Genomic DNA, 72,089 nt, shown 5'->3' on the forward strand with positions numbered 1-72,089 from the left:
TCAGCAGATGTAACACTATTATTGTGTGGTTATGGTTTGATGTGGAATGTGCCCCGTCTGTCAAGGATCATATGCTTGTGCTGTACATTATGTCAGATCCAACAGCAGCAGGTCATGTGGCCTGCTCTTTTAATTGGTTATTAGTTCAGTAATGCTTGACATTCTTTGATTAGTGATCATTTCGTTTCAAACAAGGAATCAGTGTTGTAATGGTTATTGAAATGGTCAAACATGTTTTAGGAATCTTTAACAGTAAAATAAGGATAAAAACATAAATATTTAAGCATACTGTATTTCCTGTGGAGAGAAGTTATTTTATGCAGCTCAGCCTCAGCCACGAAAGTGCATTTCTCTATAAAGTCTTACTATTGTTTTGTTGATATTAATATGTCATCCACGCCATCCATTTGTGTGCACGTTTCCATCTGCACACATGCGCGTAATTTTCCAACAAAGGACTAAACCAGGAAGAAGGGAAAATGTCATTTCAAATAATTTTCCGCTCACTGTGGTGACTGTGAAGCAGCATAGAAGGTAAAAGAACAGCAAAGGGATGTAGGATAGTGTGTCCATGCTTTATCACATTATGTGGATGTGCAGATAAAAATACTAATTGCATGATGAATGCCATTGGCTTTCATGTATTTCCCCCACATAGCTTGAATCAGCTTCACAATTTAGTGGTTTTCCTGAGTCGTCATATGGATTCCTAGGACGTTCATGGGCGCCACTGGTGCCACAAACTAAAAATGACAAGCTGATAATCTGCTGCCATCAATATTTTGTCACACAGTACTCAGTATTTAATGATTCAGATAATGTGATTGAAGAATGATTCAGTTACAGACGCAGTATTTCTCTGGATTGTCGGTTGATCCATGGATAAACCTTTCTGTAAAAACACTTTGCTGCTGATTTTTTCCAGCACATTTTATTTAAATTATAGAAACAAATGATTGCTTTATTTTAATCAATTATTTTGTCTGTATTAAAGTTCAACAAAGTAGTGCATCACATAACTATGCAGTAGCTCCTGAATTACAGAGCAGCAATGTGGGAAATAAGATGATTGCACCACGTAATCTCTAATGTAATACAATCAAATTAAACTCTGATTCTTGTTCTTGTAGCGGTAATAATTGCAGAGGAACTGTTTCTTTGAATAATCTTGTTGTGTAAGAACATGTCTGAATGGGTCAGCGGCGGTGATAATGAGTTGGAACAAGCACTCATGTGACTTTATTTAGCTGAAAGATGTTGTTCTCATGCAGAAAGATGAAGACGAGAGAACTGTAACAACTGTCTGCCTTATTAACACACACATCAGTATCTGTCTCTTTATTTATACCTTTCTTGTACTCCTCTGTCTAACATCATTGCTCTTTTCGTTCTTTTGTCAGTAGTTGTGATCCAGCAGGTCTGAGTTGGCACCTGGGTCCTGTTCTGCTGGTCCAACTGGGTCCTGTTCTGGTGTCGGTGATGGCGGACCATCTGCCTCCTGTTCTGCTGGAAGCATGTGTGGTGCTCGGAGCATCTAGCGAGAAGCTCAGTGAGGTCTATCAGGTATAACTCTTTGATGAGTATGGTGAATACTGGTAAACCCCATGTTTTATTACCTTTTTATTTGTATTAATCAGGCTAGTCCAATTGAGATTACGTTTTTTTTTCTAGAAACCTAGCCAAGAAAGCAGTAACAATGCTAACTTTAAACTGCACAACTGTAGCATATCAAAATGCTGGTTTGATTCAAACCTCTCTCTTCCTGTTGTCCTTTTTATGACAAAAATATGCCCCCCAAAAATGTTTTAAAAGAAAAGAATTGTGTCCAGATTACCATTTACCAAGTGTCTTTAATATTTTAGACTCAGCAAAGAAGACTGTCTTTGGCATTGAATAATTGTGCAATAGACCAAGGGAGAGGACAACACAAATATTGTCTAAATAATGCCCAGATAACGATGATGCTCCGTGTCAGGATCAGTTAATCAGCATGTTCGAATGATATGTGTTTTCCTGCTCTCTTACATTAAACTCACCACATGAATGTATGTAGAATATGTGTAATGTAGATGCATATAACATGTATCAAAGCTAATTATAAAAAAGAATAGAGGATCCTTCCCTTCCTATCTCCCTCTCAGGCCATTAACAATAATGGATCTCCAGAGCGCCTCCTGTTGGATCCGGAGGTACTGCATGTCCTGGCGCCTCCCTTTGTTAGCAGACCACTAGCTGAGAGTGAAGCAGGGAGGCCACATGGGAAGAGGCGGCGCTCTTTTCTCCGGAGGAAAAGGGAACAACCTCCTCCAGCTGCAGCGACTCCCATCCAAGGTCTGGTGTCTGTTTGTTTGGTACTTCTATCCACACATAGCCACACGGCAGGCCGTAGTTTGTTTTTTCGCTAGATATTTGCCTAATTTAATTTGATGTCCTTTCAGCAGGCAGAAGTGAAGATGTCAGTGTTCCTATAGACATTGACCTCATGGCTTTACCTCAGCTCTGCTTCCCGGGTATTTGATACACACATATTTGGGTCAACAATTGAGATATTTGATTTTGAACTTGCATGTTGTATGGCCATACAAGAGTGAAAATGGATATATTGTAACAGTACTGTATCATGCCTATGTGGTAACATGTTTTTTCTCTTCTTGTTTCCAGGTGGGCTTCAAGTAACCAATGAACAGAAAGATGAACAATTCCACTTCTTGGTTTTCACTGATGTCTTTGGCAACAAGACCCACGGAGTAGTAATGCAATGTTACCGCCCCATACTGGTACTCAGTACTCCATGTTTTACTGCTACAATAAATACACATTTAAGATACAGACATATAACCATTTAGCTTGTGTCAATAACAGCATGCCCACAGTGAAAAGTAACATAACACTTAAATGAAATCAATTCATTCTCTTTCCTGTGTTTTTACAGGAAGGGACGTCTGCTTTACAGAATGGAGCTGGATCCCTCACGCTTTCTAAACTTTTCTCTGCCTACAGTTTCTGTGTCATATCCAAGTATCCTTACTTCACTGCACTCAAAGACTGTCTGTCATGGTGAGAAACAGTGTACTAAACCAAACCGCCTGGCTAATTAAATCGGTTTAGCTTTACCGAACAAAACAATTCACAATTGTCCCTTCTGTTTCTGTTTGCTCTTCTTTGTCAGTCTGTTAATCCAGCTCAAGACTTGTCGTTTATCTGACATGGAGGAGAGAGTGAATGAGTTTGCAACCAAACTTTCACTGGTGCCCATTCCCCCTCCTGGACAACTACATTTGGTGTGTGTGCAGGGTTCTTACGGTCATGGAAAACCTGGAGAAGTCCTGGAATTTTAAAATGGTTATTTCCAAACCTGGAAAAGTCCTTTAAAAAAATAAAATCCCAAAAGTTTTGGAAAAGTCATGGAAATGTGTTATATTCATGTGTTCATGACGTTCATTTACGCTGAGTTTGAAATAATGAATATGCTTTTAAAAGAAAGACGCTCAAAATATAAACAGGCATAGATACAGGCATCTATATAAATGTTTATTCTTTTAATCAAATTATTGTCTCATTCATTTGTGTCATTTAAGGTATACTGTATGCTTTAGAATTCTCAGTGTTAGTTACTACATTTTCTCACTTTTTCATGTTTACACCCAGATTTCACTAAATGTTTGGTCATGGAAATTTGGTTTAAAGTCATGGAAAAGTCATAGAAATCCATTGTTCAAAATGTGTAGGTGTGCGACATTCATAATATCATGAGTTATGTGGTTTATATTGCCGTTATGTGTGTGTACATACATTAATTGTCAGTCCAACCTGTGACTGATGCAGCCAGACAGACCACAGAAGAAAACCCACTATAACGTTGTTTATTTTATTCCAGACGTTTACCTTGTGTCCTCTGACCATTGTATTACCATCCAGAGAAGACAAAGACCATCCAGCTATAGATTTAGACCTCCATTTGCCTTTCTTCTGCTTCAAGCCGCAGCAGCTACTCCAGGTACTGCACACACTTGTTGGGCTGATGTAAGTGAACCAGGAAGAAGCTGCTATCAACTCTTGTCTATGTCTCCTTGTCTCTGTTTTACCCGTCTCTGCAGGGGCTGTCTTGTCTCCTGCAGGAGCAGCGGGTGGTGTTGTTTTCTGCTGACTGGGCAAGACTCACGCTGGTGGCGGAGAGCTTCTTGCTTTTTCTGCAGGTACATTAAAAAATCAGTGTCTGCAAAGGCCACAATGTGCTATATTCCACATTCAGAGCATTGATAACGCATCAAACTATTATCTATGCAGGGATATACAGTAGAGTAGACCTGAGTGGAGAATAATGTCGCTCTCCCTAGAATCTTCATTTAATTTAACTCAAAACATACAAAACTCATACGTCATACAACTATGGTATCATAATCATTTCATCAAATCAAATAAAGTTGGTCCTCCTGTTTTTAAACACAACTAAAACATTGATCTTAGAAGCAAAGTTCTACATGGCTTCTGGTTGTTTAAGTAAAGAATAGGGCTGCTGTTTAGAAAAGGGACTTCCTGTTGATATTCAGTCAAATAAAAGCTCCTTTAGCGTGAATATATCGTTGGATGCTAAAACTGAAGCACAATACTTTCAATATTATAATAGTAATGTATTCACATTTGTAGCTATTCAGTTTTAAACCGTACCTTACTAATAACACTTACTTAACATTGAAAGGGGTCGAATCTATCAGGATCCTTCACAAAGCCATCCGTCCTTTTATCTTTTCATCTATTAATTTGTCCTCCGTGCCTCTCTGATGTTTCTTGTCCAGCCTCTGTCGTGGCAGCAGCCTTATGTTCCCGTTCTGGCCAAAGGCATGCTGGACTTTCTCATGGCCCCTACCGCCTTCCTCATGGGCTGCCATCTCAGCTATTTTGAAGAGGTTGCTACCGTGAGTACACAAGCCTCCAAATCATGAACATTTATGCCATCAAAGTTTTAAGAAAAAAGAGGGGGAGGGTGACGGGGGTAATTGGAATGCGGTGAGGGAGATGTATATTGTATACAAATATATGGTACAAAATACCCATCTCTTATTTAGAGTTATGATGAAAAGAGTAGGTGAGCGTGACAGGAGTCAAGCCTTCTGCTTCCGACTTCAGGATTTTTAGAGGCCTGGGTTCTTCTAAATAAATTATTCACAGCAGATTCAATTTAATTTTAGCAACTTTTATGCACATATCTTTTCATCACTTTTATTCTTGTTCTTCCTCCATCCAGGAAACAGACGATCTGGTCCTAATCAACATAGATAACGGAAGTGTGTCCACTTCTTGTTCTGAGACTCTTGACCTCCCAGAGATTCCCCCGGCTGCTGCAGACTGCTTCACACAGAGGTGCTCACAGTAATGTTAAGATTAATACAGCTACTGCTAATTTCTAGAGAAGTACTAGAGGATTTACTTTACAGAAATACAAACAAACAAAATCAGATTTAGACTTAAATTGTTGATTTGCAGCTTTACTGATACTTTTCTCAAACTTGGTAAGAGATATGAATATGTTTCTTTTAGTTTATACAGTATGAGTGTGTTTTGCAGGTGTCAAACACTGCAGATTCATTTTGACCTGTATCAGTGCCACCATGCAAGCTGCACTGACATCAGTGAGCAGCGGGCGCAAAGAAGAGCGTGGCAGCACAACCTCAACCTCGACATCCAGAGGATCACGCTGGAACTGATCGTCAACATATTCAGGTTCTGTGTGTGTTCTTTCTGAGATAGACAGGATGGTTCCCCTAAAACAACGTGTGTTTTCTCATGTATACATGTGTGTGTGTATATAACAGGGATGTTAGCAGTCATCTAAACTATGAACACCGAGTGTTTAACAGTGAAGAGTTCCTGAAAACCAGAGAGCCATCTGAACAGCTGTTTTACAAACAGGTAAAACTCACTTGGTAAAACAAGATTATAATTTTTTTTTTACTTTAACTTGAATGCCGAGGTGCTCATCTTTAAATTGACGTGGCTGTGTTGCAGGTGTTGGAAACACACATCTTCCATTCCTTCCTCAGGGATCGTCTTAACAGGAAAATGGACAACTTTGCTCGAATGGAACTCAGCACTCGTTCTGAGATGCACAGGTACATTTATAAACCCATCTAAAAATACATGGCAATCCAGTTGCTGAAGCCACATTCAGATGTAGTCAGGCACACCTTTAGTATCAACACAAATACATACCCGACCACATTGAACTGAGTTCACTGGCTCAGTCAAACAGTTTCTACCAAATAATCACTGTAAACCTCTTCTCTAACAATATGGCTATTTTTCCCGCATACTTTCTTTATCTTCTTTTTTGTGCTGGAAATGCACCCTTGAAAAGCATTGTATCTATCACGTGTCGTTTAGGATGAAGGCTATGGTTGAGGTCCCACGCAGACCCACCATGCAGGTGATTCAAGCCCGGAGACAGAGCACTATTTCAGGGAGCAAGATGAGTAAGAGACTGGGGATGAGCCTCCCTAACCTCGGAGACGATCAAACTCTCAGCCTCAGGAGAAACTCAATGCTGAGCAGGATCATTACGCCCAATCCCGGTGAGACTTCAACAGAGGCACAGTCCAGATATAGACAAACAGAAACGTCTGGAAACGATTAAACCTTCCTCTGTTTTCCTCCTCTTCACATTTTCCCTTCCTCTTTGTGTCCCAGCGCTGAGATCTCCTCCTAAACCAGCAAGAGTGTTTAAGCTCCCAAAGTTCCCAGCCTCTCTGTCATTCCACTCTGTCCAAGGTTATTACAGTGAGCTCATCCAGCTGCTTAGCCAAGCCATCTTCCTTGTCCAAAAGGAGGACTCTATGCTGCTGGCCAGGTATTCTGCTTCTATTATTTGTGAGGCTCCTTATGTCATCCTTTCTCTGTCATTCCTGTATCCTTCATTTTTATTTGTACAATCAAGTGTTTTACCACTCTACACTGTTGGTCCTCAGTTGCTGATCTTCTTCATTACAAGAAAGACTTGACGATTGATTTCAATACTTCTCTCTGTAGATTCTACTACTTGCGTGGTTTCATTAACACATTGTGTCTGCGGCGGCTGGACGCTCTGGGTGATTTCCAAAATCTCTACAAGACCGACACCGCCATCTTTCCCACAAAGCTGGTCACATGGCTCGTGGCCTCACTGCACCGGGACGAGAGACAGCAAGCTGACAGGCGGCCTGAACTCAAGAGACTTATCCTCAGGGTCCGTCACTTTTTGTCTTCCCGTCTTGTAGAAGTGGTGGTTGGAGGGCAAACTCAACAACATGTTTGGTGGTTTTGTAAGTAGCGATGGTGGACGTGATCGGGTCTTTTTTATTCTCATCTGTTAGATGAAGACAGAGAATGAGAAGCTGTCGGTGCAGCCGGACGACCACGTCAAGAAGTTTGCGCTTCCTCGAAAGCATCTGCATCAGGAAGAGTTTGTGCGTTGCGTTCAGGAGTGCGGCATTGTTAAGGACGTAGCAACCATACATCGTCTATTTGATGCTCTCACTAATGGTAAGGATCATATGTGTGTGTGGTTTAGAGATCTCTTTTGGAACTGGATATATATATTTATGAATTTAATAGAAGCTTGCAATATCAAAGCTCAAACTTAAAAATGCTCTTTTGAATGATTGGTAAATCTTGAAGGCATTGTGTTTCTTAGGCATTTTTCTGAATCATTTGATGGTGGACACATAAGTGACTATCTCGGTAATCATTTTCTCCTCAAGCCTTACATGAAAGAATTTAGAATCAATTATATCTCAGTCCAATGAATCGCCACCTTAACGTGGTGGAGGAGTTTGAGTGGCTCAGTGATCCTGGGAGCTATGTTGTCCGGGGCATCATCCCCTGGTAGGGTCTCCCAAGGCAAACAGGTCTCGGGGGAGAGCCCAGACTAAGAGCGGTTCAAAAAAACCCTGATGAATAGCAGCCCACGGTCTGAAGTTACCTCGCCCGGACAAGGGAAACCGGGGCACCCTCCCGGAGCCAGACCCAGGAGGAGAGCTCGTCGGCGAGCGTCTGGTGGCCGGGCTTTCGCCCATGGGGCCCGGTCGGGCTCAGCCCGAAGAAACAGCCTGGAGCAGCAGTCACCCTGTGGACCCACCACCTGCGGGGAGAATTAGCGGGGTCGGTCTATGTTCCAACCCTCACCTATGGTCACGAACTCTGGGTCATTACCGAAAGAACCGAAATGAGCTTCCTCCGTTGGGTGGCCGGGCTCAGCCTTAGAGATAGGGTAAGGAGCTCGGACATCAGGGGGGAGCTTGGAGTCGAGTCGCTGCTCCTTCGTGTCGAAAGGAGTCAGCTGAGGTGGTTCGGGCATCTAGTCAGGATTAGGATTAGGGTTGGGCACCGGTTCCAACACGTCCGGTACCTACCGGACCGAAAAGCAACGCAGATTTCGGTGCTTCCTTCCGGTGCCTGAGCCGATTTAAATACTTTTTTTTTACACTACTCTGTAAAGGGGCACGGTATATAGATACTAAAAAGGTAGCGCGGTACCCGTACGCTAAAAACGATTATTAAAATAGCGCGGATCAGAGTGCACTCGCTGCTCTGCTCTCTGTCTGCCTGCATGCAGAGCGGGGCTCGAGGGGGCGGGGCTTCCAGGGCTCACACACACACACAGTGCGCGCACACAGAGATCGCTGGAGACACGAGCACGAGCTTTAGAACGTCCGTCCTCGGCTTGCTGGAACAAATCTCTCCAGTTGATATTAATGATAACGTGTAGTCCAGTAAAGCAGCAGTTTGTAGAATCCAACAGTGTCTGAGTTCTGTTGCACACGGTCCCATCAGGCCACCTGATGCTTGTGTCTGTTCTTTTTTAAATATATATATTTTTTAGTTTGAAGTTAAAAGGTTTGAAGCTGTAGTTTGAAGTGTGTTTTGTATGTACTTATTTATTTATATATATAGTATACTTAAAACAGTTAATAATATTGTTCAATTTGAAGAAAAAAAATTGCCTTGGCAATAAAAAAGTAACGGTTCAGGCACCGTTTAGGCACCGGTATCGTTTTAAAAGTATCGGTTTAGCACCGGTATCGGAAAAAGCCCAAACGATACCCATCCCTAGTCAGGATGCCTCCTGGACGCCTCCCATTAGAGGTTTTCCAGGCACGTCCAACTGGTAGGAGACCCCGGGGAAGACCGAGGACACGCTGGAGGGATTATATCTCCCGGCTGGCCTTGGAACGCCTCGGGGTCCCCCAGAATGAGCTAGAAAGTGTTGCGGGTGAGAGGGAAGCCTGGGTCGGCCTGCTGAACCTGCTGCCACCTTGACCCGACCCCGGATAGGCGGCTGATAATGGATGGATAATAGATATATCTCAGTAATCATATTCTCCTCAAGCCTTACATGAAAGAATGTCGAATCGATTATATCACTTGTTGCCGATATGGTGTAATCAGGCAGTCATTAGAGGATCTGTTGCACTCGTTTAATCTGTAAGCGTGAAGTAAAGTATGTACAGCACGCTATCTTTTGCACACACACACACACACACACACACACACACACACACACACACACACACACACACACACACACACACACACACACACACACACACGACCAGACAGAGACTCCTGGACAGGTTGTGGAATGGATGAGCCAAACAATATTTTATCAGAACAATGGATCAAATTCATGTTTAAATTAACGTTAGAGGATACACCATCAATCACGAAACAATGGGAATTATTACCCGACAACTTTGTTTTTTTTTCCTCAACATGGTTTTCCCCGTTTTGGTTTTGAGTTTTATCTGACGTGAAGGGCAATCATGCATGACCCAATGGAATAAAGAAAATGCTGAAGGCTTGTAATTGACGTGTAGGAGTCTGTTTTGACCACAACACTGTGGATCCTTGTAAATTCAGTCGGCCATTTAGTCACACATGAAGAACAATAATATGCACTATTCTAAGACATCTGAGATTCAATGTGGAACTAACTTAATCTCTTTGAATGAGGGGCTTAATGTATATGTTCAGCTTGAAATAGCGCATGTTTTCTCCCCCCTCAATGTCTCTTTGTCCCAGGCCAGGCAGAGCAGGTCGACCCCGAACTATTCAGAGTCTTCTACACCTTCTGGAAGGAGGCGGAAGCCGATGCACAAGACTTCAACTTGCCTTCTGAGGTCATAGACCATCTTGACAATAGCGAGTGTGTCTACAAGTTGTCGTCATGTGTCAAGACCTCCCTTGGCGTCGGTAAAATTGCCATGACTCAGAAACGTCTCATCTTGCTTACTGTTGGACGACAGGGCTTCCTGGAAATCACAAAGTTCAGAGACATACAGGTCAAGTGTTGTTAACGTTCTCTGAAATCATGTTATCTTTGGATTCTTGATTCATAATCCTGCACTCCTGTTTTATTAAATGACTTCCACATCTTTGTGCAGGAGGTGAAGATTGCCTCAGCTCCTTTTCTACTTGTTCGTGTTCCTTCCCTTCGTATCAAGACCTCTGGTAGGGATGAGGTGTTTGAGGCCAATCTGAAGACCGAGACCGAACTCTGGAACCTTGTGGTGAAAGAGATGTGGGCCGGACGCAAGATGGCCGACCAGCACAAGGTACAACAACGATTGGTGGCCCACCACTGAAATAATAAACTCCCCATTTTCAAAAACTCCACAATCCATGAAGACAACACTGTATCATCGGCCAAATTTATACCATGGTGAACTCTGACCTGTGACTTAAATTACAGGGAATTACTGAACAGTGAATATTTGGTGTAAATTTGACCTCCCAAATGCTTCCAGTGGGCTTAGCTGCTGCTGACTAATATGGGCTGACTGGGGATTTAGTTACTTTGTGACTAAATAAGTCCATTTTCAATGCTTTTTAAAACTTGTCTTGCCCCCCTTGATAGTGTACTATGCTAACATTTCTCTATGGTTTATTTTTCGTCTCTTTAGGATCCTCAGTACATGACTGAGGCTCTGACCAACGTTCTGTTAATGGACGCTGTCATGGGCTGCCTACAGACACAGAGGTCCATCATTGCTGCCTCAAAGTTGGCCTACTTTGATAAGATCACACATGATGGTCTGAGCTCAATCTTGTGCTACTTCTAAATAGAATTACTTGGATTATATACATCAACAACATTGCTGGATAATTGTCTGTAGAACTAATTGATCATTCAATTTATTTTAGCTCTAATTCATTGTTTCTACTATCTCTCTCTCTTTCTCTCTCTCTTTCTCTCTCTTTATACCCTTCTTCATTCACCTTCTGTGTCATATTGATACATTGGTTCTTTCTCTGACCAGTGCCCATGATGGTACCTACAACTACGTCAGAGACTCTAAAACACAAGATCAACCCATCACTGGACCTTGCTGAACCTCAGACTGTCCATGTGCTGCTATACACACCAGGTACTATGAGGAGCAATTCATAAAGTGTGATTATCTGAACATTTTGGTGCTGTACTTCCACTCAATGTGTCTCCCCATTGTCTTCTTGTTGTTATTGACTGTCCTTTATAGTTTAGAGCAACAAAGAAGTTTTTTGTAATGAATGTTTCCGTGTTCACACACTGAACCCCTATATGAGCAGAGAGATTCTCATATACTTTGTAACTGCTTGTATGGCAGCAGATGCTCCAGTGAAACATATCCACATAACCTAATTAGTCTTGCTGTGCTTTGTATTAGCTGACGGGATAACAGCTGTTAGTGTAAACAAATGATTGACTGATAGAGAACAAAAAAACACTGGAGGCTACTGGCTAGATAACTAAAGTTCAACTAAATATAGCAGATACCATTTTTAAAGAAAGGTTAGCCATAGCTGAAATATGCTTTGATATAATGTGCATTGATTTGGTATTCATTTCTTTCAAAGTCCCTGACAACTAATTGTTTTCCTTTCTATGTGTATTGCCATTGCCACTGAAGACATTTATGAATAGTGTGGCCTACTATGAAAAAAGCAAAAACATGAATTTCATAGTGGTGGTGTGTCCCTACACACTAAACCACCATGCATGCAGCAAGCTCTCACAATCCACAATCCGACTGCTCTCTCACCCTCTGTTTCTTTCTGGCTTACTCCAGGTCAGCTGACTTGCAATGATTCAAAGAGTGTGATGAACCCAAAGCTGTGGGTGGCTCTCAGTGGGGGCAAAGTTGTTGTATTCGACGCAGCTAGCTGGTCCATGCTGCAGGACTGCATCCAGGTCGGAGCGTCGCAGCTGGTGAGAGGATTGCTATGAGTCACATTTATTTCAAGAGGAACTCCACCAACTTTACACATCAAAGTGTCACGACTGTCACGTGGGAGGCTGAAGTATAAAAATGAAAAATACATCTGGTGATTTGGATATATGAGCAAGAGAGTCAAAGGTCAAGGACCCAATTGAATGCATACTGCATGCAGCTGCAGTATGTACTTAAAGTACAAATAAAAAGTATGCAATTTGGACTGCAGTAACCATGTCACATCTTCTTCTATGTAGAACTGCATGCTGGGATTGGTCCAGGAACAAGTGTGGATTGGATCTCAGGACTCAGTCATCTACATCATTGACACTCACAGCATGTCCTGCAACAAACAGCTGACTGAGCACAGACAGGAAGTGACTGGACTCACAGTGGACCCCAGAGATCAGCACAGCAGGTAGGGACGTGATTATCTCTAGATAAGATGTCAATTTGATCAAGTTAAACATTAATAAAACGTTTTATAAAGGTGAGTAAATGTGTAAATATAAAAGTGAAAGCTTCACCCATACTGCCTTTCCCAGTCAGCAGACATACTCCTGCAGCTGTGATGGGACGATTCTGCAGTGGGACTCGGCTAGTCTCAAAGTGAAGCGACAGCTCCACCTAAGCTGTGACCGTCTCTCCTCCATACAGATCTATGATGGAACACTGTGGTGCTGTAAGTGCACACATTTTCCTTTCCATTCTCCTCCTTAGCACTTGTTATTGCTCATTTATTTCATTCACTAACACTCAAATAACAAACTCCTGTCGCATGTATTGCTCTCCACGGAAAGCTTCTTTGCTGCTCACTGGCTGAATGTACCCAATTCTGTCTGTCAATGTGGCTTTTCATTTTCTTCTTTGCCAACGCAGTTATCCTTATTTGATAGTGTAAACTAAATGGCGACTATAAGACCTACATCCCTCTCTAAACATGCCTGAACTTAACCGATCGCATCTACACATTACTTTCTAAATGCACCTTACCAGCAGAGAAGATCCTGATAGTGGCTTGTTGAAAAGTGTCTGTGTATGTGCAGGTTGTGACGACTGCGTTGTGGAACTGAAAAAGAGTGGGACACCACAAAGAAGAGTGGAACTTCCTGATGACGTGCGGAGCCTGCCCACTAGCTTCAGCAGCTTCATCGTCATCCCAGAGGTGATTTTGCAATCCTCAGCTAATATGTGCCACAATTAAGCAAGTTAGCAGCCATTTAGCAAGTCAGTCATTTAGTTTGCTGTTCAATCAGCAATTCAAGTGTGTCAGTCAATTAGGAAACAAAACAATTATGCAAGCCTGCATTAGAAAGTTTAGTGAAGAAAAGAAATGCTGGCACCTATTTAGCTTATAATGTAGCTGGAACAAGTCACTGCAACCACTGAAACTGAGAGGTTCAGGAATTTACAGACGACTTGAAAATGCATAAACAACCACATTATATTGTATTTGTCTGTGTAAACACCTTTGGGCTTTTTGTATTGTTTGTTGCAGCGAGGTCAGTTGTGGACGGGCTGTGCAGACTCAGGGGAGTTGTGTCTCTGGCACACGAACGACCACAGACGTCCATCCAAGAGAATCTCTCTGCCAGGCAGCTCAGGAGTCACCTGTATGATTCGAGTCAAGAACCAGGTGAGCTACGATATATGACTGTTGCCAGGATTCTAACTTGCTTATATACGTGTGTTAAACACTTCCATTTTTTTGGGGTTTATGGAAACACAAAGCAGATGTTGATTATTGAGGAGGTGTGGATTCACGTCATAAATGATTCATTTGTTTGGTGCAAATGTGTTCATGTGAAATATTGCATTTCTTTAAGGATTACAAACATGCATATTGGAGTGTGTCTGTATAATAGACAACTTATGAATACGTCAAACTATAGCTGCCCTTTTCTTTTTACCTGTAATCTTTTTAAGTGGTTATGAAGTTTTTTTTATATATTTTAACTCAAACACCTTTTTTTGGTTTGTGTTGTGGATTCCCCTCTTTCCACATTTCCCTCTTTCTTTTACCCTCCTCTTCAATTATCACTTAACCCCTGCTACCTTTCCTTGACACCCTCTGCTACCCCTCAGATCTGGGTGGGCTGTCGTGGCCGGAGCAGTGTAGGAGGCCAGTGTGACGGTCAGCTGAGAAGTCAGGTGTTGGTGATAGACGCAGAGAGCCACACTGTGGCGAAGGAGCTGCAGGCCCATTCAGACAGCATCCAAACACTTTGCTCTGCCGAGGACCGATACGTGCTGAGTGGCTCGGCATGCCGAGATGGCAAGATCGCCATCTGGAAAGTCGAGTAGAAAGAGGAAAGAAGAAGTAGCAAAAAGGTACTTCTGAGTACATACACTAGACATGATACATGTTTGCCCTTTTGACTGCGAGAAAGGAGAACAAAATGGTGAAAATGATAAATGAAACAGAGGTGCAGAGGAAAGTTCTTTTCTCTCACTTGGTGGATATCTTTTGTGGCCATATTACAATACTATGGTACTCCAGTTGTTCTGCTGGTGGTTAAAGACACGCAGCTCATGATATGTTTAGACTTTTATGGAAGAGAGAGCCCATGAACATAAATATGATGTACTGTATGTGAAAGTGATTTGATTTCTGACACCAGTCCTGGACTATGAAGAGCATGTCTTTTTTTTCTTTGAAACAAGCATGCACACAAGATGTGATAAAGGTTGAGTCTGTGCCTTAAAACTTGATTTTTGTCTCGATGTCGACAGCAGTAAGACATTAAAACGCTACAATGATTGTCATTCATGTTTCTTTATCAAGCAATGATAATACATTCCATTACAGGTGTGTGTGAGGCTATGCTAGGTTCCTTACGTTTTGTCCCCTCCAGACAGATGCAGATCATTATTACATTTATAGTTATAGACCATTAAATGTCATAATGGTCTGGCCCCAACTTCAACTTGAGTGAAGATACAACCATAAACAAAACATACACAAATCAATACAGAATTTTAAAAAAGGAGCACTACTTTTGTTATCGATTTGAGATCATCATCCGTCTGAAAATGTTTTATAAATACAATGCAACCACAGTCAAAGAGTTGCAACACATTACATTTGTGTTAATTATCAGTTGGTGACTTATAATTATTACCTTTTTACTTATTTAGGCAGACCCTTGGATATTAATGTAATGGTAATATGAAAAGACAATTCAAGCTATAAATACAGAGATCACAAAGTAATGTAGATGTATGGTGAATTGGGGATGGTCTTCTGGGTTAGCAGCATTCTGTGTATGAGTGATGCTTTCATGCAGATGGATGGATGAATGACAGAAAGAGCCTCTCTGGTCTCAGTAGTATAATTCCTGATCCCACCAACCTGAGAGATTACAAGACATGGATTAATGAATACTGAATAGATGTAGAGATGTTAATAGTGATGTTAACGGTTAGAAGGAAGGATAAAGAATATTGGCTTACTTCCTGGATGTCTTCTGACTCCTAATTTCCTGATCTCATCATAGACAAAGATTAAAATACCATATGGAACAGGAACAAACCACCACTGGACTCTTTAGAAAAAACACAACATGGAACATTAGGTCACATGCTTGTAGTGGGAAAATTACAACATGCAGACCACTTTTCCTTCTAATGCAGTCTGAGCTTGGATTTTGGATCAGCACTGTGTGCCTTTACCTGATAGGCATGAAGTTGAAGATATTGGGCATTCCAGGGCAGTAACAAAGCAGATTACCCAGAAGGAGCTGGAAGACAATGGCAGAAACCAGGACGCGGTTCCTGCGCAGAAATAAGCACAATTAAATCATCAAGCAGGGGCTGTTTTAAATGATGTGACTACAAGGCAACAAGGGATAACCATCTTGGAATAATACGTGAACACTCTGAAGCTGGAATAATGGCAAGTTTTCCTGTTTTTTCCCATTCTGTCAATTACTGTGAATGCAGCATACACTTTGGAGGTGTTAATGTATGCATGACACAGACACAGAATTAATACTGTACATGTTTATGTGTTAACTTTGACTATTACGATAAATTATGAAGAGCAATGCATGTTAGGGATGGGTCGTCACTGACCTGAAGAAGCCTTGCTGGAACACAGAGAGACGTCGAGTTTTCCTGATCAGCACATCTGAGATCTGACAAATCTCTATGCTGACGAAAAATACAGTGTAGCACGTATACTGCTGGTACAACCTCTGACTGAAGGACTGTAAGCAGAGGACAAAAGGGGTTATTTGGTTACTATGCTTTAACAAATTTAACTATCGCTTTGACCCAAACACTTTCTGTAGGATTAACACATGAGACAAAAAAGGTTTCCAAAGGTAGGATCTAAAGTCTCTACGAACCCATTCTTGTCCATAGCTGTCCTGTAAGTCTTGAAGATGAACATCCTCCCACTGAGAACGCAGGCCGATACAATAGAGCGGAAACCAGCCCTCCTGGGCCATGGCTGTGAAATAATCTGTAAAACCTGCAAAAGACTGGATGGCTCCTGAAAACAAGAGGAAAAAGAAAGGAAAACATTGTCAATACTATCTTAACAGTGTATGAATCTAGCTCAATGTCCTTGTGTCACAATGCAGAGGGATCGTGGCTCAGCCTCCCCCAGAGGAATTCTTGTTACGGGTATTGTCTTTTCTGCTGTATTGTTCAAAAGTGTAACATTGGAAGACGTGTCAAGCAAAGTTTGTAGGTGGGCTGTCCTTGTATTTGTTTGTGTGTTTTATTCAGTCAATCATTACAATACAATAAGTAAAGCCACAATTTAATATACAAAAACAGAGAGACTGAAAAGGTATAGGTGGAAGCATAATGCTTATATATTCCTATCCTAAATTATTATCAATTAAATCAGATAATTAATTCAATATAAAGAAAAAAATTAGAAAAAAAGAATATATACATACATTTAATTCACACTTGTAACCCTCAAAAATAGTTTTATAAACAATCCTTTTGAAAACCAAAAATGAGTTGACCGTTCTTACATTCATGTTAGCGTTGTTCCATAATTGAACTCCTCCAATACAAATAGCTTTTTTTTAGCTTTTTGTACAGTAAACTACAGTTTTCAGTAGTTTACTGTATTCACAGATCGTTTGTCTATTTTGTATCTAGGTGAAGTACATATTCAGTCCAACATAACTGCTCTTAAATACAGTGAGTAATGGATACATATGTTTTGTTCACCGGCACAGACACACACAATCTCACCGATCTGGAAGTATGAGTACACGGCCAGGGCTTCGTTTACCAGACGATGACGACGGGGGTCCCTGGGCTTCAGGTTCATGATGTCACTCTCTGCTTTCTCATAAGCCAGAGAGACAGAGGGGTACTGTAAAGAAGACACAGGAGTGACTTCACTATTAAGGTCACCAAATCACTCATTATAGAAAGGATAAGGGGAGTGTGTGGCGATTCAAAGTGTACAGATCAAAGTGAAATGTAATCAAATATTGGACAATTGTCCTCTTTGGAAAAAAAAAAGACAAGGGCTTGTGTAATGGCCCTAAGTAATTTGCTTTCTTGCTGATCTGGTACTAACGACAATTACTCACAATGTCAGTGGCCAGTTCGATGAACAGAATAGTGATGCAGCCCAGAGGAAGAGGCACACTGCAGGTGATGTAGATCAGGTATGGAGTCAGCTCAGGAATGTTCTTGGTGAGTGTGTAGGCAATAGACTTCTTCAAGTTGTCAAAGATAAGACGGCCTACACACACAAACACACCTCAACTCAATAAATTGGCTCAATATACTCTACCCACTATTCTTTGCTAAAGTATATTTTTTTCACTTTTATATGTACTTAAATTGATGCTAAATACGATGCTTTTTGAGTTTTAGGGGCTGGTACTTTACGGCAATCTAAGTACTTTAACTATTCTATCTGTTTTACTTCAGATTCATTGATAATATTTAAAACAACGGAGACATCATCATCATCCATGTACGACCACCATCAGATGATCGAATGACCATTGAGCCGTGACCCAGACCGTGAACCTTGAGTTAAGATGGTTTTCTCACCCTGCTCCACTCCAGTGACAATAGAAGCAAAGTTGTCGTCCAACAGGATCATGTCTGCAGCGTTCTTGGCAGCGTCTGATCCGGCGATTCCCATGGCGACACCAATATCAGCCTTCTTAAGAGCCGGAGAGTCATTGACACCATCCCCTGTCACTGCGACAATAGAGCCCTGGGTGGGGTGAAAAGAAAATGAAAAAACATCTTCACAAGACTAAACATGTAGTCTGATCATACATGCTGGATATTAATACATGCAAACCAATCTCCTCCCCTGCTGCATCCTCATATATGATCCTCCCAGGGGACCATATTTAATTGTATGCATTGGACACATATTGCTTTTAAATTGTAAAATAAATGTACCTTAATCATCACAGGATTAAAAGGACACAGGTAGTAAAATGAGTCGTGTGTGTTTTTGTGTGTATTTACCAGACGTTGACAACTCTCCACAATAATCAGTTTCTGCTGAGGAGATGTTCTCGCAAACACCATCTCGGGATGGTTTCGCAGAGCGTCATCCAGCTCTTCGCTGCTCATGTCTTTCAGCTGACCACCACTGATCACACAAGCACGGGCGTCCCTGCACACAGACAACACAGTGGCAGACAGAGTTACAGAAAACAAATAGGCAAAGGAACATGCATGCATTCAGACACTGCAATCCAGTGACATGCTTGCAATAAGACAGTGATGTAGAACTCTGTAGTTGTGTGTTGTAGTCACACAGGAAGAAATAAGTTTATACTGCAATGGATTGTTCCTTGATATGTCTCGGGGATGAGTTATGTTATGTTAGTTCAGTACCTCTTGTTGACTTGTTCAACAGGAATACGCTTCCTCTGCGCAATGTCTTCCACTGTTTCACTGCCTTCTGAGATGATACCAACGTTAGCGGCTATTGCCCTTGCTGTAATTGGATGGTCCCCAGTCACCATGACTACCTAAAGAGAGATTGTATATATGTATACATGTATGCGCACACAAAGAGGGAAATTAACATAACGTCATAAAGTGAAATATGCAGTCTCTTGCACATATTTTTTCTTTCTTTAAATCGAAACTAGCCCAAATGTGTGAATGTGAACACACCCTGATGCCAGCAGTACGACATTTCATCACTGCATCAGGGACAGTGGCTCTTGGAGGGTCAATCATCGAGATGAGGCCAGCAAAGCACAACCCTGACGTGGGGAAGTTCATCTCATCGGGGTCAAATGGAGAGCCACGAGGATATTCCTTCTCATTCAGATAGAGGTGACAGAAACCTAGCAGGTTAAAAGGAACAGCACAACTAATATAAAGTTTCTATTGTATATTTTAAAAAAGATAGCTACAAAACTAAATTGTAGAAATTATACTGATTGTGTATTAAGTGACAAAGGCTTTGAAGTTGTACATGCCACACAAAATCATACATTTGCCTGTAAAAACACAACATTTAAGTTTCCTTTTTTATATACTGGTAAAAAAAGTCACACGATTAGGTAAAATGTGGGTCATAAGAAGTACTCCCTCACCCAGCACTCTCTCTCCCAGTCCTCCCAGGTCCATATAAGCTGTCTGAAAGGCTTCACTCCACTGTTCATCAAGAGGCAGCTCCTGGCCTTTTATCAAAATGGTGGAGCAGCGCTCCAAGATACGTTCCGGTGCTCCCTTCATCACCAACAGGTAGCGAAGGTCCAGAGGATCCTCCAGTTCATGGATAGATAGCTGGAGATATATATATATAGAGAGAGAGAGAGAGAAAGAGAGAGAGAGAGAGAGAGAGAGAGAGAGAGAGAGAAATGGTTGGTAGAAGCAAAATACAAATAAACAGAGCACCTAGATCCACCATGAATCAGGATTATAGTACATTAGTATTATCAAAGTAGGAAATTCCAATGATAACATTAAATATAATAAATTATTTTGCCCCCTAAACTTCTGGTTAATAATGTAGTAATTGATCAAGGATGTTACCTGGAACTTGTTGGTGGAGTTGAAGGGCACTTCCACTGCTTTCTTGAAGCGATCACGGTAGTCGACGACGTTCCCAACAGTGAGCTCGGTGAACTTCAGCAGAGCAGTCTCTGATGCATCTCCTACCACGAGCCTCTGCGTGAGACACAAAGAGAGAAAGGGAACACATCTTTTCTCAGAATAAATTGGAGGAAGAAACTGGCTTCTCTAAACCAAAAATAACAATGTAGCTAGAGCAAGATGTGGCATGTTGTCAGCTCACACTGATGTTGGCAACAAATGCCTGAAAACTAAGCTTGTACCCTAGGAATTGGTATTCCTTCCTGATCCGGTCTGAATGTAGCTCTGTTGCACAGGGTAGCCACCCTCGCCAGTGAACGCCATGTTTCTGATGACTGGTCAAAACTCTGGCCTGGAAAACACACATCATCATATTAAAAGATTACTCAAATGTAAAATAATGTTAATCCACCCTTATGATATCGACATTATACCATTAGTCACAATAACAGTATTGATTGATTACTAAAGGAAATGCTTTGAATAATAATAAGCTTTTCTTCATGTGTTTACCTGACTGATCTTCAGTGGTATCAGCAGCGTGGATGTGGTTGTCGAACCAAAGGTGAGCAACAGTCATCCTGTTCTGGGTCAGGGTTCCCGTCTTATCAGAACAGATCACGGAAGTGGAGCCTAAACACACACAGTTTGATGGGTTACACATGTACACTGTACATACATGCGTGCCGTAATAACTTAATAGAGAACAAACTTCATCTCAAATCTGTATATCATAATGTCCCTGAACTCAACAGGAACAGGATATGTCTGGTGTTTAGACACACAAACCTAATGTCTCCACAGCCTCCAGGTTCTTCACAACACAGTTCTTCCTGGCCAGTCGTTTAGCAGTCAGAGACAGACAAACCTGTTGACAAAGACAGAAAGGAAGTTACATATTGACAAGTGAGTTATCCACATACATTGTGCATGTATTCACTAATGCACAGGCTGTGATTTTGCACGGGTAGCTTCATTTATAAATGAGCATGCATACAGTCCAGATGATAGACATAATGGAAACAAGACAACACACGACAATGGCTTGATGAATTCACATTTGTTGAGGTGACTCACAGTAACTGTAGCAAGTAGCCCCTCTGGCACATAAGCCACCACGATAGCCATGAAGAAGATCATGGCTTCCAGGAACTCATATCCGATGAACATGGCAACCACAAAGAAGGTAAACCCGAAAAAGATTGCAAGACCGGCGATGATGTCAACAAAATGTTCGATTTCTATGGCAATGGGTGTCTTTTCGTTGCCGACGCCACTCGCCAAGGTGGCAATTCGGCCAATGATGGTTCGATCACCAGTGCTAATGATCATGCCAGTAGCTATACCTGTAAAGAAAAAGTTGTTCTTGAGTTCACTAACTAAAACATACTGAAATAAATGACTAAATAGGTAATTTCTAGTCCAGGGTGTGTATGCATACAGAGTATGTACCTTCCAGACAAGTTGTAGAGAAGAAAGCAATGTTTCTAGTCTCCAGTGGATTCTCATGAGTACATTCTGGATTCCTGGTTTGCGGTTCAGACTCGCCTGTCAAAGACGAGTTGTCCACCTGGCACACAAAGTATATTCAGATGTAGATCATTACATGTACATATGATAAAATGGGGTGGGAATGGCCCAACAATAATGCCACAATTCAAAAGAGTGATTTAGTCTTCCTCTGTTTTCTGTTTATTAAAAATCATTACCCCAACTGGCTAAAATAAAATACCTATGTCAATACTTACTACATTACACTGGCTGGCCTACTCAGGATGCTATAATAATTAGTTGAAATTGGTATTTCAATTACTAGAAAACCAAATGTAGACAGAATACAGTACACACATGTGAAGCTAATAAAAGTCTGAGCTTGAATCAAGACATGTGTCATTAATCCATATGAACGTTATACAGCATAGTCTAATGTATGCGTGTGATCTACCTTGCAGGCCTGACTAGTGATGATGCGAATGTCAGCAGGGACTCTGTCTCCTCCTTTGATCTCCACCAAATCCCCCACCACCAACTGGCGGGCGTTGATCTGGTTTTTCTGGCCATCACGGATCACAATGGCTTGCTGTTTTGGGATAAATTAGAAAAGATAAAAAGAGATAAACACATGGAGAAAGACACAGAGTGAGAGCGGAAAACACAAGCGTGAAAGAAAAAGAAAAAGAAAAAAAAAAGTTTTTAAAGTGATATGACAGACAAGCAATTGATATTACATTCTAACAATGTGCAGACACGGAGTTGCACTCTCTAAATTGGTTATGTGCGACTGACCTGAGGCACCAGATTCTTGAAGCTGGCAATGATGTTGGTACTCTTGAATTCTTGGTAGTAACCAAAGCAACCAGTTACAACGACGACAGCAATGAGAGTGATGGCCAAGTACAGCTGGAGTGAGAAAGAAGATATTACCAGACAAACAGATCACTAGCAATGACTGTTGCTGTTTCTTTTTCCTTATTTTCTCCGTCCCTCTCTGATCCCTCCAGTTCAAAGCAATACTTTGAACTGGAGCAATAATAGCCCAAAATGCTTTTCTTTCTCTTTTTTTCCCCACAGGGCACAAAAGGAGAAAAACTTTAAATGGAAATGTAACATACATTGTCAAAGCAGGTGACGTTCCCTCTTGCAAGTTCAATTCCGAAGGCGATAAAGCAGATGCAAGCTGCGACCCACATCAGACACTGCAGCCCTCCAGCCAGCTGCCTGGCAAACTTCACATACTCTGGAGTTCCTTTGGGAGGCTTCAGTTCATTAGGACCATCTCTCTCCAAGACTTGGGCGGCAAAGGTGGAGGTCAAACCCTGTTGATGGAGAACAGAAAAAAAAGATTAAATTGGTGAGTTTGGTTAAAACAACTTTAAAACCACAAAGAAATGGGAGCTTGGTAACATCATGAGCCTAATGGGCCTACACAGAGTGAAATGGGGAGGATGTTGGATATGGGTGAAGGGAAAAGGATGTAAGTGCATAAAATGTTGGAGAATCAAGTGAAAAACTTACAAAACACCTCATACAAACACCAAGCAGTTTTATTGAGTTGTATGTAATTTATGAGAGGTTCTTCTTATAAAGTACTCAAAATATCTTGCCTTGTTATCAGATATTTTGCTGATCGTTAACCAAGCTGTGACCGAACTTTGTTGTTGCTCCTAAAGTTAAAATTCCTTTGCACAAAAAAAAGTTGCAATTTTGCTTCTGTGAACTGATATTTGTCATATTTTATCATTTATATACTTGATGGTGAAATAGTGAAGCTCAAATATGTTGTTTTTGTACAATTTGATTATATGCCCATTTTGAATATACGTGCATTGACTTAAATAAACCAGTGTCACCATAACCCACAGTCAAATTCCTTTTAGAACAAATGTCCATGCTGGTAGAATAGCCCTTTTATGCAGAGAACACTTTGTTTTTAGCTTTCGGTCTAAAGGACCTTCATCAGAGCATACATGGTTCAACAAATGTCCATACATTCAAAGGAAATTCTCCATGCTTTCTGCCTGTACTTTGGCTGTTCATGTGATGTGTTTCAGACAAAACTGTTAGCCACGCTTATATATCCAACTGCTTTCTTTTGTGTTTAGGAAACGAGAGGAAGAACAGCGGAGGAGAAAAGTGCTGTTGCTGCACTGCTCTCTGTAGGTTGCAACTTAAGAGAATGCTGCTCACAACCTAACCAATACAGGCTTCGACATCACTGATACGGCATGCTTGGACGTTTCAGCCTTGAGAGCAGTGCAGCAAGTGATTCACAGTTGGTGTATCATGTGAGGATAAGGCTGGAGATATTCATAATAACATTATAAACTATTATAACTCCCATGAAAAGACCTGAGGCCACAGTCATTAGTCCATCTTCAAATGCTTTCCAATGCCCTCATTTAGCCAAAATGTTTGGATATCATCATTTAGACTTGCAGTTCCATCATGTGAGCAGTTACTGCATTCAGCTGGTGCTGCATAACAAAGCTTAGCACACTCCTGGAACTGGTCGATCAAGTTAGACCAACGCCCACAGTTGTTCAGGTATTTGTCTTTATGAACGGAGCTGAAGCATGATGTATCAGCATAGGCTCTATAGCTCAGTGGTAGAGCACTGGTCTTGTAAACCAGGGGTCATGAGTTCAAACCTCATTGGAGCCTAATTATTGTATTTTCTTTATCAGTTGTGGTCCTAAACAAACCTAAATTACCCAAAACACTTACAGTTTATTAAAGGAACTACTTATGCCTGATTTGAAGACACTAGTTCAACATTACAAACATTAAAGAAACAAAGTAATTATGTAAGAAATGTCTTACCTTGGTAACATTAGTGTTGTACCTCAATTCTAGTTCTTCAATTGTAATCTCATGGTCGTCCTGCAGGTTGAGACAGATTGCAACATTCATTCAGAGCAACCCAAATGTTTAGAGGGAAGCTAAGAATCAATCCAGGGGATGTATTCATACTTCATGCTTACAGAGGGTCAGAGAGTTCATTATTAAATAGTCTCAGTACTCTGAAGCCGGAGGCGTTTGTCTTTACTTACAATATCCATTTCTTTCTTCATGCCCTCCATTTTCTCCTTCCTATTCATCTTTTTCTTCTTCTTCTTTTCCATCTCTCCATTCATCTCAAACATGTCGTACGCGTCCTAAAGGCAGATAGTCATTGACAAAGTGTTTACATGCATACACAATTGTATGACTTATGGATTTATCGAGTGACTTACCAACATTAACTAAATTACCTTAGTGATTGGAAGAATAACTTCAACACAACTATGCCGAAATAACTTGTAAAAAGTATTCGTAAAGTAAGGTCCAGTCTATCTAAAAGCCCGACCAACAATTCACAAAGTGAATAGTTATCAGCTCTACAGGGTTTCCTACCTTTTTAGTCATGGTTGCAGGTATGTTAGGGGACTGCCCTCCTAAATCAATAGAGGTCCAGACCACTCGATCCTTCTTCTTGGCCCCCGGAATTTTGGCAGTCAGTTCGGGTGCAGTCCCAAACACACACCCTGTTTTTCTCTCTCTCACACACCCCACACACACACACAATGGTCAGAAACAGTACAGGTTTTCTGGAAAAGCCTTTTATAGGCACATGCGCAGAAACACCTTTGGACACATACACACATTTATGTTTAAACACGCATGTCAAGACGACTACCTGCGTAAAATGGTACCTCAGGTAGCAACAATGTCACCTCTGGCAGGTCACACACAACACACACACATACAGAAATACATTCATATCACCCTATGCTGGTATCTCTTATCTACCCTCTGCACGTTTCTTTTCCTGATAAACTGATTGGAGTAAAGAGGAAAGGAACAGTGAAGGTTAACACAGACCAATGTCATTACTACCAGTGTGCCCGACATTAAACTGCATCAATTTACAATGAACGCTGCACTGCACACAACTGCAGTCTACTATTGGCCTATAATTCATTCCGGAAGTTAAAATTGACTCGATATAATAAGCTTTTGCCGATCTGTGAATCACTGGCTTTACTAGCAGAGGGGAAATGTGCCATCTTTCCTGCTGAAATATACGTAACTACGTAATAAGACAAACCAGGTCAAACCAGCAAGCAATCGACAGACTGACCGGTGGGCGACCACCAGAACAAACCCAAATACAAAGAGAGAGGACATTCGGCAGAAAATAGCCAGTAGCTGGAGTTAAAAGGTGAATTTAAGAAATTATGTAAAAATCGAGAAAATTACTTTAGACCTCAGGGAGTTAATCTGCAGTCACACCTCATGCCAATTCTAGCTCATCAGCAGTGCTAATAGGTAGCCTCCACCACAGAGGCAAGTCAATGGTGTCAGCATGTCAATGGTGTCAGCATGTCCACCGCAGTGGTTTTTTTCTCCACCTCTTGCTGGCAAAGTTAGAGAGTAACTGGCTGTGTGTTTAACTTTACTCTGATGGCACGCACTACTTTTGTCCATCACATTTGATCATTACACTCCTCTCTGCAGGTGTGTGCACCTCATTTATTATTTCGTCTATAGATTGTAATTTAGAGTAGCCGGTTCTACACTTACATTTTGAGTTGTGCTCTCATTGACATTGAAGGCCAGCACCAACCTGTGCCTGGCTGAGGGTCATTATATCAGATGTGCGTCAGCAGTCCTCTCTACCATGCTCTCTAAATATCAAGAACCTCTGTCTAAGAATCATTACACATGTAGAGATTAAAACAGGCACACTATTGTAGACAGATGCAGATAGTGACATATTTTGTGTAGAAGAGATATCCCACTCAAGACACATACTAAGTGTATAATACGAGACATTAAGGTAAATCATTCCACAAAATGGGAACACAACTATTTAAAAATGCATTATTTTGAATCCTATAATATTGTACGATACTGTAATGAAGAGAAGTAAAAATGGAGGTCACCCTGTCCCCTGTTCGTGCCCAGAACATGTTGCATGCTGGGTAAATAGGAGCCAAGTAAGATAAGTTGTGTTTAAGAGGGTCAATATTGTTTTGTACTACAGTGACAGTGGCTGTGTAATCAAATTAATGTTATCTCCCTGATTATATCAGCTCTAGCGAAACATTACTCGGGCTACAAGTGAGGAAGGAGAAAATAGATTAATTCGATGGGATGATGGGGTCTCAAAAAAGTAAGTCTGTTTGGGTAAAACTGTCAGGTGTAATTTCTTAAGATTTATTTAAGTGCTGCATTGAAAAATATTTGTCAATGCAGCATGAAATATAATCTTAAGAAAAGCATAAAGAGAGAGGTTCTTGAGTTGCATTCAGTGAAATGCAAGATCAAGCATTTACAGAGCTTGACTCATAAAAGTGGCTAAAAAAGGACTAAGTCAGTGAAGAGCTCTAGTTTTACTTAGTTAAGGTTGTTATATTTAGAAAATGTATTAATTGCCCCCCACTCGACAATTTAAGATTACACCAAATTTGTAACACCAGTGTGACAGTAAACTGAACCTACTATATTAGAAAATACACGTTTATTTGTGACTTTGTATAGCCGTGGTACAAACTACTTGGAAAAAAGACGAACGCTTCTAGCCAATTACAGCTGCGTCACGTGATACCGCCACGCGACGTCATTTTCCTGCGACTACTACCGACAGAAAGCTCCATGTGAACGGCTTTTGCCAAAGTTATCGTTAATAAAAGGTAAGTCATGCATCCGTATGTTAGCTGATGGTGCGATGAGGGTCTGTCTTTACTCCTCTTCCGCTAACAACGCTCCGTTTGATGAGCAGGAGTGAAGCGCTGCCGGTGAGCGGCGTTGCAGAGCGGCTCTTCCTTTTAGCGACAAGGTCAGGTTTTAACGTTGCATGACAGAAGAAACATCCACTCCCCAGAATGCCGCTTCCGTTCACATCACATTTCAACGCACAGGGTGTCTTTTCAATCAAAGTTATAGCAACAGACGGATCTAACTAAGAGCTACATTCTTGCCATTGTGCACCTCCTGAGTGTACCTGCGTTTAAGGGTTAACCTACACAGCTTCACTCGTTGGTCACGTTACACTATCCAAGCGCTCAATAACACCAGGATAAGATGGATATTTGACTGTGTAATTGTTTCTACATTACGTAGAGTAAATGAACAATGAGCTGCCATTGTTGAGATAACCCTTTAACCTGTCCTTATAACCACACTTGTTGCTTAATTCTCCACTGCTCCCTTAGGTTAGGCGTATGATGGTAAAGTCAGTGGATACATTGTGAGAAACCCTCTCCTCTCTCTCCTGTCTTGTCTCTCAGACCCAATGGCCAGCCGCCTTTTGGGCAGATGTGCCCGTCTGGTCTGCAGGGCCTCCTCCATGACGCCAGCCGCTGCTGCCCGCCTGCCTCCGCCTTTGGCTGGGCCTGCAGAGATGAAGAGGGCTCAGGGCTGGCCACGGGTTACAGAGCGGTTAATGTGCGAGGGAAGGACAGTTAACAAGGAAGACCACTTTGAAAACATGCCTGCGCGGACCCAGCTGGATGAGTTGTTGGAAAAGGCAGTAACGCCAGAGGACATCCTGCTGGCCTGGGCCGAACATGGACAGAATGGGAATCAAGCTGCTAATGCTCTGATGAGGTGGACTCTGTTGGTGCTAAGGACGAAGGGCAAGTTTAAGGAACAAAAAGCAGAACTGATGAGAGATTCAAGGTTACTGGATATGATGGCTACAGTATCTGGGCAGGTGAGGAAGTCACATACAGAGGTGGACTGCGTTATTATTATGTATTGTAACCGACGTCTTATCCAAGCCCTTGTGCTTGCCTGTTAAGATTGATTACTAATTTCTGTGTGTGGTTTTCTTCCAGTTGTCTGCAGTGTGGAATGGCAATCTAGTGTCCGTCCTGCGAGCTTTCTGGATTATGGGTGTGCCCTCAACTGATTTAGTACTCAATTCTGTCCAGACTGAGGTCCTGTGGCGAGTCCGCAGGCTAACCTACAAGCAGTTGGGCTATCTGGCAGATTGGGGAGCAGGCAGGAAAGGACAGCAAGATGTGGCAATAGTGAATGCGGCATTAAAACAGCTGGAACTGCGTTGGACTGAAATTGCTGATGCTAAAACTGTCAGTGGATTGATAGCCAATGGACGACGCATGTCACCTGCCTTGGCAGACAGACTCGAAGACAAGGTATCAAAGTTAAAAACATCTGTTACCATTTAACACAACGTTAATGGACCAGCTAAACGTATTAACCTCGCCTAAAAAGCATCTTAGAGCTTGGAAGTATTTTCCCCTGGAGAAGAAACTAGAAAGTAATGCCATTGAAAGAATATATCACATGTGCGTTTAATGGTATAAAATGTAAATTTATATAGTAAAGAACATAATGCCATTTACTTGGTTTCTGATGAGTATTCACCGGCTCGAATATATTTAAATCTGGAGAGGCCAGTTGGTGAAACTGATCACTGTCTTGAAAAATGAGGAAGTAAAATAATTGTACACCTATGAACAACATGAGTCTACCGTCTACCCTTTGGATCATGTGGACGAAGGTCAAATGGCCCATTATCCCAAACCATAGTGCATTACTATCTGTCTTTATTGCAGGCTTTGGAGCTTGCAGAGGGCTTTTCAGCAGAGGAGATCCGCAAAGTCTGTGTATCTTTGGCAGCTCAGAGCCGCAGAACAGTCCCGCTGCTCCGAGCTCTGTCCTACCACCTTCTCCAGAAGTCATCGGCAGAGTTCACCACTCCACTCATACTTGACATGGCTTTTGCATACGGTAATAACACTGATTGTTGCATTTTCACGAACACAGAAGGAACGCATGAATCCAATTTAATATAGTGTATATCCACGTCTTTATTGCCCCATCTATAAATGTTGGGTATTCTTTCGTATTGCTTTCTTTACCTGACATAAATATGTTTTAAAGAATAGCTAAAGTCTTACTTTTTTAAATTCAGACAGCAGATAAGTACAGAAATGGAAGCAATAATAAAGGTCATTTCGTGGCTGAAGGCATTCCAGACCATGGATAATGTACTTAAAACTCCCGTCATCAACACTGAACATTAAGCTTTAATGTCAAAACAACTAGTCTGTCAATTATAAAACTTAAATATTCCCCTTCCTATGCTGGACTAGTGGTGAACATTGCAATCGGTAAACAGTAAAGTCTGGCGCAAGTTTGAACAGAATAAAGAACTGCCTGCTCGGTAACAACTTGTATAATTCTAACATTACCAACTTTGTCGTTGCTCTCCCATAGGGAAGTTGAATTTCCACCATTCTCAGGTATTTCAGCGAATGGCCTCTGAGTTGTTACCCAGAGTCCCTTTGCTCAGCTCTGCTGATGTCACGCGCTGCGCTAAATCACTGGGCTTCCTCAAGTGGCTCCACGTCCCTCTCTTTGAGGCCTTTGCTGAGGTCAGTCATTAGTTAGTCATCACAAACTCTAATTCAGTCAATTTTGAAAAGTATTTCAATGAATATTTTCTCGCTCACTGTGTAATACTCTCTGTACATTTCTTCACCAGCACTTCACTGCGAACAGTCAGAATTACAGCACCCTTAAGATTTGTAATCTGCTCATGACTTTTGCCAGACTGAACTTTCAGCCCAGCAAAGGAGAAGAGTTCTTTAGCAAGGTACCAATAATATTAAAGGTTGTTTGTTGACTGCACATGGTTGCTGGTACTTTCCATGTTCAGCGTTGATGTGTGCCATTTTTGTGTCAAGGTTCACCCTGTGCTGGAGGCCTCTCTCTCGGACCTGGAGCCCTTCTTGCAGACAGATGTGGTTTGGGCTTTATGTATGCTGCAGCAAGCCAAGCCCCACCACCTCATCCCCCTCACACAACAGAACCACGTTACCAAACTGTCAGGTAAGACACAGGGCTGTGGGCGTTCATTCTTCTTCTGTGCTTTTCCTGTTTTTGACAAATAGTGAATTCAGAAATATACAGATACACACTAATAATACAATGAAGTTCACTCAAATGACAGCATACATGCAGTCAGCTGTTTAAAGTACCTGCTCCTCTAAACGTGGTTCAGGCACCTGGTAAGAGTTCCCTTATTGAATTGGTCCACAGACCATAGTAATGGAATTACTTGTTCACATATACATGTGTGTGTGTGAAGTATCACATAAAGTGTCGCAGTATCTCCTATCCTTCTTTTCTTTATGTATGTATGTATGTATATATATATATATATATATATATATATATATATATATATATATATGTATATGTATATGTATATGTATATATATATATGTAATCTCTTTTTTAATTTTTGTTTTACCGTTTACCTTCTGGGAACTGACTGCCACATTACCACTCTGGCTCAGTAGATGGCAGTGCTGCACAAATACATTTCTGGTGATACAGGGACATTAATCCCACTGTCTCACAGATCCAAAGCATAGCATTGATTACGAGAACATGTTTGAAGTGGTTTTGAAAATAATGTATTTAAGTGGCCTGGCAGGTCTGATTCAATTTCTGTTGTCTTTTCTGTCGGTAGAGGGCAGTCCAGTTCGAGTGGAGAATTATCAGCTGAAGCTCCTCCACATTGCTGCTACTCTCCACTTAGAGCACCCGGGTTCCTCAGATACTCTGTTGTCCCTGAAGGCCCGGTCGGTACCGGTCAAGAGCTCCCCCCTCTCCCCCCTGCAGAGCAGTCTTAGAGGGAGTTTGCAGAGTTTGGTTGGTGGGAGCACAGAGGCCCTTCGCACTGGCGTTGACACTGTTTATGGATGGACTATTGGTAAGAGTAGCCTGTATAGGATATACTCTGAGATCACATACATGTCATGCTGTCAGGACCTCTTATTACTGGAGCTTTACAAGACTTCTACACTGAAAGTAACATTTACCACATTCTCTGTAAAGGTGAAGCTATTTAATAACTGACAACCTTTCTCTAATCAGATGGTGAGCTGGTGGTGGATTGTGACAACAAACCAGTTGATCTGTTGATGCTGAAAGCCGCCCACCTTCCCAGTGGCGGAGGAGACCAGGATTTACCTGTAGGGTCACATCGGTGAGTCACAGAGAAGAATCCTGTTAAAGATTTTGTCTGTTTGCTTTTCTCCCTTTTTAAATGTTGCATATTTTGCTCTCGCTGTCTAAAATAAAATGTTCTTCTCTTTGCTCCATTCATCTCTCTCTGTTTTTAGGCTTGCTTTCTTGGCTTGGGAATTTCCAAACTTCGGCTCAAAGAGTAAAGACCTTCTGGGACGGTTTGCCATGATGAAGCGACATCTCCAGTTGGCTGGCTTCATCATAGTGGAGGTAGGGAGAGACAAGTGAATGGGACAACCCATCTTTGTGGCCATGTTTTAGTTACTAGCTACCTGTGTTGTGTTTGCTGTGATTGTGAGAAATATTGCCAAGAACAGAGGCAACTTTGGGAGAGCAGATAGTCAGGTGGGCTCCGCTGCAGTCTGTGGTATAAATAGAGCTGCTGCTGCTGCTGTTGCTCTGTCTCATCTAGGCCACTGCGAGCGCTCTCTCTCATCTAGGACACCCTCCTTAGCCAATAGTAGCATCACCTGCCTCTCAGGTTTGCATTGCTGATTGATTTGTTAATCGGGCAATTGCATGTATCTGACTAAAAAACAGCATTATCTATTAAATGTGTCTGTAAATATGTAACTATCAAATTAGTTTTACAAGTGTGTTCTTTTAAGCGCTCACTGATGATTACATGGTGCTTGCTCAGTAGCTCCTAAAAGGAATGTTTTCAAATCCATCATTTTTGTCCTCTTTCAGGTGCCATATTATGACTGGCTGGAGCTGAAGACCGATTGGCAGAAGTTGGCGTACCTGAAGGATAAAATGGGGAAGGCCGTGGCCGAGGACATGGCCAAGTGAACCAATCAGTCTGGCAGACGTCCAAATCAGAGCTTTCCCAATCAAATGGGACCACAGGGAATACACACGCACACCCACGTGCATTGCGGAAAAGCTCTCTCATATACTTTGTCAGAAAAAAAACACCAAACACATTTTAGCTCGGGTTCCCTTGGCAACACGTGGGGCTTTCCCTGTTTCCATGGGGATGGTAAGCAAGGCTTTTGGAGCCAGATAGAGACAGAAATAAATACTAAAGAGAGTCCTTCTGTAGAAATGATATGATCAACGACTGAGTCTTTGCTTCTCCTAGTCACCTGTCAAAACAGAAGCACCTTTTGTGTAATTTTGGCCAAAGCGTTGGGGTTAATATCGGCATGTGAATAGATTGGAATAATTTAATAATCTCTGTGAATGTGTGTCAGCTTGTCATGGAATAAATTGTTTTATTGCCGTTTTTACTTGTTTTGTCCGACAATTCTCACATGTACAGTCAGGGGCCGAGTCGACTATATCTGGTGTGGTATTCAGATAGGATGTGCATAATTTCACATATGGCAGCTAGTGGCACACCTCTCCGGCATACTGGTCCCCATGATCAGTATTCACAAACACTTATTGAATCAGCATAGAGCAGGGTTGATGACGAGTATTTTCTTCCTATTATGACTCCTAGTATGTTGTCATTGTTCATCCAGCACTTATTCCGAATCAACAGCAAGGGTAAAACTCACAGGTGAACACTTTGCTGACCCCTGAAACTGCTTACACAACTTCATGGGCAGCAGCAGCAGCAGCAGCACTGACATCAGAGGCTGTGAAATGGCAGAGCGAAGAGGTGCAGACGAGTGAAAAGGAGTTCAACTGAAAGGAGCCGAACAATATCACAAAGCCAGAGCAGAAAATAAGGTTACAGAAAACAACGAGCAGGATAAACAAATGTTTTCTCTGATAAGCCATCACATGATCAGGGGCCATGGTCCCTACCTCATTCTTCCCAATATTTGGGGATTAATGGATCAATTGGTCTGATGACAAAGAGCCCGGCTAGCACTTCCAGTATTGAACTCCTTGGTCGTATCTTCTGGCTGATGGGTTCGCAGTGTGCAGGTGAAGGCCATCTCCTTATTAAAGCAATGCAGCTGTATTGCTACTCAACACATCACACAAACAGTATTTTAATATAAACCGATCTTGGTAAAACATTATTCTGCGTACTGCCTCTGATGCCTGTGAAGTGCTGCTGTGCACAGGACACCTACAACTGAGATGATAATGTACAAACACTTTTTTTTTTATCTATCAGCTGCTATATTTGTTTAAGTCAAGTGGGTTGCATCGAGGCTATTGGACATTATCCAGTATGCCGCATTTCTGCTGAGCTGGCAATCTATCATGGGAAGTTTTAGGTTGCCATGGAAACTACCATTGCTGACTATTTGGCTCAGTGCTGCCGCCCCCTCTCATTTGATCTATATTTCCCTTACCTTTTGGTCTACAAGAGTTGAGGTAAAACAGAGGCAAACAAGTAAGAGTGCAAGAGAGATTAAGATGCAGAGCAGACAGATGCTATAGCTTCACCTCAGGGTCACTGACTCCTTGTTGAACCCTTGGGGGATGAATGCATTCAGAGCAGGAGGCAGATGGCATAATTAGCACTACTTTTAGTCTACTTTTAGGTTTCGTTCCGTGTCTTTTGTTTGTCTGTGTTTTCTGTTTCTCTTTCCCAATGGTGGTTTTGTTTTCCTTGAGTCTCCCTCCTTTGCTCGATTTCTCCATTTTCCTCTTGTTTTTGCAGTACTGGTCCTTTCCTTCAAGGTTGAGGGCAGCACTGAGAGAGCAGTGCAAATCTGCTGACATCATCCCCCAAGATCCAGTCAGCTTGGTTGAGATAGGAGGGAGAGAGATACAGAGAGGGAGGGAGGGATCAGGATGTGGGCATCAAGAGAGGATACTGCAGCTCCCTCTCAGAATACACACACACACACGTATACTGTATATTCAGATGAACTGGATCATGAGGCACTAAAACACGCCCACAACAGCAGCATCACTGCTGCACCACAGAGAGAGAAACCAGCGTATATTCCTATCTCTCACTCTTTCTCTTCTCTGTCTCATACACAAACACACACACATACACACAAACACACACACACACACACACACACACACACATAGGCAGACACGTGCTGCAGGGAGGATCTGAGTGTTGGGTCGCTGAGCATTCAGGTCCCCCCTCCCCTTCTTCTTCTTTCTCACTCTCTCACTCCCTCTGCCTGTTCACCTTGTCTGTTCCGGCTGTATGGTTTATTGTTGCGTCAGAGCCAAAGAGAGCCAGCGAGAAGCATGCCGGGGGAGAGCTCTCACAGATCTGTCCCCACCGAAAAACATCCAGAACAGGGAGCTGAGGAGACAGGGCTGCCTGGACCAGGTAGGACATCCGGGGATGGGGATGGAGAAGGAAGAAAGAGGAAATTAAGCAGGTGGATGCGATCAAAGAGAAGGACATAATTATAGGACAGAGGATGGCGTTGAATAGATTCTGGCAGGGGGGTAGAGAGGGAGAGAGTTAGTAGGATAGAAGCATGGCGGATATATAAAGACTACTGGCCTAGTTAAAGTGTAAGAGTCTGTTAGGTAAACAGTATCTGCTTTAAACTGCCATGTGGCGTCATATCGGTCTGTCTGTTGACATGTGCAATTTGAGTAAACTGTGATCCAGTTGCATGTTAGCCTCCTCACTAAACCGCAGGTTGTCTCCCCTCCAACAGCTATAAGCAGGCTCTCGAAAGCCTAAAGCCTCCATCCCTATTAACTAACAATCTGTCAACTAAATTACTGAAGCTGTGTGTGATTCCTATCGCTCCAGCCCCCATCCTCATCAGAATCCCAGTCCCATCTCTCCCCCCCACACCTAACCCTAGCATGCTTGCTTTTATCCCTCATTCCGCTGCCTCATCTTTAGCCCCGGCGCCACCCCATCTGCATCCACATCTCCAAAGCAAATTTGAGAGCTGGAAGTGTAGAGTAGCTCCTCCCTTCACCCAGCCTTAGCAGGAGCATGACACAGCAGCATGCCATGTTCCTGTATTCCTTGTGAACACAGAAGCACAAGAGCTTCTGTCACAAAGCTTGTCTTGTATTGCTCATATTGCTGCAGTATATGTGATGTTGTGAGATAGGAGAGGATGTTGTGTCAGTGCAGATTAGTGATTAGGAGGGTCAATTATTTGTATTTGTCCCCTTAATTACAGTCAAGCAATAATGGTCAGAGTGAGCGTGTCGGTTTTGGGACAAAGTCTTGTGATTACTGTGTCTCTTGCAGTTATTGCACACAATGCAGCTTTCATGAGAACAGTGTATACTGTTATAAACATTTGACAGTTATGATAGATAACCTAAATGGCTGATATGGAAACTCTCTCTGCTAGAGATAATTTACAATGGTTTGCTATTTTGGAAATGTTCCTGCTTTGACTTCATCATTGTCCTGATCTGTTCTTAGGCTTGGAATTATTTTAAGGTTTCTTGGCCTGGATCTTGGGTGGAGAGAGAATTGTCGGATGCTCTAGTTACAACTTGTTCTTTAGGACACATACTGGATAATTAGAGACATATTAGAGAATTGATGATGACTAAAGAGGTGAGATTTTATGGAGAAGGACAAAGAGCAGCATATGAGACTATTGAGGTGTCTCTTCTTTAAGGCCAAATCTGAGCAGGAGATATAATAGAGGCACCCCTTGCACACAGGCCAGCGCCGCAGCCTCTGTGACGCAGCTCTCTGCTCAGCTTGCTGCGGCCTGCTCCTCTTACGGTAACCCGGGTGCTCAATTTCACTGCACCCTCCTAGAGGAGACTTGCAGGCTGGGCCAGGGAGGGGTCAGACATTTACAAATTATTTACAGCAGTGTATCTGCAGCTAGGAGAAAGATACTGACAGTTACGAAATGTAATGTTATGCTAGCATAAATAATACATGTCACCGGTTCATTTAGCATCCTAGCAAAACAGTAGCTCCACCAGTGTTCAGTTCTACATGTGAGTCCAGTGTCTAACACATAAGGGAGAACACCACAGTGTTTCTGATTGTGTTCAATATGGTGGTTTTGCTTGATTTTCTATGAATCAGATAGATTCATTATGGTTTGTTGTTCACCTAAACATACGGTCAATGAAAGGAGGTTCCTTTTTATGGCCATGCAAGAGAAGAAGGAAAAAGCATGTGTTCGATATCTCTTAACCATATTAGACTTTGCTGTACATGTACGTGTAGAGCAGCAGTTGGCTTTTGTGCATGCTTAATTGTGTATCTTTCTGATTAGTGGAACATTTTAGTCTTTGTTGCATGACTCAGCTTGCACATACACACATCGAGAGCTTATTATTGGGCATCGATCAGGCATGGCTGCTAAGTGCTGATGATTGCATCTGATCTGCCACCAACCACAGGCAGGGCAGGAAAGCAAATAGGGAGGAGATATACTGTGCAGAGAAAAAAAGAACATGGAGGCGAGAGAATGTAGCTAAGACTCATCACTAAAAGTAAAACAAAGCAGAGGCATATCTATATATATAGATAGATACACGTATATTCATGTTTAAAGAAGGGCTGCGGAGAGGATACATATAGGATATATATACACATATATTTATATGTGTATATATATCCTATTGTTTAGAGAGGAATTTTGAGAGAGTGAGACAGAGGAGGAGATACAGAACGGAAAGTGAATTAGAATGTGATATGTGTGTGAGGGCATGTGTGTTTGTGGCTGGCACCGAGCTGAGCCACTTGTGAGTTATAATGGCCAATCAGCATGTGGATTGAGGTCACAGTGGCCATGGCCCAGTTAGGAGAGCAAATTATGGTTCTGTTCCCTCAATTCGTGCAGTCGAGAAAGTGGCTTAAATTGCACTTGTTACCGTGGCTGTATAGTTTTGTCTTGTGGTAATCAATCATAACATAACATTAATTAATTGAGGATAAGCAGTGTAACTGAAAAAAGAAGAAGAATACAGTCTTTAATTCCATCTTCTCGCTACAGTTGTTTTCCCTTTCTTGCTCATTACACAAGAGTCCCTCCACTCACCCCTGACCCCATTTCTGTGATTCATCCTGTCAGTTCGTCTCAGTGATCTCTCCACTCCTGATGACAGTTATGAAGATGATAGCAAGGTCTATAAGGACAAGAGGACAGAGAACACCATAATTCCATAAACACATAATTAATGACAGAGTTCCTTTTGCTTCTGGCTAATTGTGCAATGGTGTATGTTGATACAGAAAGAGAAACAGAGAAACTTGGAGATGTAAAGTAGGATACTGAAGTAGTGAAGCAACGTTTTCCACTTTCATGATTTGAGTCCAGCTTTATGGTGAAATAAAACAGGCAGGGTTAATCAGTTTCAAACACTTAAAAACAACAACAACAACAACAACAACAACAACAATAATCAAAACAGCCTGCTTATAGACTATGATTTCAATCTTGGTAATTGTTTTGCTCTATATAGCCATTTCAAGTGTCAGGGTAACACACAGAGGTGAGAGACATTTAGTTAATCTACTGACTGACATTTTGGTGCCATTTGTGTGGGCGTTCAGCTGAAGAGATAATAAGTATATTATTCTACAATAAAAGAGGCTTAGCCTTTCCCGTCATTTCTGGTGTGGTTGTGCTGAGATAATTCAGTCAGCTCGATTGATCTCACTTCTTTGTTAATTCCCTACTACAGTTCAAATGTAATATACATCTGCCAAGTAGACAGTTTCCTTGATTCAAAATGTTGATTCAACTGCTCCTTCCTTTTATTTGAGCAGTTTTGTATTGTTTTTTTCTGTTTTTCAGACATGACCAGACACCCCTCTATTGACTCCAGCCCAAATGACAGTGGCTCCTCCCCTAGTGACAGTGGTTCTAGCCCTTCTCCCAGTACTCCTCAGAAGCTACTCCCAGCATGCACCTCTCCATTTGGACCACGCCTATTTCATGCAACACCTAGCTCCTCTGCTACTCCAAGACCACAACCTGAAGGCTCTGACTATCGCTACAACACAGCCAGACTGTCTGGAAAATTAGGTGGTCATGGACCGTGTGGCCGCCATGTCCCTGTTAAGATGGAGAGAATCAAGGTGTGTGTTTTGTGTGTGTGAGCATGTATACAATGTTACATACAGATATTATACATTATACAGATATACTTCCAGACACATCATATCGGTATACTGATATGATCTTTATTATGAATGTATAATGTGTCATTCCCAGGTCCTGACTGGTTCTGAGGTGGAGAGTGACTATCAAGAACCACAGACTATTGATGCAAGGGTGGTGATGGGTCAAGAGACACTCCTCAAAACAACAGAGATCCAGAAAAGGAAACTCCTGGTTGAGCCAAGTGGTCAGGCTATCCCTTTGCCAGCTATTCCAAGCTTTTCAGGTCTTCAGTCACAAGCAAAAGAGACAGCGCTGGAAACCAACAAAGAGGAAAACCAATTCCAAATCCCTCAAAAACCGCAGGATGAGCAAAAAGACCCTATGCAGCCCCCAACCACACCCCCTTCCCCTTTTCAGAACCCCCTATTCCCTTCCTCCTTCACCCCAAAGCCAATCACAACAGATGACAGTATGAAAGACAAAAAAGAAGAGAGTCCACCCCTTTCTCAAGATGAAGTGCCTACCCTTTCTTTTTCTGAGCTGGCCTGTCCAGTTGCTTTGTCCTTCTCTGAGCCAGCCTATGCTGTTGACCCACTACGAGTGGGTGTGCCCACATCTCTTGACCCTGACCTATACTATACCGCTCCTTCCACCCCAATCAAGATGGCCTCCCGCTCTTTGCACCTTAAGCATCATTCATATCCGGGTTCTCCAGCCTGCCCACTCTCCCCTGGCTCTCCCTCAGACAGCGAGGACCTCTGTTCCCCTCTCACCTCACCCTCTGGCTCTTATATCACAGCAGAGGGAGGCAGCTGGACTTCCTCTTACACATCTTCCACCTCCCCCTCCACTTCTCCCAACCTGCTCCTCACAGAAGAATCTCAGGAGGCCCCTGCTTGCTTTGTGGGCTCCTTATCAGAGATTGGAGATGAAGTTGGGGAGGAAAAAGGACGAACAGGTCTAGAGCGGGAGGAGGAAAGAGCAGGAGACTTCTGCCTGTACCGTCCTGAGGATTTTGTCATGAATTCACGGATGGGTGTAACAGGGACAGTGATCCTTGAGGAGGAAGAGGCTCTAAAAGAGGAAGAGATCGATATTTCTAGAGAAAGTTGTAGCCCTTACTGGGTGACTGACGATACGTCCCCTCTAAGGAGCAGTAGCAGCCGTAGCAGTGACTCCCAGGAGGATGGGGGAGAGTCTGAGAGCTCACTCTGCCCACTGGAAGAGGCTAGTGCAGGGAGAGCAGAGTACTCTAGACCCATGCAGACAGGCCTGAAATTGCAACTGGAAGCATGTATATCGGAGGAACTCTATGGACAGATGGATGACCTCCCAGAACGACCCTCCACTGCCTTGACTCCTGACACAGAGAGCATGACCATGGCCTCATCTAGCCTTAGTCCTGACTCACCTATCAGCCCCCTGGATGCCTTCTGTTCTGGAGCCTTTGGCAGATTTGGCCCCAGTTCTTTTATGTTTTCCCAGGCAGCCTGTGCTGATGATATGCCAGATGAGGAAAGGATGATCCCTGCCTCCCTCATCTCCTTTCCCCTCCATACCAGCCTTATCTTTAAGGCCGATTCAATGGAAATTACCCTCTTCCCCACAGAGGACGAGAATGATTTAGGAGAAAGTAATGACAGAAATGAAGGAAAGGATGTTAATGCTTACGCAGCAGGAGAGGAGGAGGCAGATGTCGAAGATGATGATGATGATGATTATGATTATGATGATGAGGGTGAAGACAATGCCAATAGCGCTGCTGGCGGTGATGGCAATGATGAAAATAAGGAAGATGATAACAATGGCGACGACCATGATGAGGCAGATGAGGAAGCTAAGGTAGAGGTGAAAGTGGTAGAAGAGGTGGAAGATGAGGAAGAAAAAGAGCAGGAAGAGGATAAGGAGAAGTATGATGTCAAAGCAGTGGAGGATCCTACAGAAGAGGACAGCTCAGCATCCTTCCTTCATTCACTTTCAGAGACATCTATCAATGAGGGGTTGGACGAATCCTTCTGTTTCCAAGATGATACAGATGACTCATTAGATTCTGCATCCTATAATGGGGAAGAGGACGAACGTCTATACAGCACTGAGAGGCATGCACAATCACTAGAACCCACACCAATGGATGCACTTGATCTATCTGAAGTCCAAACAGAAGCAGCACAGGGGTCTACCACTGGGACAGGTCTAACGGACCCTCTGCACACACAACTGAGCACAGACAAACTTGTGGATATAGAACCAAAACCTCTGGATGGACCTACACCCCTTAAACCGCAGTCCGAACCTGAAATGAAATCTACGAGTGGAATAGGTCAGACAACACCTTTGCACACACAAGTGAGCACAGACAAACCAGTGGATCACCAGAAACTATCTGGTACTTCAGAAGCAATCTTTTGTCAACCAGAATCATCCAGCAATCTGGATGAGAGTGGGAGTGGAAGTGAGATGATGGCCCTCTCTGGTTCCTCCATCTCTCGTCAACAGCCTAAAAAACAGCCTCATTTTAACCCGTCCACCAATCCTGTGGTTGTCCGTGGTCCACCTGTTCCTATGGCTGAGCTCCACACCTCTTCTCCTTCGGAGACGGCAGAACTTAGTTCAGTTCCTCAAAAAGAATTGCCTAAGGAAAATCCCCAGATGAAAGATGATAATTTGCAAGAGAGCAATGATTATTTAAGGGAGGAACCCACAGAAGTACCAGAAAGAGACTCTTTCAAATTGCTCATCAAGCCTCGTCATTATCAGGCAGAAAGCCACAGGGCTGTAGGGGCAAGTAGAGTTGTATTATCAAAGTCTTTCTCCAATAAATCAGATGTGCCTGTAGGGGCTGAGGCAATATGTAGGACCAGTATTCACAGAGAGACTGAAATTGAGCTTGACCAGAGGAATGGGAATGCCTCAGCTGAGTCTTTGAGTGTGGGATGTCGAAGCATTGACTCTGCCACCAATGACTTAAATAAAGGTGTTCTTCTTCTCTCCTGCCCAAAAGACCCTAGTCCAAACCCCAGTAATATCCCTGTTTCTGCTTCTGCAGAGGTCATCTCAGAACTTGCTGACAATCTGGCCCTGGCCCCTGTTGACTCTGCTCAGGAGAACTTGAGAGAAAATACTTTGAGTACAGATGAGGGCGTGCTGGCAGCTGTTGGATCCCCACACTCACCCCTTGCCATCTCACCCAAAAGGGAAAACTCAGAAACAGACAGCATGGGTGAGGGTGGGAGCAGGGAGATGCGTCCTGGAGCTGGGGCATGGTGCCATGACAGGATGGGGTTGGGGTTCAGTTTAGGATTAGGATCAGGGGCTGAATTTGCTGTCTGGGGAGCAGGGGAGTCTCTCTCCCTGTCTCTGGGGAAGAGGTATGAGTTAGAGGCAGAGGGTCTGCCTATGTGTGATACAGAGGGTCAAAGCACACAGATGGCTGTGGTTCCCAACATGAGCAGTGAAGTCTGTGAAAATTATGACAATGTTCTGCGTTCTGTTCTGGATGAAGAAGACAACAACAGTCTGTGTGGAAAGAGGGACCGGATGGCGGATGAAGAATTGGTTGGAGAGGGAGCTTCTGAGTCCAACTTGGTCTGCTGGAAGTCCATTGAGGAGATCTCAGAAGCAGGCGGAGGGGAGGATGGAAGCTCCAGATTCCCAGAGGATGATGTCAGTAATCTAATTCCAGACAATGATGGAGATAACACTCAAACACAAAACACTTGGCAGAACTCTAACAATAACAATGACTCTGCTTTTGACTCCTTGGAAGTAGCCATGTGTGGAAGTCTGAATGCTCTATCAGAGGAAGTGAGACCCCAGAGTGCGAGTTTTAGTGTTAGAGATTCTGTGTCTAATATTCCACTTGAAGAGATGCCACCTCAGGTTTCTGACACAATACCTGATGAAGGGAAACAAAAAGACAGCTCCAAATACCAGACATATGACACAACACAGGCACCATCCTCAAAGGAAGGTGCCTGTAGCATCTCAGTGCCATTAGTTGAAACTCACCTGGACAAAGCTGTAACAAACCAGTATCTCAGTTCACCAGATAAAGCAAGATCCAGATATCACACTAGTCTAGAGTGTCAGACAGAGAGTAATACAGCATTTTCTTTGCTACACGGATCCTTTGGTTCCTTTACTCCTAAATGTAAATCTAATGAATCCAGACCAAGTAGAACTTGTCAAGACGAGATGGAAAATACCAGTTCTCAGTTAGAACCTGAGATGACGGAGCCCCAGACTGAATGCCAAAGGAAGGATGATCATGTGACTGACAGACTTGTCGATGAACCAAAGACTAAAGATGCCTTTAGAGGACAGCAGTGTGTTGTAAGTAACTCAGGGGAAGATGATGAGGAAGTAAAAGTAGAAGAGAAAGCAAAAAAGAGAGGTGCGGATAAAGATAAAAAAAACAAAAAAGGAAGGAAAACCTCTCCTGCACAGAAGTGCCAAGAGCACTTTGTGTGTCACATTCCTGAAGGGGAACTTTGCACAGATAAACCAATTGCTGCTAAGAAAGTGAGGAGAGGGAAGCAGAACAAACACAGGGCATCCCAGACAGGCAGTCATACTGACTATAGCCCTGAAACGGTTGATGATCCAAAGAAACCTTCTTTTCCGTTAAATCCCACAGCAGATGGATGGACAAAAGGGGTCACAGAAAAATGTAAAACGAAGACAGGTAGAAAGGCAAACAACAAAGCGTCATCGTCATACTATGAACAGAGGACATCTGGGACAGATAAGGCTACATTTCGGTCACAGATGCAGGGGGATAACAGTCCCAGTCCTGATGTCAAGAATCCTAGCCATGGATACTGCAGTTCTACCACACATACCCCAGACAACCTTAATGTTGTGTTGGCAATGAACCAAGAATTACATCAGAAACAGGAAGTGCTTGATAACAGACCACTATCTGATAGTCAAAGAGGAATAGCAGTGGATATTAATGATAACAACATAGATACTGGCCCCAGCCCATCCTCCCATGATACCTCAGCATACTCTTTGACTCCACTCTCTTCCTCGCCACCTCCAATTTCCTCCTCCTCTCCTCTACCATGTGCCGCAACAGAGCCAGATGATGATCTTCCCACACCTGTGCAGGAATCCCAACCTGTCCTCTCAGCCCAGCAACAGCCCTCTCTGTCTGTGTCCAACAAACTCCCTACACTTCCCTCTACCTCCCCCACAACACAAAAAGCCCCTGATTCCAAATTTCCTTCTAACATGAACCTCCAAGAGATGAATGTTGTCTTTTCCGCATCAACTACATCTACCACAAGTGTCTCTTCACCCTCATTTTCCACTGCCACGCTATTCAGTCTGTCCCAGCCTACCCAGGAGTCATCTTCACCTGCGCCTGGAACTCTACATTCAGCATGTTTTCCAGACTCTATTTCCCGTCCCCAGTCTCAGCCTAATCTCAACATCCAGCCTCACAAACAAATCAAGCAAGGTTGCACATGGAGCATACAAGACAGGTGCAGAGGTGAGTATAGAAATGATGGCTTGTGGTGATGTAACGGATCGTAAAACTCAGATCTTATCATGGATCAGAGTCACTTATTGCATCAAAGATCAGATCAGCACAAAAGAAAAAAATGGAGCAGATATAACTTTTAGAGATCCCGTATCACTTTTCTTTCTCTCGCCGATACTAATTGATGATCATTGCTGATCCATATTGGCCGATACAGATCCCTTTGTTGTTGAATTCAAGCAGCTGGTCTACAAGGCTCCAAACTATAAAATCATAGCATCGCTCTGAAGTCAGTAAACAATCAAAAATTTGAAATGTTCTTCTTTAACTATATTACAGTATTTGTGTGTTTTCCTTATAAAAACACACAATTCAAATGATAAGGAAATTAAAGATTGTATTTGGATGGATTAAAACAAATCTTGTTATTAGTTCAATTATGTATTATACGGGGTTTATAACTAGTGTAAACAGCTCATAATCCATCTCTAATATCCAAAAAACTTAAATACCTTTTAAGAAATTACATGTGAACACATCATGATATTGTTATACCTCACCTTTGCTCAAAGCTCATTTTCTGACAATTTAAACACGGATTAGTTGGTTACAATGTAATATTATCAGAGATCAGCGACTGGAAAAAACTGAATGCTGATTTCCTAATCGCATATAAAACTGAATATTGGCAGATAACGATCGTCAGTAAAACTTTATTCCACACTGAGACGGTTAACGTTAAACTGCGTCATTAATTCGCGGTTCACGTGCGTGAGGGGACAGATCACGGGTCAACAATGGTCCATTACACCACCGATGGCTTGTTAGATTTAACGCACATTACAATACACATTGAGGAGTGGCTTATCCTTTTTGTTACAGTCTGTTCTGGATACGGAGAAAGAGTGCTTTGCAAGTTAGGATTGTAATCAAAAAGGAAAATGGCCATTATATTCCCCTGGTCTTGGATTTTAAGCAAAAAAAAGAGAGAAAGTTTGTTAAAGTAAAATGTGCAATTCCTAATGCAAATATGATCGATGAATGTGTGCTCTGAAAGGTCCCAGCTTGGCTGAGGAAGAGACAGACAGTGATGATGATGATGATGATGATGATGATGATGGAGGACTGCTTCGAAGTGGCCACAGATCCCAGGCCAGAGGAGTGGCAGGAAACAGAAATGGAGCCACACAGAGAGAGTCTGGTCCATCCAATCAGCGTGAAATACTGCCTTTCTCTGCTCACCAAATGTCCAACAGACAGTCAGGCTGTCCAATCAACCACAGCCACAAGATTGCAGAAGAGATTGACCTTTCCTTCAAAAACAACTGTGAGTTGTTTCTGACCTTATATTGGAAATAAGATTCAACATCAGGAATCACCTTTACTCACAATTTTCCATCACTCTCTCTGTTTATACAATAGTAAACCCACAGCTGCTGTTATTTGTTACATTGACATGTTTTTGAATATAAATTGACAACATGTAACAGAATAACTTAAAGTGTTACGACAGACGATTCAGTTCACTGATTGAATGATGAAGGAAGTGTGCCCTGTTGTTGCCAACAGGGCACAGGGTTGCAAATAAAGTAAAACATCCCATAGTATGGAGATACCATATGATTACATGTATTTTTCGTGGGGTGATTTAATTCCCTGACGTTGATTCGATTCACTTTTGGATTTTTTTTTAATGAACGCTCCTCATCAGCATTGCACTAATGAGATACACTAATGCCCTCTTGACTTCTACTATGGTGATTAGTTTCTATGGCAGAAAGGACAAGATACCCTTCACTTACATGTACGGGAATGTGTGTTGAATATGTGCTTGTGTAGGTTCCATATTGGCTTCCTGCAATGAGTCTGAGAGTGAGGGGTCGCTGCCTGAGCTAGAGGAGCCAGAGCCACTGAGACCATCAGAGCCCCAGGTGAGTCTGCTCACGCTGCTTTATTGGAAACTGTATTTTCCTATACTGAGGTACCCATATCTTGTTATAGCACCATTCTAACACCTAGAGCACGTAACACTTTCTAACATGTGATATTGGGACTACATTGAGATTATGTTAAAAAATTTAACTTTTTTTCAGATTCCGACATCGTTGTTTTGTCATTGGCGGAGCCTGTTTGCGTACACACTGACAGTCTGACAACTAAAAAGAGTGTTACGTGGAGATCTTACTGTCACACATTACAATTAAAGCTGAGGAGAACATAAAACATGATTTGGCGTCTTGGTATATAGGGAATTGTAGTTGATACATTTTAATTTGTTTGTGCTTCAAGCAAATCGCAGTTACTGCTGTTCATAGAAACATAAAATGCATCGCTTCCTGTGTGTGCAAGAGGAAACAGAACTGTCTGACATCAGCAAAAAAAACAAAAACGCTGTGATATGCGAACTGGGTATAGGATGAGTCACATTCAGTGATATTAGCAGAATTGACAAATGAAAAAGATTGTTGCAGTAACTAACTGATATTATTTTTTTCTTTCAGTCTATCTCCTTTACAGATGACGGACTGAACAGACCTAAACAGAGTCGCAGTGAGAAGAAGGCCCGCAAGGTCAGACTACTGGCTGAGTAACACATACATAAATAAACCAAGTGGAGTGTAAATGACAATAGTGTTTATTTTGTGCTATTTGGTCTTCCTGACCAACTCTGACCATCCCACTGTCTGTGTTGCGTAGGCCATGTCTAAACTTGGTCTGAAGCCGGTCCATGGTGTGACCAGAATCACCATTAGGAAGTCCAAGAGTATCTTGTTTGTGATCAGCAGACCAGATGTGTTCAAAAGCCCCGCATCGGACATTTACATAGTATTTGGAGAGGCAAAGGTAAGTCTTTCTTTCTCAGTTATTCAAACTCGGCACATGCATTGTATTGCCTCTCAACCTCTCTTCTCCTGTCAGATCGAGGACCTTTCTCAGCAGGCTCACAAAGCGGCTGCAGAGAAATTCAAGGTGCCTGTGACCTCTTCTCCTTTGGCCCCACCTGTCCCACCCAGCCTCACCATCAAGGAAGAGAGTGAAGAGGAGGAAGAAGAGGTACTTATTGTCTCAAGTATTGTTTCTAAATACCTGTCATACTAATGTCAGTGCTGTATGTTATAGCATTCTGTAAAATATTGTATTCTGTTGTTAACTGTATATATCTCTTTTGTTCTTTGTTTCTATACATCAGGTGGACGAGGGAGGTCTTGAGCAGAGGGATATCGAGCTGGTGATGGCTCAGGCCAATGTGTCACGAGCCAAGGCCGTTCGTGCACTGAAACACAACAAGAATGACATTGTGAATGCTATCATGGTGAGGAGGAAGGACGGGGGAGGAGGGGGAAGGAGGTAGCGAGAGAGGAAGAGGGGAGAGGGAGGGCAGATGGTGAACAAAATAATGAGTCATCGCCAGTGGGCGGGGAGTGTATAGAGAGGGGTTGGGTTGGGGAGGAGAGAGAGGACAAATGACAAGTCCAGATTCTCCCCAGTAACTGTCTGAGCAACCTTTATAGATCTGTGGGTCATCAGTGCAATTTGATGCCCACCAGGTGGCAGCAACAACCCACGCTGAGTTGTTTTAGTGACGCAGTGGATTTTGTTGATGGGGTGGAAAGCAAGACGGAGCTGCCTTTAAGATCACTAACAAAAGTTGACTGTGTAAAAACAATCAATTTATTTATGTTGTGTGACATCTAGAGTGACTTGTGTCTTCATTTAAATTATGGGATTTATTCACAATGACAATTTTCACTGTGTAAATGTAAATTCTTTGTATCTCTTTTCTCTTTCTGTCTCTCTTTTCTCTTTCTGTTTCTCTTTTCTCCTTCTCCCTCTTCCATTTAGGAGCTGACCATGTGAGTGGTGAGGACGCTTTGACTCCTGATCCCCTCCTCCAGCCTATAAAGCCTATACGCCACTGACTCTTCTGTATCGCTGCTACTGTATGTTGCATCCCCAATATCTGCTAAATAAAGTCTGTTCCAACGTGGACTGTGACTGTGTTGTGAGATTGATTTTACTGAGAGATCGCAGATGGTTCAGTGCTACTTGTTTTAACATTAAGATACTTCCAATTCACCTCAGAATGGAACTTGCTATCACTCAAACTAAGGAACAACAACATATAAAAAGTAAAGTTTTTTATGCTAATTTCCAGTGTTAACAGGCCTATATATGTTTTGAATTAGCGAATGAAAAAGACACACACAGCTTATTTTTCATCTGCACCTTCAAGTGATTATCTATATGGTCTAGATAGTCTTTTAATGTGAAAGGCTGTTATATCATCACAGGCTGTTTATGTGGCAGATGCCAAACTGCGTGGAATAGGGGAAAACATTATTTCTGGTAATGTCTTTTTAAATGAAAAATTGCAAGTATGCTGCATTGTAAGATTACAAAATGATTGTTAATGTTTTGCAGAGGCAGTCTGCAGATATCAAAGAAATAGTGTTGCCCTGCTATATTGTTTGTTGGACCCAGGAGATTTATGCAAGTCTTACAATTATTCAGACCTGTAATACCAACCTTGAAAAAAAAAAATCTCATTTGTCAGTATTTACAACTAACATTGACTAAAATATTCTTATATTATTCATACTCACAGACTCACACTTTGTCAGTGGAGTATCTGACTCAGATGTGACATTTAAAAAAAAGAATAGTGGATGTGCCATTATGAAATTAAACTATTATAATCATAATTTTGTTCTCTTTCTCACTCTCTTATAATGTGACACAATACAGATGACACGCACGTGCCCAGACAGATGCCACATGCATTTCTGACAATCTATCAACTTTATTGTACAAAACTGGTTAGAATACAAAACACATACTTAGGACTGCAGGGTTCTGCTTTGACAAGTTGTGGCAATAACACAAACACATACCAAGAATGTTGATTCATCAGCTTTAAATTATATGCAATGAAATGTAAACGCATAAAGCCTGTCCCTTTAAATGACTTAGCTCCCACTCCACCTAAAATACAAATGTAAGGCTATGATATATTTCAGTGCGTGAGCATATACCAGTATTGACATTAATGAATGAAGTACTGTCACAGGCAATGTAAATGACCAAGTAAACAATCCCAATGGTCACTGGGAAGTTTTTGTTAGCAATGAAAAAAAGTACTGCTTACTTTATTCTCAACACTGTAGGATACAGAGGTCCCTTTTCAAAAGAAAAATATGGACTCTAAAACAGAGTGCATTTCATGTTTCAAAATCCATATAAGCTGGCAGTATGGATCTCTACTAGGCAAGGAGTGGTGATCTCCTGAGTATTCTTCATAGCAGTGCAGGCAGATAACTTCAGACTCTCCAGTCAAGTGTTGGGGATCTATACATCATTAGGTGGTGGTCTTAACTGGGAGGACGTTGTTCTCAAAGTGTCCCTGGTTAGTGATATTCCCAGCGGGGAAGTATCTGGCCACAACGAAGGAAGACCCGTCGGATGCAGTGGCCTTACCGACACCCATCTTATTACTGCTCTTCCACACCATCGCTGTGAAATGGCCTGCAAGTGGTGAGTGAAATGAGAAAGAAAAAATAGAAAGAAGTTAAAAGGCAGGAAAAGCAAGGGGAAAAAAAACTTGTTATAACAGATTCAAAGCGAAGTGCAGTTCTTCTAAATATTTACATATGAAAGAATCTTAATTCCTTCCCGTATACCTTTTTCCTTTCTGTCGCTCTACTTTATATAATCAGTGTGAATGACTATGACTAGCTCCCAAAAGATCTCCGTTATGAGTGATTAAATTAAACAGACTCATGGAGACTTGAGTCTCAGGCTATTGGGAAACCATCTGGAGGAATTAGGCCAGACTGGAAATGACGTGTGGGCTGAAGAGTGATACATGGGACTGTGGTTTCCCAATGCCTGGTCACTGAGTCACACAGTCACACACTGGCTGAGGTGTGACAGCAGTAAGGGAATAACAACAACCTTGTCCATGACATGACAGAGAAACGGAGAACGAGTAAACATGACAAAGAGAAACAAAACAAGTTTGAGATGAATGCGGTGAAGAAGAAAAAAACATGAGGAGAAAAATGCGAAAGGAAATGTTTGATTTAATGTTTGATTGATTTAAAAATAAAGATGTTAGTTTTACATATGATGATACACAATACGGATGCTTCAATTAATCATCAGATTAAACTGAAAACATTGAATTAAATTGTCCTATTGCAGGGGTCAGCAACCTCCTATCCAAAGAGCCATTTTGCCTTTTTTTCCCACCCAAAAAAAATTGTCTGGAGCTGCAAAAGCTATTGATATCACAGCTTATAAAGTTGTATAAATAGTCATATTATATATACACAACAACTATAGTTTGTTGTATTTATGAAATTATAGAACAAGAAAAAAGACAATTATTGACATTTGTATTGCTATTTTACCTGTTATAACTATACAACTCGTATGCAGAGGAGGAGAAAAAAAAACAGTCATGTGTTGGCCTACATTGAGGTCAATTAAAAATACAGCTATGGGGACCCTGATTCCTATCTATATGTGTGGCTAATGTGGTAGAGTGTTCATCCTCTAACAACAAGGCAGCAGGTTCAAACCCTGTCCACCTCAAGTGAGGTATACATTTTAAAACGCATATCTTTTGCTACGTTTTCACTGAGCGTCTTCACTACAGAGCGTCGCAAACGGAGGAGGCGGATCCGTTTTTACTAACGGACGCCTCAGTGTCTCATGAGCTGCCACAGAACCAGTAGTGGAGTTTGGAGACGTGATCTACTTCCTGAAAGTATATCTACTTTGCTTAGTTTTCTGCAGCAGTTGAGAAATCGCTCTTCTTCGCTCATCTGCAGCTTGATACTGTTCATCAGATGCTGTGTGCTTGTTCTTGTTGTTTTTGTTTGCTAATTTCTCGCCACATATCAAGCATACAGGTCAGCCAGCTGGCAGTGGCATAGCGTTGGCAGTGAAAGCAAATTAATACGTCCACGCAGAATTAAACTCTACTTTTCTCCGTGACTTTTCTTTTTATTTATTTATCCATTGACAGTTTAGCGAGGGCGGAGCTCTGCAAATCACGATTAGAGCCACCTGCAGGGAAGGTGCTTGACAGCAACATAATAGGATGTGATGCACATTTTAGTTCAACAAATATTACATTTTTATTTTTATTTTCAGTGACCCAATATCACTTCAAACTCCAAGATAAGAGGAATTGCCTTTGAAAGATTTTCGAAAAAAATTAATCTTTTTCTTTTTCAATCCTCAGGGGGCCGCAACAGACTGACTAAAGAGCCGCGGGTTGCCGACCCCTGTCCTATTGTATTCATTGTGATGAGAAAGGTTCTCATTATTTCAGGACTTCTACAAATTATTATTTTTCCTTTATTAGTACCTTGATTAATAATTGGGATATTAATTGTCAGAAAATAGTAAAAAATACCATTGACAATTTCCCAAAGCCAAGTCGATATATTAAAATGTCTTGTTTCAAAGAGATTACATTTTTTTCTTAAATAAACATATCAACTACTCGTTTCAGTGTTTTTTATTTACTTTTTCTAAATTATGATTTTGATTGTCATATACTGTATATCTACATCGGAAAATGTATCGATCATTTGCATGAATGAATGAATATATACTTTATTAATCCCCAAGGGGAAATTTGTTATCCTGGAATAGAATCTTGAAATATTAGCCAATTTGTATGAAAAGAAGTGGAAACCTCACCAGTAGCAGAGGAGAATCCAGGGTGGTTGAAGTTGTACTGTTTCACTTCTTCATACCAGCGGTCTGCAACATCCTTTCCTGCACATGCACAGAACAAAGTGTAACCTCAACTTCAAGGACAATCAAATCAGTTTTGTGTTGTACATATTGATCAGAATGAGAGCAATATAAGAGGACTGCACCCTTGAGCTACAAATCGGATCTGAGCAGACGTTGTTTACGATGCTCTCTGTCACCCAGTGCTGCACTTTAGTGCTGCACTGTAGGAGATGTTTTATGAATCTCAGCGTCATGCGCTGACATATTTCTGCAGTGAGTCATGGTGTCTGAGCACAGAGCAAAGTGGAGGGGAAATAGATCCCAGCTGTTCACTTTCAGAGTAGGACAATCTGCTTGAAGCCCCAAATACTCAACTTTTGTGTATGTATGGAGGGACGTGCATCTCAGGAGGAGATATACACAAAACCATTCAGTGTTATAAATAGAATACAGTATATATCAGATTGGTGTGTACCTGATTGGTCATAGGAGGCCCATGCAAGGTTCTCTCCACAGCTCCCTCTACTGGACTCCACACTGTGTTTCAGGATCCGTGTACTGGCCAGACTTTCAGCATAACTGTGGAAAGAGACAAAGAAAGTTGTGAATAGATCTTTTTTTTCCTTCAGTTTTGAATCCTGCAACAAATTCCACCCCTGTACTAGAGAGATAGACACTGTGTGCGGCATATACTTTAAAGCAGGTCATTTCGTGAGATTTAGGCTTTCTAGACGTCTCAGGTTTTAAAAGCTCGCTGCATTTTGTCATCTTCCACACCTCAAAGATAAACAGTGAAACATCCTCACCTGAGAGGTTTTATCTAGTGTAGAAATGCTAAGCAGGCACAACAACTTTTGATAATTGGGTTGATATGATTAGTAATAAATCATTTGGGGCCTTACACAATATTTCCATAAAGTTCAATCTGTACAGGTTTTATCAACAGTGACATAATTTACTCCAATTTACAATCTGGGGTTTTACTGCAGGGCTACAAGGTTCAACAGCTGAGCCTGTTGGTAACTTATTCATGTTTTTATTTAAACGACTGTATTGACAATGATGTGACTCCCATGAGACTCTTACAACATGGTGTGGATAAACCACACATGCATTAATGTAGCTATTGCACCATGAACTTGAGGAAATGGACTGGAAGTCTAATATCCAAGACCGCTAGTTGACTCCATCTTGACTGACAGCACTGATCAGGTTTGCATTTATTTACTCAACACAATACATTGTCAACATAACTTGTAGTCACTAGGAAAACAAGCCAGGGTCCTCAATATCACATTATATGTTGTAGCTATTTAATTTGACAGGCTGGAACTGTCACTGTTATCCAGAGCAGTTTGACAATGACTGGTATGTGTAGTTCTTGGTAATAAGGTTTCTAATTTGATATGTGCGTGCATTAACCCACCGGGTAGCATCTCTGCTTAACTTGCTGCTCAGCTTCATTGGAGGAGCCTGGTGCTTCCTCCTGAACTCATTATGGCATTGCTGCACCTCCTCAGCAAACTGCTTCGAGGCTGACACACATGGAGGAGAGAGGAAGTCAGGGTTAGGTAGCAAGAGAGAGAGAGAGAGAGCAATCTGACACAGGAGAAGTGGTGATGCAACATGACAACTCATGCATGGCTGCAGAATACAAACTGAAGTGTGACTTCATCACCTGAAGTCGAGCTGACCTCAGAGTACAACTCCACGACAGATGATGGAGTAGAAAACGTCATTCACATCACCCCCCGCTGCCCGGTGCCTATCACTCACTGGCCTTTTCATAAGTCCCACAATCTCTTGAGTGCTCAACACAATAGGCACATTGAAATAGCCACACACACACACACACACACACACACACAAATACAAATGCTGCCTAACAGCCAGCATCTACTCAGATGCGTGTTGAGTGTGTTAACTAAGGATCAGTAAAAGCCCTTTTTACATCTTACTACAAGCACCGTTAAAGATTAAAAAAAAAGTGAATAACTTATTTTGCTGTTTAGTATCTGGTCTGTCCTACTTTTCAAAGAAAGTAAAGCTCACAAACACATGCAGTAAACAAGCAAGCCCACACATGCACACACAGTTTCAAGGGGGCAAAGTTCTATCTCAGGCCAAATTGATACAATCACAGTTAATATCCTCCGGGTGCAGTTTTCACTTACCTGATTTTCCCATGGTGCTGACGCAGGAAGCCTTCAGTAAGATAACTAACAGGCTTAGCACTGAACGAAAGCAGCCTCTCCCCGGTCTTGTTTTCTACTCTTGCTCTCTTCCTCTCTGTTGCTTGCTCCCTCTCTCTCTCTCTCTTCCTATATCTGTCTATCTAACGTGGATGCTTTGAAACAGTTGCTAAAGCCTTTGTTTTGAGGCCTTCCTTCAATTCCTGTCTCATTCCACTTTGAACTCGCAGCAGTTGTGTTAATGTTCTTCTTCAGCTCGTTGTCTGGGTGCAGAAATCATTACGTAACGTGCTTCTTCCTCAAGTTTTGTTTCACTTCATTTGACTAAACCTGCCTGTCTCTCTCAAAGCAGCACTCCACTATATGCATGCCGTCTGTATGGCTCAGAGGAGCACACACCCACTCTATGTCTTTACATTCCCACGAATGAAAGGGGAGCCCCTGCAGACGTTGGTGACATCATCTCTGTGAGACACATGCCCATATATGGCTATGAGATTCTTGTATTCTGTAACTTGGTAGCCATGGACAAGAGCATGTTACTCATAGCGACCGTAACTACGACAGTGGCTATCCTCACAATCCTCATAGTCATGATGCAGCATTGCACAGTGTCACCTCAGGACAATAGAAAACTGTCATTTCTGAAATGACAAAGCTCACTTTTTCCAAACATCCATTCACTTTTACCAATGATGAAACTTTCCACCGCCATCCTACAGTTTCTCCAGTAACCTCTGGATCAATATGTTACCCCTAACACACCCACTGGTAAAACAAGTGATCCCTTAACTCCACCCTGGATGAAAAAGCAATGATTGAACAATTTACTTCCTCTTGTTGACAGACAGGGAGAGGCAGAATCACCATTCATCATGCTGCAGAACAGTTTTCCACGATTTGTTTTGTCTGTATGAGGTATGCTTCCCTCTGTGCTTTAATGGTATTTCTGAACTGGGATATCTATCATTTAATAAAAGAAGAAGACACCTGTTCTCACAAAGGCAGGTATGGTGTGCCACAGAACCTCAAAATGGATTACCTCGTATTTTACTGTACATCTCATAACTCAGCTTTTGAAATTGTCTCTCCACTTTTTGTATCAGCTCCAGCTTAGAAAAAGGCCGCTCTTACACCCTCTAAAATCAATAGGACGTCATTGTGTCAGCACCAAAGTTTTCTGATGAAAACTTCATGTGTAAAAGTGGAATGCTGAGCATTTTACTCTCCCAGTTGTGAATGTGAGTCTATCAGCACTTTGTTAGGCTGGAATAAATCAAGGTAAATGAACACACACACCACAGTTACTGGTTATATCAAGATGTGTAGCTTTTGTAGCATGGTTGGTTACTACGTTAGCATTAGTGATCACCAGAGGATGAATACTTACTTTGATGATTCCTTGACTTTTCCTCTAGCGCCGTTATTTTTCAAAATCTCAACACTTTGGTTTTTAATAATATACCACAGTCACATTCCTAACATCCTTAGCTTTACTTTGCTAACATTCTAAACTAAGATGCTGAACCATTTATCTGCTCATTATCAGCATTATGTCATTGTGGCCATTTTACCATGCTAACATTAGCATCTAGCTCAAAGTTCATATTGTTTGGCCTCACAGAACCGCTAGCATGGTGGTTAACTCTTAGTCTTGTTCAGTCTTACTCCCTTGTCACATTTCATAAGTGTACTGTCTTGGAAACTGTTGCAGAAATGCATGCGTTTATACAATAAATACAATAAAGCTTCAGAAATGAGTCACATTAAGCCAAGTGCTAGTTTGCAATATACGGATGTGTCAGCTTTAAAAGAGGTCTAACAATCATAATTTTTACATGTGATTTCTTACAGCACCACAGTATTATAAGAAGGAAAAGTAAAACAAAAAACACTATATGGCGAAAACACTGTTGTCACAAGAAGAAATTTGCCAACATTGACTGTTTTTTGTAATCAAATTGTGTAACTATCCAAGAGATGTCTTTCTAGTCATCTGCCCACATGCACATTTCGTGAACATAGAGTATTCATATCGTAAATATGTTTGTGATCTGCTGCTACCTTATGAACCATCCCGGCCACTCATGTCGTCTGGGACGAGTCTACTTTCTGTTCCAAGAGTCAGAACTAAACATGGAGAAGCAGAGTTCAGCTTTTCTGCTCCACATATCTGGAACAAGGTTCCTGAAAGCTGCAGGTCTGCTGAGACCCTCAGCTCCTTTAAGTCCACATTGAAGACTTTTCTGTTTGCTGCTGCCTTTAATTGAACCAGATTCAATTACTGCATCTCACTACTGCATTTTATTTCTTAAACTGCACTGCAACTTTTATTTTTTATTTTGCTTTTTCAACTTTTATTTCTTATTTTGCTTTTTGACTGTTTTAATGTTTTCTTAACTGTTTTTAAATCTGCATTATGTTTTGATGCTTTTTATGGTTTTATGTGAAGCACTTTGAATCGCCTTGTTGTTGAAATGTGCTATACAAATAAACTTGCCTTGCCTTGCCTTGGTAGCATTTTTGGTTTCACGTTACTGCACTAATTGTCTCCTTTCTGCTCTTTTTTGGCAGATGTCCAACGTAAAAGGAGCAGTCTTTTCTGAGATTCAATAAGACTATATCTCATCATTTAAAAGTATAACATTGGGTACAAGAGTGTGTGTATGTGTGTGTGTGTGTGTTTGTGTGTGAGGTAATTTTATCCGTTTTGTAGGGACATCTAATTACACAGTGACATTGTGGGGACTATATATACATATCTCACATTTTGGTCATCCAACATTGTGTTTTTGAATTCCCATATCATAATTATTATCCAAGGGGCAAATGTGTGCGGGATAAATATTTCCCTATCGACCAAACACAGTTTTAATCCACTTTGTTTCAATAAAAGAAACAACAGAATTCTTAAACAACATTTGTTTTCAAAGCAGTGCTACTGTTTTGCAGTCTGAGCTGTTTCCCTTTGCCCACCCCCTCGTCTGTGATCCTTTTAAGTGTAACTATTGTAAATGCCACAAGGTGGGACTGTTAGCAAAGACACTGAACAAGGATGTGGTTTGACTATTAGTCACACTAAGTGCAACTAATGACATCTTGGTTTCATAATAGGAGCGGACATGATGGGATTCATGTGAAAAGTCAAGCCACTTGATTTCTCATTAGCTGGATAGTGCTATCTTAACAAATTGATTTCCTCCTTGGTTCCTCCTACCATCTGCATAGTGATGGAACTGGACAGCTGGAAGAAGACATTTACATAGTGGTGTCGAGCCACTGAGACTTTACAACCATACATCTTAATTCATACTAATTGAGATAGGGGTGGAGTGGTGCGTGTACTTGCGGTGTGTATTTAAGTGTGCGCATGTGCCCATGCAGTAGGAGGCATGGTGATGTGATTTATAGAGACAACCCCTTTAAGAGGGACAGTACAGACATCGATCCATGCAGATATTACATCATTTATCTCTGCACATTGGCTATATCTGCTGTACTCATTGCTTGCCTCCCCTCCCCTGTCAGCTGCAACATCGTTCCTTCGCTTCTCCTCTCCTCCCCATCACTTTGCTTGTCTCTCTACTCCTCTTTTCCTCCAATCTGTAATTTTCATTTTTTACTTACCTGAAGCCCCTAATGAAAATATTCCAGCACATCCCTTAGAAAAAGAAAGCAACACCAAATTCTTTCTGGCCCAGAAATAATTTTCCACTCCTGTCTGACTGAAGTGGATGTGGATTTATGGCAACAGAACTGTGAAATAGCTCTAACTGTGGCTGTAAGTGCACTTTGTTGCATATAATTCCTCGTCAGCGGTCCCAGGAGGAAGGTGAGGACTTTTTAATAACTCCTTCCATTCACCTCCATCCTCATTAAGAGCTCTAGTTGAGTGGAAATTGAGAGATCTACAGAGGAGGTGTTGAGTGGATTGATCTCAACTGAGAGAAAGAGAAATGAGGGGGCTGCACTTTTTCGAAAGGAGTTGTTGGAAGCTCTCTCTCCAGAGCTCTGCTCCAGAATTTGACACATCAAGAAGCCTTTTATGGTGTCATTAGTGTAACTGTTCCACCGAGGACAAATGATTCTGCGGGTTAAGAGGAGTTAATCACCTGCCAATCAAACCTCATCAAACCCCCTCTACGGATGAGGCTCTATACAAATCTCATCATATTTAAGGAGCCTTCAATTAAGCAGATACAGGCAAGGAGACGCATGCGGAGAGGAGAGAGTGACAGGGCGAGCAGAGGGCAAGAGGAAGAAAGACAGAGATAGAGGGAGACAGAGACAGTAAGCAGAACCGGACGACTCCTGTCTGACACTAAGCAGCAGAAATGTAATGTCTTAAAAGGCCATCGCAGTCAATAAAGTTCCTAATGTGCTTAAAGCAATTACTGTGTCCGGAGAGGAGCAGAGTGCATGCAGGATATTAACCTCAGTAACCCGCTCTATCAGGTCCATAATTAAATTATCCTCACATCCTCATTCTAATACGGACACACATACATACACCAGTGCACACTCACACTCATGCATTCATACATTGATGCATGTTCACATAAAGTATGTAGAATAAGAAAGAAGAAGAAGAAGAAACGTGAGATAGATGATGATGTGGATTCCCAGCGCTTTGGTAGCTGCTATAGTGTCCTAACATACTATAGGTTTCTTGAACTCTCTCTGTTTTATGTTTATTCAAATTTAAATAGCTATGTCAAAGTAGTGTAACTAATAGGCTCTTCAAGTTGATTTAATTCCGTTTAATAGTTGTCAAACACAATATTTGCCAGGGAGAAAACTTGACACTATGGATGCTAATTATTGCTTTTGAAAATAACTACTTACCCTTAAGCATTATGGGCCCCCGAAGGAGCTTTTCTCAGCATCTGGGATGGCTTCTATGTTTGGAATGGCCAGCAAGCTAATTTAGTATTTCTGGATGGTGCCTCTTTGGCTTATGTTGCTGTTGTGTTTGTCTTGTTAAGTAATATGTTCTGACCATGCCTTGAGAATTCTAAGCTATTGCTTTGGGGGAACATATACGAAATCTGTGAAAAAAAGAACTGTGCGCATGATTGTGCTTGTGTGTGTGTGTGTGTGTGTGTGTGTGTGTGTGTGTGTGTGTGTGTGTGTGTGTGTGTGTGTGTGTGTGTGTTGGAGTGGGGGCTTTTTTCTACCACTTTTTCACATTTCTCACATTGTCATGCACACACACACACACACACACACACACACACACACACACACACACACACACACACACACACACACACACACACACAATAATACTCAATTATACTGACTAGTACAGGGCTGGAGATATGAAAGTTGTTTTTTTTGCCAGTGGTCAGCGGCAGTCTGTTGCATAATCAAGAAAGCATTATGCACGTGAACATACCCTCAATAAGCCTTGTCACATGACCAACAATTTGTCACCCAGTTGTGTTTAAACTGTCACGAGGAACTGAGTGTGAATATTAAGAACTAGGTTAGTGCACTGCATTTAATCAAATGAACTGCTGCAAACCCAGCAGGAATTACATCTTAAACCACATTACAGCAAGTAAGCACTTTTGGAAATTTTATACATAAGTCCTTGAGGTATTGGAATATCAAGTGTTAATGAATATTTAATGATAAAAATAGTTACCTCTGAGAAGAGCTTCAAACACGCATCAATGGATATGTTATGAAATATCTCAGTATGTTAACTGGAAGAAAATTATAATCTTAATTAATATGTGTGAAACCATATCGATGCTTCACTCAGCTGAAGACTGTAAAGTGACAGCTTTATGGCGCTGAAGAGAATGAAGTAGGTATAGAAAGCTGTTGCATTAACACCTTGCTGGTGCCATATATACACAATAATTGCAATCATGTCTGGGAGGATGTGATCTTTGACACTATCATGGCACTTATCAACAAATATAAAGACTTAGAGGCCTCTAACTAATGATTGGAGCTGACACCTCGCTATTGCAGCTTGATTTCTTTGTACCTTACAGTGTAAGGCCATCTTATATAGTATAAGCCTTTGGATGCTGTATAAATTAATACAAATGAAGGCTGTGAATGTGAATGTGAATGTGTCCTCTAGTGTGAGCGTGTATTTTTAAGAACCATTAAGTAACAGTGCAAACATGGAAGTCCACAATAATACAGAGCAAGCACATAAAAAGCAGAAATGAAATAGAAATATTATTGTATTGTTTGCCTTGAGAAGTGCTTACTAGTATTTCATTGCGGGATCAAGCCACCGGACAGCCCACTGCTGCATGTCTGTTCTGCTAATGTTCATTTTATTAGCTCTGTGTGTCATCTCTCTTTTTGTGGTCATGGATCATAAAAGGCTAGGGAGAGCAAACAAAAATAATTAATATGAAGCAAAATTACATAACCATAGCCTGGGGGAGTAGAAGGACAACACTGAAGGGACCATGTGTGTGTGTGTGGGCACGTGTACATGTGTGAGAGACAAAGAAAGGGACCATTTCTCTCCAAAATGAGGTTGGGGAATTGGAAAGAATGCCCCCCCAATGAAAGTACCTCTCTCATATTCGCAGGAAAACATATGGGGTGTGAAGGAAAGCCATCGGATGACGACAGGGGGAGAGGAATGCTCGCGAGCCTGAAGAAATGACAGAAAAAAGAAAAAAAATTGAAACCGAATTAAGGGGAATCAGTCGGGGAGATTGCTTGAGAAACCTCTGGTCTGGCACTGCTGTAAACTTAAATGAAGAAACTTCCTGAGTCTCTCCTATGGGGGACAGAGTGTCATGTGTTACAACCGTCGAAACAAAACAAAGGGATTCTGTCAAACGCTGATGGGCTGCACAGTGTGTCCTAACACCGAAGAGCACAATATACAGTGTCCACCTCACCTCACTCCATCATTGTGAATGTGCTGATACACTTAGGCTCGCACATGTGCAGACGCACCCACGCGCCTTCACGCATGCATACACACAGTAACAGGCGCGCGCGCACACACACACACACACACACACACACACACACACACACATACACATACACACTGGCAAGACAAGGTGTTAGACAGTCGGTGTGGAGATAGATGGAGGAGGTAAATAGGGGTGTCATGGCAGTGTGATGGAATGAGGCAGGGGAGAATTCATCCTGTGTTTCCTCTAGCCTCTGTCCCCCTGCTGACAGCATCCTGAAATAGGGCCCACTGTGTCTGTATATATATATATATATATATATATATATATACACACACACACTGTGCATGCGTGTGTATGAGAGAGAGAGAGAGAGAGAGAGAGAGAGAGAGAATGAATTCCTCTTTTGTGTGCGCTTCCTCGCTTTCGCTGTGTGTGTGTGTTCTAACTTCTGTGCGTTAGTGTGTGTATGTGTGTGTGTGTGTGTGTGTGTTTCTCTCTCTGTGTTGTGTATGTCTTCAGCTCCTGGAGCAGGATGAAAAGCGACTGTGGAGAAAGATAGAGATAACACCAAGGAATGCAAGAAAGAAAGAGAGGGAGAAAGAGAAAGAGAGAGCCCTCTGGGGAAAATTAAACATCCTTCCTGTTTTGTTTTTTTATGTTCAGGTCTGGTTTGAACTGGAATCCCACTGGGCCAGTGGTCAGTAAAGTGTTATTAGATCCCGCTGAGCATCTGTCTGTGTTCTGCACAGGTTGGTATACCTGAGGGTAATCATTTAAATACTGTTGCTGCTAAAAGAGACAGTGCTGTAAATGTGTTAGGTATTTAGCACGTGCTTTCCTATTTCTAACACCAGTGGGACATGTTTAGGTCATTCAAATGGGGCCTTTGGGAAGAAAAAGGAAATGATTTTGGTTGTTGGAGAATGTTGCCACAGTGGCAGTGGCACATAAATGCAACTCTACCTTCTGCTACTTTAAAAAAATAAAATGTCACAATCAGGCAGTAGACTTATTTTTATCCCTCCCACCTTGCTCGACCAAGAAATAATTATTTCTGTTTGGCAGACACAACTTTTCACTCTTGGGACATACAAATAAAACCCTGCTGAAGATGGAGCAAAAAATTGGCCTTCGGCAGGGCTTTGCAAATTATTGATTGTTCTTTCTTGGCATATTTAATTTAGGAGCCTTATCAACAGGTATGAATTATGGTAATTATGTGTCACAAGCAGTACTCAGTATTGTTTAAAAATATTTGCATGGTCAATTGTTACGATCTTGAGGAGAATCCAGACTAAATGGTTTAAAACATTTCATTGCAACGTAAAGCAAAACCATATTCAGACTGGGTAGTTTTTGGTATGGTGGTATTAAGGCATGCATGGCCACTAACAACATTTTTACCAGAGAACTACCACTGAGCGCTGTCAAAGATTTGGCAGAGATTTATATACTGTGGTTGATGAGCCTGATGGAAAGCAGGTGTGCTGGCTGGGCAGAGTGACGAGCTGATGAACCACAGGTGTGGAAGTAGTTCAGGCAAGTGAGGAAGGACAACCTCACTCGCTGGCGCACACACACACACACACACACACACAGGGAAAGACATACAGGGCACACAGCCACACAACAAGGCAGGGGAAGATAAAAGAGAGCACTCGGCTGAACAACCTTTTATTTAGTGGTTGACCTCTCCAACCCAACTCGACCTGATGGCTTTTAAGAAGCATGCTTGTGATTTTGTCTGATGAAATAAAACCAGCCTTTCACTTTGTGGAGCTCTATCTGCTTGTGTGCCCATTTCCATTTAGAAATCAAAGCATTCTGAAGCTAGCCATCAGTGAAATAGTGTTGAGCAAGGCAGTACTGTTATCCTTGTTTAGTTTCACAGTCTACCTTCCTCTTTTCTTACATTCTGTCTTTCTTTTCCTGTCTTTCTTGCTCTTTCAGTCCGCCATTGTCTCCTACAGTCTCTCCCCCTTTTCTCTCCCAAGGGATACAAACCCTCCCAGTCTTCAGCTCACTGAAGCCTGTGTGGAGTAATTAGAATTAAAGTATTAGAGTTTAAAAGGAGGATTTGAGTCTGATTATGATGAAGGCACAACTATAATCCAAATACTCCCTCATGGGTTTTCTAAAATTTTTGTGCAAACCACTCTTTGAAACACACAATACGCTAAACAGTCCAAACATTATGAACAGTTTGAAGCTGTGAACATGTGTGTGTGTTTGCTTTCGGTGTGTGTGAACATATGGTGTTCACAGGTATGCCTGTATTGTGGGTGTGTGCGCTGATGGTCTCACTCTGTCTCACTCTTTGCGGTAAAGTTGACTTTTCCTCTTGATTAAAAATGAATGTCCCCCTTCTGCTCTCACGTTTCCTCACTTCTGTCGCTCTTCCTGATCCCACTCTTTTTTCTTCTTTTTTTCTTCTTAACTGTTATCCTCTCTATTTTCTTCAAGCCATCTCTGTATATCACCCCATCCCCGCACACGCATGCACACATGCCCTGATACTTGCTTCCCTCCCTCCTCGCTCCTCCTAGCTCTCCTCTCCCATCTCGTTCTCTGCAACCCTGTCTCTTTCTGAACATATTTCATCAAAGGCCTCCTCACAGGTAACAGTCACCCTGATCTCATTAACTGCTGCTAAGCGCAGAAGACTTGAAAGAACACACTGTCTCAAACACACTCTCACACACACACGCTGTATAGCCCTCACGATTGCATAGGAAGTGAATCAAAGACCAGGAACCTTCCAGAAGGCTCATGTATAATTCTTAAACTGAGGATAGTTATAATGATCTAATGATTTCAGGCTACTGCACAAGCACTGAGATAGGCTTTTATAGTGGCTATGTGTGCATGTGTGTGTGTATGTGTGTGGTATGCCCCCCTCACTCAGTCTCTGTCCTGTTAGTAGCTGTATTAACCTGGGGTCTCTCTACTCTCCCGATCGCGTTAACCCCATTAACTCCCATTAAGTCTCATTACGACCCTCGTGAGGATCATTACCGATTGCTTTATCGCATTTCCTAAACACCACAGTATGCATTCTGCAGATGTGCGCTTGGTGCAACACCATTTTTGCCAGTAATTGCGAGTTGTTATGTGTTCAATTTGAGGCAGGACCATGTTGTTTTGCCAGTCAACTAGCGACAGTAATTGAGCAATCCACTGCCTCTGAAAGACGAATCGGCAGCCCGCACCACCAGGGAAACAGTTGTTTGAGGCCTAAAGGGCTGAGAAAAGCCTACCAGAGAAGAAGGCAGTGGACTGACAGCCTGACACAGTCAACTATAATTATACATGACTGTCAGAGTGAAATATTCAGCAATGTGGTCATGGGGATGAATTATATATATTAACTCCGTCAGGACTTCTGTTTCAGAGTGGGATTTGATGTAGAGAGAGGGAGTGGGATCTGGAGTAAAATGAAGAGATAAAACACAGAAAGAGGAGTGAATGGGGTGATTAAAGACGAGAAGGGAGGGCAAATTAGGTTCGACATGGAGGAAGTGAAGTTGTACTTCTACAGCTCACTGGAGACTGCGACATGCCCAGGTGCATGCAGATGTATGCCAGGCACTGCTGACTCCGAGGATCGGGATTGGGATCACTTAAATCATTTTTCACAATTTAAAATTGAGTTTTGACTATCCATTTTTTTTTATGTTTTCAATTTGGAAATTTCTGGTCACATGCCTTCCTGAAACGTGATGATTCATGCACATCCTTTGCTGAGCAGAGCATGTTGTTTCCAGTGTGTTTAGTTTCAGTTCTTGTTTTAGTGTGTTTGGCAAGAGATGCATTTTTTGTGGAAAAAAAATTAAATAATTACAGTTCATACAGTATTTCGGAATAGGTCTGTAATTGTTTTCAGCAGTTATGGTGGAATTCAAATATAGTAAATCCTGCCAAGCTAATTGAGGCAGACAAGTGAAGGTGTGCTGCCACACATCTCATGTGACACATTCTACTAGCTGCAATATCCAACAGAGCCTTTGCAATAAGTCGGTGTAGCTGTCAAAGGCCCTGCATAGTGTGCTAGTGCTGCTACTTTATGGCTCAGTTTGCAACTCATGCTGTTACAGTTACTACTGCTGCACTCCTGCATTTCATCAACAATTAGTGCCTGGCCCACACATAGCAGGTTATAGTGTCATGGTTACCGACACACAGAAGATCCCACATAGTATACTGCAGCGGATGCTTGGCTCTGTATCTAACGTGGCTTTTGGATTTGAAAGCAACATTATTTAAACAGCTTGACAAAATTGTATTTCACCACAACATTAAATATGTACGACTAGTAAACGTAAAAAGACACATCTCTGTGGACTTTCTGCTTGTGTTGTTGATTTGAACATGTTTCATTGACACGCATGAAACACACCCAACAACGGACATCAAGTTCTGTTTTGTAATCTTGCTAAATCCTAATTGGTGCATGAACGAAACCTTGACTAAACTGAGCCCCGTCCATTTAAAACCAGTGGAGAAAAAAAAAAGAAAAACAGACACCGGATTCCATTTCTCATACTGAGAAGTTGACTGCCAAAATACATTTGTAGGGCCAAGAATAACAAGAATAGTGAAACAAATCTTACATTTTAACTCCGCATAAAAACCAAGACAATTTTAATTTAGACTTAACCACATAGTGTAGTGAGTTTTTTCTATTTCAAGTTTTGTTTAAATTACACTCACAGGCACACAAGTGTTTTTAACTGCTCCGGCTGATTAGACCTCTGAAGTTAGGTGGTGCTATAGAGTTGAAAAGTGGAAGGGGCCACTTGTGCAAGTCTTCAGTATTACTTAAGAAACATCTTAATCTTAGTCTTATGAATAATGTAACAAATAGGTTTATATTTTACCACCCGTTTGAAATATTTCAACTTCTGAAAAATCATATTCATCATTTTGGAACGGTGAGTGGGTTACTAATAAGTACGACAATGGGATATATTGCCCGGCCCTAACAGTTGCAACAAACCTAACAGGAGAGTGAAGAAGATGTCATTCAAGCCTCGTCTGTGAACATCCAAACAGTTCTGAGAAGAAGTATTATCAAGCAACATGTGGAAAACACCTGTGTGGGTTGACTACGAGTGTAAAAGTGCTTTAAGTGTGTGCGTGTGTGTGTGTGTGTGTGTGTGTGTGTGTGTGTGTGTGTGTGTGTGTGTGTGTGTGTGTTGCATCAAGGCTTGTTGAGCTGATATCAAGGGGCACACAATTTTGAGGACACCACACAATGCTGATATGCTGAATTTTATTAAATGATTTATGTCAAAGGATGGACATGAGACAGGACTGCAAAATGTGCAAATCTTTATGAACTGTCTAGAAGAAAATCATCCAAAAAGCAGGAGACAAGGCAGACCCAAAATACATCTGAAATGCCACATAATGACATGACATATTTGCAGTTAATAACACATTACATTGAAGATGGTGATTAAAATAAGGATTGTAATTTGTAAAACATATTCAATTTTAAATCAAGTTGATTAAATCCCATGTCCTTCCCAAAGGAACTGTTGAAAGCCACTCTTTAAGTCTACAGGGCATTTGCATTTCATATTCAAGAGAAAAGGCCTTGTATGTAGTATTACACTTCACCATCTACGTTTCCAGAATGCTTTGCGTCTGCGACATGTTTGTTTGTTGTTGATCAGCACTCTTCCGGTGATGACGTACTCCAGCGAACTCCAGTTGATCAAATTCCCTGGGCTTAACCTTTTATCAGTCATGTAGCGCTCGATCTTACAGGGTGAAAGGACGTAGTTCCACATGTGGACGTCACACAGCATGCCAACAAACGACTGCGGCTTGGAAAACCCCCCGCCAAAGGAATCCTGCTCCTGTAGTGATTGCAATGAGTTGAGATAGAAACATTGAGTTGCTGATTTTTCTTTTAAAATCAATCGTTTACAGACTTAAAATGAACACAAAATGAATCAATCTACAGACATTTTTGGATAAACTATGTTTATCACTTAAACTCACTTGTCCAACGATCGCAATGGGATCATCGATGTTTGATCCACCAATGTATTTAATAACTGAAGGCTTTCCATTTAACCACAGCTGCATCACACCAGTTGCAGAGTCCCATGTAGCACAAATAGACTGCCACTCGTTCAGTTTGTAGTCCAGGTCTCCAAATTTTCCCCTCTTATTATTGACATCGAAATAAATCATATTGCTTACAGCCGGTTTGAATATCAGGAAGGCATTACTAGCAGTTGATGTGGACATAGAGAATAGCGAGTGCGCTCGGCGGAGTTCTGTAAAAGATCTGCAGGCATTGAATGAGAAAAAAATTATAACCACAAAATATGATGCTTTTATAGTCAGAGATAAAGGGAGTTTGTTCGTTCAAGCATTTTGCTCTTAAAACATTACCTGAGACAGACAGTTGCAGCACTAATAGTCTCTTTTGGTGTCGTCAGTGTCACATAAGCTGTGTCTGTTTCTTCTGGGAAGACCATCATTTGACCAGACAAATCTATAAATAAGAAACCAGAAAAATGCTAAATGTCCAAGAACAAATTATACCGCAATGTCCAATATTTCGCAGAGATGCACAAATATGAAGATGTTTGAGAAAAGTATTTCAGATGTGATAACAATGGCAGAACCTGCTGAATCTACTGTTTGGTAAAAGTAATTTCACAGAAAATTAGGAACATACAGACGCAAATAAACCACTGACTCTTGACTCTGATTGGTTACGTATGAGCACTGCTCCCCATGTGGCCACTTCATCATCTTATGAAGCTCAGTAAACATGCATTAACTAAATCCCTGTTCTGTTTTGCACAGATCTAAAGGTGGATTAATCCTGCAAACAGAATAATGTATTCCTTGCTAAAGTGGAATTAAACAAATGTCATGTCTGGTTAGATGTCTGAATAGAATTTGATGCAAATGTGTAAAAGTGTAACATATTTTACAGTATCAACACATATATGTATTCCATACAGTATAAAACAAATGTACCTGTTTACATCATACAAAAAAGAAAAATAGTTGAATAAAATTCTCTTAATGTTAAAATAATTTTACAGTAGACATACTCAACATGTTTTTTCAAGTAACAGTTTCATCCTATTCATTTCAGAAATGAATGTTATTTGTAAAATTATAAATTATAAGTGAATGACATTGTCTGCACTGTATGCATATACATTGTGAAATTCCCTCTTTATTTCCCTTTGTTAATAATAAAAACATGTTTTACCTTCTGCAGCTATTGCAGCACATGCTGTCAGCAACACCAGGAGAAGAGTGAATGCCATCTGATACAAAGACAAATCAAGAGACATTAAATCAAATAACCTTGTGTCGCTATTAACTACCAGTGTACACTTCAAATAAATGTACTTGTATGACACAGTATACAGCACAATACAGATTAAAAAGGTGCAGTGACCTTAAATAATACTGAATTAATGTCCTTTGATCTTACCTTGAGTCTGTGTCAGGATGTGGTGCAAGACAGTGAATAGGAGTGAGTTTTATACTCTCACTGCTTCCAGTATTTTAATATTTGACTTCTTTGTACACCCTCTCATTATAACGCAATTATCATCGAAAGATCATCTGAAAAACCTATGGAAGCTGTGGTATGTTCCACAGGAATCTCATTGGCAATGGATCAGTGTTCACATGACGCATTAAAGGATGATGATAGACAGTGATAGTATCAGTACAGTTGGATTAGGAGGCCTACATAAGACATTTTGTTTTTCTGCAATTACTAAAAATGTATGTAATTATACCTGTCAACAAAAAGTAGGTCACAGCATCTTACAAAAGGTTTATAAAGTTGATGAGCCAGTTACATATAGCTCATTAAAACCATACCGTACATACCGCTGGCAGAACAATGAAGGGCAGCAATGAATCATCAGGTGAAGTTTTTAGGACATCAGACAGTTCCATGTCAATAATCTGCAAGATCATGCTCACAGACATAAACATAGGACATTAATTAACAAAGTTGTGTAGTCATATAAGTAGTTTTCTAATAACAAAACCATTGTTTTTGGTTGATTGATTCATGTTTTGATTGCCTAACTGTACTGTCACGCCTGGATATTAGATCTCTCTGCAGAGGACTTCAGTAATAGAAGAGCTGCATGTTCCTCTCTCCACTGATGGGATGGATCCTGTACTGACTGGGGAGAAGCCTGAAGCTCAGAGACAAAGTTTTCTGGAGAACTGCATCAGATCAGCTGGAGGGACGAACCCCGGAGAGGGATCAGACCGAGACGACAGAGCACACTCAAGTCAACCGGGAAAACTCTCTGCTTCCAGACAAGATAAGCTGTAGAAAGAGAAACTCTTCAATTACACTAAAGTTTACTTTGGAGATCATGAACCAATGGGATCTGGCGGGAGCCGGTTTGGTTATTAGCAAGCATTATACAAAAGAGTATTGATATTAATAGCATTATTACTATAAATAGGATTATTAACATATATTAATTGTAATGGGGCCCCACTCTGGGATCCGGGACCAATAACCAAACTGTGGGTTGAGTCTCAAAATTTGTGTTTATTCAAAATGTCAATAGACAAAGTACTATTCCACATTTATACAGTGAACAATGAAGGGTTAAAGCTATAATCACAAAACATTTACACAAAACAATCACACTACTTAAAATATAGAGTTGATTTACTGAACAATACTGACAAAAAAAATATAATATATAAATATATATGATATAATATATATCATAATATATAAATAATAGCAATTAGCAAACATCTATCATACAACTACAAGCATACTAAACCTAAACGCAACAAAAAAGCATGTGGTGGGAGGAGTGTGTATGCAATTGTGTGTGTGTGTGTGTGTGTGTGTGTGTGTGTGTGTGTGTGTGTGTGTGTGTGTGTGTGTGTGTGTGTGGGTGGGTGTGTGTGTGTGTGTGTGTGTGAGTGTGTGTGTGTGTGAGTGTGTATGTGTGTGTGTGTGTGTGTGTAGAGTGAAGCGTGTTACAAGGAAAGATTGGATCTGACCCATTAACTTTACAGGCCACTCATTGAGCACCGGTGCAGCAGGGGTCAGTGGGGAGATTTCACTGTAAATCTCTACAACGATCTCAATGATAAACCAACGAGAGAGAAAGAAAGAGACAGAGGGGGGGAGAAAAATCACAGCTTGCAACACTGTTCCTGACTCAGTCCAAAGCCAGAATAAGTTTCACTAAGGATATCATCTGCTGCCAACCAGCCAGCTGGACTTTCTTTTCTTTTGTTACACATTTAAACACATAGCAAATGGGCTTTGCCAGCTTAGCCATGTTCTGAGCAAATAGTGAGTATACTGTATGTGGGTTTGTTTTTCAGCCGGGTCCTCTCATGTTCCTGCCTTAAGAAAAGCTGTTTTTAGATGTGGCCTTTCTGGCTGTGTCAGGTCACAGCCTGCAAACCCAACACATAACCTCAAAAGGATGGCTCATAGGGGGCTCATTTGAGGACACGGTGCCTCAAGGAAAACACAAACAGCAGATGTGTCGTCTGGAGGAGGAGAAGTGAGAAGAGGGAAAAGTCAATGTACCAAATATCCTGCCTCAGACCAGAATGATTCCCGCACTCCTCTTTTGCCCTGTGGCACAGCAGATCCTTGGCTTGGTCACACCTCAGATCCAGCTACCTCTACCTGCCAAACCCCTGCAGTAGTGTGCAACCATTCTTTAGCAGGACACCCAACCTCATGCTATGCCATCTACCTGTTTCTTTTTCACATCAAATCACACTCTGCAACAAATCTTTCCACTGTAGATTATTAATAATTCAGCCCCCCAGACCATGCTCTCCACTGAATAATTTCTATAGTTATTCATGTATCTGATAATCCATTATTACCTGGGGAGCATCTGCTCTGATAACCCCATCACTAAAGAAAACCTACATCACTTCTTCCTTTCCCCTCTCTAACTCAAGGTCTAAATTCCACTATGGCCACAAAGCTGTAGAAATAGCACAGAAACCTGCACATTACAAAACACAACGTTCAAAATCACTTTGATTATATACAGTACAGCGATCTTGAAAGCAGGATGTTACTGTATGGTGTATTAATGCACCAGAATTCATTAGCATAGACTGAGTTTTGCTTAGACAATCAGATATTGCGCAGAGTAAAGCCAATCATGGTAATGGCTGTAGCCTGGGAGTACTGGACGCTCCAATCATCACCCTTCCCTGAGAGTGCCTTTTTCCAGACTTGACATTTGATATGTGATTGCTGCTTCCATTCAGTTTTGTTTTGATCATTAGAAATACACCCACACTGTTCGAGGCGGAATTATTTGTTGTGTTGCTCACGAGTACTTGACTGCAGCTCTTGTGCTCACTGAGGTCGAGCTCTGAGCCCGGGCTGTTGCTGGTTGATCTTTGAGCTTGCTTCAAAGATCAATGAACTCTTGGTCAGTTATAACTGCCTACTGGATGTATGGGGAAATGTAAACCCATAACCACAGCTCATAAGTAACACTTGCCTGCCATCAAGCATACTTTTGTTTGCTTTTGTTCTTATTTGCTGATGCAAAATGTGTGTGTGTGTGTGTGTGTGTGTGTGTGTGTGTGTGTGTGTGTGTGTGTGTGTGTGTGTGTGTGTGTGTGTGTACAAGTTAAATCCTTTATAATTTGTGTCTCATATAGACTCACACAAACACACACTAGCACACAGTAGCAGAGGCAGTAATTACAGCGTAGGACAGGTATAGGCACGCGGTTCACCTCAACCCTGAACACTGAAGCTATTCTGGGAAAATAAGAAGGGCTGCACTCAGAGGCCAATTTCAGTTACCAGGCTAAAAACATGAATTACTCTTAGGGCCAGCATAAGATTAGACTTTAATTGGTGGGTTTGCCTGCTCACATGAATCAGTGAGTGCCTCTGCTGACCACAACATCAGTGACTAATTGTATGGATTGGGTTATTTCACTCCAGGTGCACG

At 41.7% G+C, this 72,089-nt stretch overlaps 5 protein-coding genes across 5 annotated transcripts; 3 read left to right on the top strand and 2 right to left on the bottom strand.

Moving 5' to 3' along the window:
* Positions 1 to 1,479: 1,479 nt before the first annotated feature.
* Positions 1,480 to 14,528, top strand: LOC306745302 (DENN domain-containing protein 3-like; the record flags this gene model as incomplete). Its single annotated transcript, XM_079228056.1, has 27 exons — positions 1,480 to 1,563; positions 2,142 to 2,331; positions 2,442 to 2,510; positions 2,662 to 2,777; positions 2,933 to 3,057; positions 3,170 to 3,281; positions 3,878 to 3,997; positions 4,098 to 4,196; positions 4,797 to 4,916; positions 5,246 to 5,361; positions 5,566 to 5,721; positions 5,814 to 5,910; positions 6,007 to 6,110; positions 6,382 to 6,569; positions 6,685 to 6,844; positions 7,024 to 7,219; positions 7,347 to 7,515; positions 10,054 to 10,313; positions 10,416 to 10,586; positions 10,935 to 11,064; positions 11,292 to 11,399; positions 12,081 to 12,220; positions 12,482 to 12,642; positions 12,770 to 12,906; positions 13,271 to 13,389; positions 13,723 to 13,860; positions 14,310 to 14,528. 27 exons carry the CDS (start codon positions 1,480 to 1,482, stop codon positions 14,526 to 14,528), a joined length of 3,804 nt encoding a protein of 1,267 aa, XP_079084182.1.
* A 1,019-nt stretch (positions 14,529 to 15,547) lies between these two features.
* LOC306744402 (potassium-transporting ATPase alpha chain 1) lies at positions 15,548 to 25,311 on the bottom strand (the record flags this gene model as incomplete). The annotated part of the gene is made up of 24 exons (XM_079227026.1): positions 25,176 to 25,311; positions 24,833 to 24,937; positions 24,603 to 24,662; positions 22,895 to 23,098; positions 22,569 to 22,682; positions 22,228 to 22,362; positions 21,735 to 21,852; positions 21,360 to 21,628; positions 21,072 to 21,150; positions 20,796 to 20,915; positions 20,525 to 20,634; positions 20,223 to 20,357; positions 19,781 to 19,973; positions 19,353 to 19,528; positions 19,068 to 19,204; positions 18,693 to 18,843; positions 18,261 to 18,429; positions 17,789 to 17,943; positions 17,442 to 17,565; positions 16,574 to 16,719; positions 16,299 to 16,432; positions 15,897 to 15,998; positions 15,678 to 15,769; positions 15,548 to 15,576 (listed from the first exon to the last, which is right to left on the bottom strand). Exons 1-24 carry the CDS (start codon positions 25,185 to 25,187, stop codon positions 15,548 to 15,550), a joined length of 3,069 nt encoding a protein of 1,022 aa, XP_079083152.1. The 5' UTR covers positions 25,188 to 25,311.
* A 2,748-nt stretch (positions 25,312 to 28,059) lies between these two features.
* Positions 28,060 to 33,060, top strand: tbrg4 (transforming growth factor beta regulator 4; the record flags this gene model as incomplete). Its single annotated transcript, XM_079228078.1, has 10 exons — positions 28,060 to 28,479; positions 28,604 to 28,924; positions 29,348 to 29,522; positions 30,012 to 30,169; positions 30,280 to 30,390; positions 30,482 to 30,626; positions 31,273 to 31,515; positions 31,680 to 31,791; positions 31,928 to 32,042; positions 32,523 to 33,060. 10 exons carry the CDS (start codon positions 28,060 to 28,062, stop codon positions 32,622 to 32,624), a joined length of 1,902 nt encoding a protein of 633 aa, XP_079084204.1. The 3' UTR covers positions 32,625 to 33,060.
* Positions 33,061 to 38,460: 5,400 nt separating this feature from the next.
* On the top strand, positions 38,461 to 48,239 carry nacad (NAC alpha domain containing; the record flags this gene model as incomplete). Its single annotated transcript, XM_079227316.1, has 11 exons — positions 38,461 to 38,742; positions 38,879 to 40,958; positions 41,604 to 42,798; positions 44,098 to 44,264; positions 45,313 to 45,582; positions 46,095 to 46,186; positions 46,757 to 46,825; positions 46,953 to 47,099; positions 47,175 to 47,309; positions 47,446 to 47,568; positions 48,099 to 48,239. 11 exons carry the CDS (start codon positions 38,461 to 38,463, stop codon positions 48,111 to 48,113), a joined length of 4,575 nt encoding a protein of 1,524 aa, XP_079083442.1. The 3' UTR covers positions 48,114 to 48,239.
* Positions 48,240 to 49,028: 789 nt separating this feature from the next.
* Positions 49,029 to 54,412, bottom strand: glipr2l (GLI pathogenesis-related 2, like). Its single transcript, XM_079227889.1, has 5 exons — positions 54,182 to 54,412; positions 53,434 to 53,542; positions 52,483 to 52,586; positions 51,969 to 52,046; positions 49,029 to 49,778 (listed from the first exon to the last, which is right to left on the bottom strand). The coding sequence occupies exons 1-5, from the start codon at positions 54,192 to 54,194 to the stop codon at positions 49,612 to 49,614; spliced, it is 471 nt and encodes a 156-aa protein (XP_079084015.1). The 5' UTR covers positions 54,195 to 54,412; the 3' UTR covers positions 49,029 to 49,611.
* Positions 54,413 to 72,089: the final 17,677 nt, after the last annotated feature.

The sequence above is a fragment of the Taurulus bubalis genome (assembly GCF_910589615.1).
Source record: "Taurulus bubalis genome assembly, chromosome: 12".
In the NCBI taxonomy this organism is placed as follows: Eukaryota; Metazoa; Chordata; class Actinopteri; order Perciformes; family Cottidae; genus Taurulus; species Taurulus bubalis.

Bases quoted from the DNA above. Each gene is read 5' to 3' on its own strand.
- glipr2l (XM_079227889.1), bottom strand. The intron at 52,047-52,482 runs GTACACACCAAT...GTGCATGTGCAG, and splicing joins GGCCTCCTATGACCAATCAG to GAAAGGATGTTGCAGACCGC. The intron at 49,779-51,968 runs GTGAGGTTTCCA...CACCACTTGCAG, and splicing joins TGGATTCTCCTCTGCTACTG to GCCATTTCACAGCGATGGTG.